The 72,089-nt window shown below is 41.7% G+C and overlaps 1 protein-coding gene across 1 annotated transcript; it reads right to left on the reverse strand.

Moving 5' to 3' along the window:
- Positions 1–10,115: 10,115 nt before the first annotated feature.
- LOC118731842 (glycine receptor subunit alpha-4-like) lies at positions 10,116–32,290 on the reverse strand (the record flags this gene model as incomplete). The annotated part of the gene is given in 6 exon segments (XM_036460716.2): positions 10,116–10,438; positions 11,949–12,072; positions 16,584–16,688; positions 16,690–16,712; positions 24,489–24,703; positions 32,239–32,290. Coding segments are annotated over 6 exon segments (842 nt in total), but the record flags the coding sequence as incomplete, so codon positions are not given.
- Between the last annotated feature and the right edge of the window lie 39,799 nt (positions 32,291–72,089).

Consider the following 72,089-nt stretch of genomic DNA (forward strand, 5'->3'; position numbering starts at 1 on the left):
CATCGATCCAATAAATGGATTATTTCTGAAAGTTGTAGATGATGCAATATTTTTTTTTTTTTAAATGTGAAAGCAGCAATAAACTCTCCCTTTGCCCCCCTTCCCACCACAAACAAAATATTATGGTGAAGGAAATATATCAGCTTAGAGTGACTCTGCCTAAAAAGTGTGTAGTGTGTGTGTTGGGGGGGAGGGAGTGGGGGGGGGGTGTTGGTGGCTGTCTCTTCTAGGACTCCTTGAAGCTGACTTTGAAAATCCCTTGACCAGTAGATAAGGATTGAACTGAAAAATAGGAAAACTGGATTTTGGTTTTGCCACTGTCACTAACTCGTTGTGAGATTTGGGTATGTCACTTGGCTTCTTTGAGCTTCATTGCCTCATCTTCTTCATGGATACATGGTTATTTTACTCCTAAGGTTTGCTTTGAGGATGACATAAGTGCTTTGAAAACGAAAAGAATACGGATGCTTGTTACCTTCATATTATAGTCTTTCATGACACAAACCTTATAAAATAAGTATAGTTGGTGAGGACTGATGCTGCAACTGGGTGGTTAAATTTTTTTAAAAAGAACTACAGTACTGCCCTAACCGGTTTGGCTCAGTGAATAAGAGTGTCGACCTGCAGACTCAAGGGTCCCGGATTTGATTCCGGTCAAGGGCATGTACCTTGGTTGCGGGCATGTACCCAGTAGGGAGTGTGCAGGAGGCAGCTGATTGATGTTCCTCTCTCATCAATGCCTCTATCCCTCTCCCTTCCTCTGTAAAATATCAATAAAATATATTTTTTTAAAAGAACTACAGTACTCTCTACTTTAAAAAATTATCTAGCATACACTAATTCATTTCATGCTCTGAGCTTGGTATGGGGAATTCACAGGTAAATACATTATAATCCTTTACCTTCAACTCATGTTTATGTGTGAGGGAGAGACAAAAGAACACTATATAATATCACAAATACAGATGTAGAGTTATGTACAGGACATTATTAGAGAACCCAAATCTATCTGGACACCTAGGTGACAGGGGTTTGATAAAGCCTTACAGGAAATGTGGTATCTGGTTAGAATCTTGACAGATGAGTAGAGAGGAAGAAGCCAGAGGAGGGTATTTTAAAGCTAGTGAAAAGCATGTGCAAGGTCACAGAGCATTAGACAGGATGAGTTATTGGGTTCAGGGTTATGTAGGTAGATCAGCATCAAATGCAGGGTGAATTTAGGGGAGAGAAGGGAGTGATGAGAGAAGAAGATGGAGGCACTGGCAGGAGCCAGAGCAAAAAATACCTTGGAGGTCAATTTAAGCAATGTGGACTTTTTCCTGAAGACAATAGGGAGCTATTGAAGGATTTAAAGCAAGAAAGTGTCATAAATAGATTTATGTTTTACAGAGGCCAAATTGACAATATTGTGGAGGATAGGAAATGAGGATAGACTCAAAATCTGAACCAAGATGAGGTCAGGGAAGATAGAGAAGAAGAGGCATAATTCTGAAATGTAGGACTTGGTGCTTGATTTGATTTGAGGGCTGTGGAAAAAGAAATTATCAAGCCTGATTCCCAGTTTTCTGTCTCAGGTGACTGGGTAGGTGGAAGTGTTACTCATCAAGATTGGAGGATGGGGTGGTGAGAGAGGAGGTTTGAAGGAGATGACTGTGAATTGTTTGGTTCTAGACATGTTGAGTTTGAGGTACTTGTGGGATATTCAGGTGGAATTATTCAACAGATAATTGGAAAATAGGACTAGAGCTGTGGAGAATCTGAACTGAAGGTAGAAATTTGACAATTGCCATATCACTTCCATAGAAACACTTGAGAACAGCCAAGTAGTAAGTATATAATGAGGAGAGATGAAAGCCAAAGATGAAATCCTGGAGAATAAGAACATCAAGAAGCAATGGCCAGAGGAGTGAAAAAAAGAAACTGGAGAATTAAAACCAAGGGAGGCCCTAGCTGGTTTGGCTCAGTGAATATAGCATCGGCCTGCAGACTAAAGGGTCCTGGGCTCGATTCTAGTCAAGAGGATATGCCAAGTGTCTTACGTCCATTGGTTATGCTTATATACTTGCATACAAGTCCTTCAGTTGATCTCTTACTACTCCCAACCCTCCCTTGCCTTCCCACTGTAGTTTGACAGTCTGTTCGATGCTTCTTTGCCTCTGTATCTATTTTTGTTCATCAGGGAGGGGGGTGAGGGCATGTGCCTGGGGGTAGGGGAGGCTGTGGGGAGATCAATGGGGATAAAAAGGAGACATATGTACTACTACAAGTAGTCCTTGGGTTAGTTGGACTCGACGTATGTTGTTTAGTGCTTACATCACCATCTCCCATTTATTTATATAAAAGTTCCATCATTTTGACATATGTACATATGTGCTTTATGTTTTTTACTAGAGGCCCATTGCATGAAGATTCGGGCAATAGGCCTTCCTTCCCCTGGCTGCCAGCACCAGTTTCCTCTGGCACCCGGGACTCAGGCTTTTGTTCTGGCTGCAGCAGAGAAGCCACCCTCTTCAGTGTTCAGTCTTTAGTCGTCTTTATTCTTCAGTCTTTGGTCTTCGCTCTGTGTCTGCATATGCAAATTAACCCGCCATCTTCATTGGTATAATTTGCATATCACTCCTGATTGGCTGGTGAGCATCGCAGATGTATGGTCAATTTGCATATTTCTCTTTTATTAGTGATTATTTACCACAAGTAAAGGTCAGGAATTCTTATCTTTATTTTTTTCCCCCCATTTTTTTATTAAGGTATATATGTGTACATATCTTACCATTTCCCACACCCCACTCCCATACATGCCCTCCCTGTTATCTTTCTTTTAAAATTTTTTTTTTATTGTTTCACTTCATTACTGCTGTGTATGTGCTCCATGTGAATGACGTAGGTGCTTGTGTAGGTGGGTTCTGACTTATGGTAAAAGTCGCATTACATCTAGGAACAGATCTCTGACGTAACCTAAGGACCTTCTATATTTGTAATACTTAAAACAAAATAAAACTTTTTCAAAAAGAGCACATGCCCAGGTTGAGGGCTTGATCCCCTGTAGGGGGCATGCAGGAGGCAGCTGATTAATGATTCTATATCATCATTGATATTTCTATCTCTCTCTCCCCTCTCCCTTCCTCTCTGAAATCAATGGCCAGAGGAGTGAAAACCAAGGGAGAAGAGAATTTCAAAGAAGGTGTGGCAGATTCAACAAATGTTATAGGAAATCATGAAAAATTAGGACAGAAAAGTGTTGAGTTGACATAGCAATTAATAAGGCAGTGTAAGGAACATGACTACCTTTTAACTCCTCAACAAATTGTAATATATCTTCTGCCTTCTCCTGAACTCCCTCTTGAAGGGTAGTCATGAGGATGTAGAAACATGTAATTAGGATATCTCTTTTAAGAAACTTGGTGATGTGGGAACCCTTAACACGTGATTAGGGCCCACTCAGGGTCCGGTTTCTGGAGGAGGCCACACACTAAAATGAAGAGAGAGACTAGAAAAGAGTTAATTTGGGACAAATGGGGGGCCAGGCAGGAGTCAACCTCTAGTGGGAAGACTCTCTAGGCTCTGGCCTGGCTCTTCCTTTTATTGAGGCTGCTATGGAATACATCCATTACCCTTAAGCAGCTTTGGGAAACACTCATTGCCCTTAGGCAGGTAATAAGAGGATTATCATATCAGTAAGTATTTACATGATTACAAGATGGGGAAGTTGCCTCAGTTACTATTGTCTCAATTAGATAGGGTGTGGTTGGCTCTGACCTTTCAGAGCTTCAAGGTTGACCAGCCTCTTTCTATTAGTGAGACAATGATTGGTTTCCGGCATCTCCCCCATTTCTTTCTTTAAAAAAATCTTGCATCTGCAGACCAGAAATAAACATATCAGAACAATAAAATGTTCGAGTCCAAATTTCAAAGTCTAAGAGTTCTAAGTCCAAGTTTCAATGTCCAAAAGTTCTGAGTTCAAAAGTTTTTCATATGTGCATGTCTACAATGATATCTGGATGGTGGCGATGCAGGTCCAACCATCTCTCTTTTTTTTTTTAATATATTTTTATTGATTTTTTACAGAGAGGAAGGGAGAAGGATAGAGAGTTAGAAACATCAACGAGAGAGCATCATCGATCAGCTGCCTCTTGCACACTCCCCACTGGAGATGTGCCCACAACCAAGGTACATGCCCTTGATCAGAATCGAACCCAGAACCCTTCAGTCCACAGGCTGACGCTCTATCCACTGAGCCAAACCGGTTTCGACCCAACCGTCTCTTTTTTGGTCTTGGGCAATCTGCAGCGTCATATAGCTGCTGACTGCTGGCATGGCAAGGCACCGTCAGCATCAACGTCTTCGATGTCTGGACTTTCTCCTTTCTTCAATTTAGGTGGAGTATTCCTGCTGTGATGCCCTGGCCTGTGTTTCTCAGTGGGTTGAGCATCACCCCATGCACCAAAAGGTCATCAGTTTGATCCATTTCCTGGTCCCCAGTTGAGGTATGTGATATGCAGGAGGCAGCTGATTGATGTTTTGCTCTAACATCTATGTTTCTCTCTCATCTTGATGTTTTCTGCTCTCTCAAAAATCAATAAAAACATATATAAGTTTAAATTTAAAAAAGAAACTTGGTGATGAAGGAGGGCAATAAATCAATAGCTAGGGAGAAATTTACAGTAAAAAGGAGGGTAGTTTTTATTTTTCATTTTAAATAGGAGACTTTCCCTGCCCTTTCTCTCCTTATTAGTCCTCACTCTTCTTTCCCCTTCTCCTTCTCTTCCTGCCCCCCCCCCCGAAAAAGCTGAGGCTCAGAAAGATTAAGATATGTCATGGTTACATAATTTGCTATATGCCAACAGAAGACACTGAAAATATAAAAGTAATTTTAACTTGACCCCTTTTGTGCTTTTGTGAGTGTGAACTCAGCAAGATGAGACCTACAAAATGGAAATCAGAAGTTCCAATCAGGCCTATGTGCTAGAAATTTGACAGGTGTAGAAAAGAGATTATGATGATGTGGTCTGGTCATGTAATAGCTATTTTTTATTGAACACTTTGTGCCAAGCACCGAGTTAAGCATTTTACCTACATACTCTCATTTAATTCGTACAACAACCTTATGAGGTAGGTACTGTATCACTTTCATTTAACATATGTGAAAAATGACCCACAGAAAGGTTCAATGACTTGTTCAAGGCCACATAGTTATTCTGTGCTAGATTTTTGAAGCCTTCAAATGGCTCTTTAGTGAAGGAAACTGATGCTGAGGGAGGTGAAGTCATTTGTCCAAGAACCTATATCCAGTGAGTGTTGGTCTTGTAATGCAAACCCAGGCTCTGCCTGGTACCGAAGCCACACTCATAATCATCACTACATTGTTATGAATGAGAGCTATTAAAATAGAGAATATGTGCATATTTTTCTAGATTCAGCTCTGTAAGACAAAGCATTCCCTGGACTTAAGTGATGTTGACAGTGAGCATGTACTTCCTTGGTAATGCACCACCCAGTATAATGCAGCCAGGACATTTGTAGAAAGCCACATGGTGAAAGTAGCAACTGAGACAAACAGCTACTCAGGCAGGATGGCAATAGCTGAATTCTCATGTGAGTTTTTCACATGACTTCATGACAGCAGCCATATTTCATTCTTCCATGGAAAAATTTTTCCAAGTGAGAAAGCCCCTAAATCAGCTGTCCTTCTTCCCCTTGGCCTAAGATTTTCTAAAATGCTGTTCTGCTATCACTAGTCCAAGTTTGTAGACTTGTAAATGTTTTCCTAGGTGTGAAGTACAATGGAGCAAGGAGTGTGAGGCCAGGAAGAATAGCCTAATTGCTACCCCTTCAGGGCTGACTGGCTCTCCAGTGGGAACAGCATGTGGAGCAGGGAGAGGCAGGTGGTTGTATTGACAAAAACCCCTCACCTGTACTCCCTTGTCACTGCCAGAATTTTCATTAATAATTGATTTTTGAAATATAACTTGACACTAGTCTTCATATTTAGAATATGATTAATGTTTATTCAGATCATTATCATTCTTCATTCAAAAATGTAATTTACTGGGTTTTGATGTCTTTTTAACTTTAGTTCTGTTATACCCAAGGACCAGCCTATATATGTGTATGCACGTGTGTACATGCTATCTGATTTTATGTTTCTTTCCAGTTATGTTTTTCTGTGGTGAATAGCTGAATGGAAAAAGAATGAATAGAAATATTGTACATATAATGAACTATGCAAGAAGTATATTTTTATTATATATATATATATATATATATATATATATATATATATATATACACACACACACATACACACACTCTATGTCAAGAACTGTGTGGACTAAACAGTTATATAAGATCCCTGGCTGATATGGTACAGTGGTAAGAGCATCAGCCCATGCACCTAATTGTTACAGGTTCAATTCCCAGTCAAGTGCACATACCTGAGTTACAGGTTTGGTCCCTTCCTCCAGTTGGGGTGCCTGTGGGAGTCAACCAATTGATGTGTCTCTCTCACATCGATGTTTTTTTTTTTCTCTCTCTCTCTCCCTCTCTCTTCTCTTCCCTCTCTTCCCCCTTGCCCCTCCCTCCCTCCATTCCACTCTTTCTCAAAATCAATGGAAAAAGTATCCTTAGGTGAGGATTAACAAAAAAAGTGATATAAGATGTAATCTCTACTCTCAATGGGTTGATTCTATACTTCTTCCATTCAGCAAATGGTCATACTACCTGGGTTTCTAATTCCTTGGTGGATCCAATGCTTGGCTCATTTGTCTTTCATCAGCAGAGCAGCCTGGGAAGATCTTTAATCCCAACACAGTGAATTTGAATTTAAGGTTTTGACAGCCAGAAATGATAAGATAATAATAATGAACACAACACTAATAATAGTAAATAAAAACTGGAGAGAGAGGTAAGTGGAGACACATATAAAGATTCCCAAAAGGTGATATGTTCTAGAAAAAGTTGGGATATTTTCATGTCTCAGTGAAAATGGAAAAGAGCTTCAAGAGTCAACATTTCAACTAGAAGAGTGTCGGTTCTTTTGTGATAGGTGGGGGAAAGACTTATGGGAGAAAAATAAAAGGAATAAATTGTATTCCTTACCTTCCTTCCACACAGAAAGCTCTGTTTGATTTGATTGTGAATTCTGGGAGAGGAAGAGGTCCTGCTAATGTATTGAAGGGCAAGAGGAAGACAAATCACTAGTTTTTCAAAAAGCAGGGCACGTTGAAGGAAAGTTAGAGGTACTGATAGCCTCAACAGTGAATAAAGCGTTTTCTCTGGAAAAATATATGTCTGAAGTATTTAACTGGCATTAAATATTAACAGTGAACCAATGAAAACACCAAAACACTTTATTTATGTATGAAGTTTTTTTTTTGTTTTAGAAAATATGCTGTTTTAAAACTCAAAATCACTTCATAGGTAATCCAAGCAGAAAGTAGCCTGAGTCTCTGGAGGAGTGAGTACTATAAGAATAAGGAATAATGGATGTGACCTCCAACTGAGTCTCTTATATTACTCCCTGCCAACTCACCGTGGTGTGAAGGGTCCAAGTTTAAGAAATTCATGATCAGATAGATTTATAGGTATCAGATGTTCCCAGTGGAACCCAATATTCCTCCCTTCCCCAATACACATTTAGGAAAAGTGAGGAAAAGGAAAGCCATTTGTACCTGATTCTGATATCATGTGACTCCCTTCTCCACTTGGGAGCACTGATGGGGCGGGAGAGTACCTTCCACCTGGCATATCCTCTGAGTAGCTTTGTGAACTCCTTTGGACTATTATGTTGGTTTGTACTTTGGCTTCTTTGGCTCCCAGCACCAGCTGATGGCCTGAGCTGAGTCCCAGTTGGGCAGGCTCTTTTGCTCAGTGTTATAGCTATCTCCAGGGCATTGTTCTTGAGATTTTTAACAGGGCAGATTTGTGCAGTTGGCCCATCTGGACAAGATCTGTAACAAGCAGAGCTCTGTGCAATAAGCTCATCTCCATAGTCCACCCCCCACCACCCCCGCTTTCGGGCTGCAGCAGCCTGACACCCCAACCCTGCACAGAGAGTATCAAAGAGACACTCTTCTGCTTCTTTCAAAAGGGTATTGCTTGTGGCGTCTCATTGATTGGCACTACCTGGGCAGAAATGGGAAAACAGGGACTCTCTGCCCCTGAATTCAATCTCTTCCCTTAATCTGATCCTTCAGTTTTAAATCTCCTTGGCACCAGTCATAATATCGATAAGATTAACTTCTGGTCCAGCTCTCCTGGTCAGCTCAGAATGGTCTCTTCAAAATCAAGAGATGGGCAAGAGATGTATCTCAATAAACAGGAAAGAGTAGGCAAGATCAATAGAAAAAAAGGAGAGGGAGTGGGAAGCTGAGTTTTTGGTTTGAATATAGGATTTACTTTGGTTACTAGATTTATTGACTTTTAATTCCGAACACTATTTTGAGGAAGAGAGGAAGGAAAGAGGATGGAGAGAGGGGAGAAGGGAGGAAGGGAAAGGAAAGGGAGAGGGAGGGAGGGAGGGGGAGAGCGAGAGCGAGAGCGAGAGCGAGAGCGAGAGAGAGAGAGAGAGAGAGAGAGAGAGATTGGATTTACATAGTTATTCTAGGTCCAGGTAAAGGTCAAGATGTTTAAGAGATCATTTGATTACATGTGCCTTCCAACTGTTAGCTCTGCACTTTAATATTGCCTTTTTCATTCTCACCACAATTGGGTCATTTCAAAGGACTCAGTATACCAGGTCCATGTCATGTGGTATATCAGGCTCAACATGGACTCTTCTACACCCTCTCCATTCTGACATTTCTGGTATCTTCAAATGACTGCTAACCTTCCTCATTGTAGAAGGAAAAAGAAAGCAAGAGAAGGGTTAAGAAATAATTCCAATTTATGGCTTTCTAACTTCCATAGCTACTTCCCTAAGGTTGGCTAAGTCAGTGTTTGTCCAAAGATAGGGGTCCTCCCAGGCACCTCAAAGCCCACTTTATTCTGGAAAAGGTTGCATGAAGGAGGTAATGGGGAAAGTTGGAAATGAGGGGCTCTGGGAAATAGAGACTTTGGAGAAAACAACAAATGAAAAACTAGCCAATGAAAGACTCTCTGAGGACAGTTTCTCCTGGGTTCTACTACCTTGGATTTCACTTTTCTTAAAAGTTTTCTAACATCAGTGGGTAAGTTCCTTGAATAGTAAACATTTTTTTATACTCTCTAACAGCTTGCTAGTTAGGGGAAAACATATTTCGGAGACCAGGAAGTTCATGTAGGTCTGGAAGGATGGTGTTTCTGAAAGTCCAAAATTCCTGATCCCATTCTGACAGTGTTGAGCATCTTAGGAGATCTGAAGATCTCATTGGATTATATAGCAATGCCCTACCCCAGTACAGCCCATGACTGTTCCAACCTTGCTGAGCAGTGGAGAACCTGTCACCTTGCCTTCCTCCCACAGTCAAGAAAACCTGACTGGTTCACACAGGGCAGCACCTGCGGATGGGAAATGCTAATTACTTGAGCCTGTAGCAGGAGGAGGGGCAGAGGGCACAGTAAAGGCCAGGCTCTGGGTGGGAGATGGCAGAGCAAAGAGTGGTGCAGATTAAGATGATAAATGTTGGTATCTAGTAGCAGTGGTCTGAATAGTCTCCACTAGAGAAATGGAAAACAGAGAGGCTTCAGCAAGGGAAGGTCATCCCAGAGTACGTCCAAATTCACTTTCATGAGAAACAGGATAGCATGGAGAAAATCTGGATTAGAGTAGACAAACCATCTTGTGCAGCCACCGTTGGCATTATATAGTACATATAGACCCACATAGTTTTGGGATTGGCCAATGAAGTTCTGAGTGGCAGATCATGAAGAAACTGTTTAACCTCCTGATGGAATCTAATGGGGAAAGTCCATCCACGAGGAAGAAGGCGGCCAACATTTAGACTAGGGGTGTCGAACTCAATCAGAGAAGGGGCCAAAATCTAAAATCCAGCCTAAATCGCAGGCTGAATGGTTTACTGAACAGTCATAAACTGTCATTGTGATGGAAACGCAGCGGAGTGCAGTGATGACAGCGCGGTGCGGGCCACATTGCAAGGCCTGGCGGGACGGATTTGGCCCGCGGGCCTTGTGTTTGACACATGTGATTTAGACTCTCTAGTCCTGATCCTATTCCCAGTGCCTGGTGGTTATCTTCTGACCATAGCACTTTATAGACAACCCAGTAGAAGATGTTGAAGATGAAGAAAGTGAAAGGGAAGACAGCCCAAGAGATGGTATCAATCCTCTTGGCTTGGTCCACATGGAGTTTCCGCATGGTTTCTCTCTCCCTTGGAAGAGGGGCTGGAGGCTGGGGGCTATAAATGCTAGAACCTTCCATCGGACCTCCATCCCTTGCCTGCAGGAAGTGACCCAGGCCATAGCCATGGAAATGGAAGCGACTTTCTAGGATAATATCTTTCTCCTAGAATTACATAGAAAAGGCATAATGTGAGGACACAGCTAAGGCAGAAGGATAGAGAGCCGTCCATACAAATATCTCACGGGTGAGGTTATCCAGACAAGGTATCTAGACCACTGCTACTAGATCCCCACTGCTACTAGATCCCAACATTTATCATCATAATCTGCACCACTCTGCTCTGCCACCTCCCACCCACAGCCTGGTCTTTACTGTGCCCTCTGCCCCTCCTCCTATGACAGGCTCAAATAATAGCCTTTCCCATCCATAGACCCTTTTGCATGTTTTTTTTAATGGCCACAAAACTACTCATGAGATACATATATGCTAAGTATCAAATGGTATGTTATGATTTCATTTACAGATAAGCCCCAAGCTGCTTTAAAAAAAAAAAATGCATAACATCATTTAGAGCTATCTAAAAGCTAATAAAGTACCAACCCACTGTGGGAGGAACATTTCAATGTTATCTCTGACTGATAATAAACAGAGTAAACAAAAAATGATATCTTTAGAAAACACAGTTGAGATTTTAGACTTGGTGAACTTGAATTCAATGACTTTAAAGAGCTACAGAATTGCCGAAACCGGTTTGGCTCAGTGGATAGAGAGTCGGCCTGCGGACTGAAGGGTCCCAGGTTCGATTCCGGTCAAGGGCATGTACAGTGGTTGCGGGCACATCCCCAATAGGGGGTGTGCATGAGGCAGCTGGTCAATGTTTCTCTCTCATTGATGTTTCTAGCTCTCTATCCCTCTCCTTTCTTCTCTGTAAAAAATCAATAAAAATATATATTTTTTAAAAAGAGCTACAGAATTAATTCTCCATTTACATGGTTATCTTTTAAAAATTGTTTATCTCCACTCAAAGATGAAAATTCAAAAAATTTTAAATAACCTAGTGAGTTATCCAAATAAGGGTAAAGCTGATTACTATATTGCAGATACATGTAATCAGTACATCTAGGGTAACATTTCTTACCCAGTACACATTCCTTTCATCTATGCTACATGCATTATGACGAACACATTAACATTGAGGAAGTAAATTTTATATGAGTACTAGATAATGTAGCAGACTATACAAAGTTCATTTATCTAATCTTCAGCTGACAACTTTGCATGGCTATAACACAGATGAGAACCAGGAAGTAAGGACAGAATAGAGTTAGAAGTAAAGCTAGAGAGAAATAGAGAGATAGAGAATGGGAGAGATAGAGGAGAGAGGGGAAGAGGGAGAGAGTGTGTGTGTGAGAGAGAGTGCTAAAACCCCTGCTTGATCAATAGAGCTTTACTCATATAAGAGCCTTTCAGCCCCCCCACTCAGATCCTATTTACTCTTTGTTTATATACAACTCAAACATGTCTAATTTTGTCTACTTCTAAAGGACACATAACCATTCGAAATGATAGTTCACAGCTTGGAAATTAGATAGACGACAAGTAAATATATACCAGAACCTAGAAATACTTCACTCAAAGATGGGTTATAATTTTTAAGAGTATTGATGTTTACAAGAGTAAAAGCTTCAGCTAAGAAAACACCTGAAGTGAAATGCCCTCTTGTAGTTGGGATGATGCCAACTACTTTCTTGGTTTGCCCAGGACTGAAGGCTTCCTGAGACTGGAGACTTTCCATGCTAAAAACAGAATAAGAAATATGCTTGTTGAATGGATATGACATAGATATACATAAAATGTGAATAAAGTAGATTTTTACACATACTGTGCAATTAGAAGGACATCATAGGGTTCTTATAATGGGACCTCTGAAGTTGTGATAACATATTTAAACTGGTTTCATAGATGAAATGTTGGTCTGTTGGGTCCCAGTGACCTTTAATTATATCACTCGAAGGCCTAGCCTATCATTAGGCATCAGGGAAAGGCAAGTTCAAAGCAGAGATTCGACAACAGATCCCATGTCTTTCCTGCTTCCTGTGGGCTCATGGTACTAACTTGGGAAAAAGCATTAGTCCTGTTCACTGCTGTGTCCCCATGCCTAGCACAGTATCTGTCATCTAATAGGCATCCAGTAGATAGCAGTTGAATAAATGAATGATCTGATAAGCCACATGTTTCAGAATATAGGACAGGGAATGGATTTGTTCACCTGGAGCCAGATCTTACTCAGTTATGAAGTCCTTTCCAGAAAAAAAAATTACTCGTTGCCCCACCTCTGCACAATGTCCTCATGCTCTCAGCCTCTAGAAAGAGTAGTACCTTTAGCATAGGGGAGAATCTCTCTTAAGTCTGTCCACAAGAGAGCTGTGCTACCCAGTCATTGATTTTGTCAGGTTTTGTGGAGATAGTTGAATGAGTAGAAGGCCAGAGACAATTCACAACTGTGGTTTTGCTTTGGCCCTGAGTTGGTGCGGTGGGGCAACCTTAGCTCTCTGCTCAGTTATTTATATAACCTCAGTCACCAAAGTCCCTGGCTCACCTAACCTGTATTCTCAAATTCATTTCCATGTTATTCCTACATGAGAGATTGTGCTGGACCCATTTTAGAAATGAAGAACCAGAGGTAAACAAAATAACTTCCAAATAATTGAAAAATAAGGGGATAAATAAAATGATTTTTTTATTTTGCTTTCCAGTTCAAGTCCCTCATGTCCCCATTTCTCACTGCTCATCTTGATCCCCTCAGCCCCCCAGAAAGAAGATACAAAGCATGCACTGTATTTGTTCGCAAAAAAATCTGAAAGAGAATTGAATCCAATGGCTATTCCTGTTTTTATAGATCTACTTATTTTCCCCTTTCTCCAATCACAGTAAATTTAAAGGGAAATATTTCCAAAGCTACAAAATGCTATTTTACACAGGAGGAAAAAAATGTGACTAATATAGAGTAAGTGTTTCTTGGCTTTAAGAAATTTTTTAAAATGTATTACACCATTTGTAGTTGGGGGAGCAAAGATAAGTGACCTGAAATCCAAGGGTGGGAGTCCTGGATTTGGGTATTATCTATTTAGGCCCATTTCTGAGGTGTATGTTGGGAGGGATAATAGAGACTTAAACACCACATTATTGCTTTCACAATTATTGAAATAGAACATTTGTGTTGTAGGAGGGCTAGGGAACTAGAGAGGGAAGATATTCCAAAACCGACCTGGTAAGGGAATGCACAGTGTGGGAGGTGAGTTGTGGAAAGAGTGATAGGTATTGAATGACAGTATTGAAGTGAAGAGAAGAGACTGGAGAATGGAGGAGGGTTCTGGGCAAGGCACAGAGGCAAGCAGAATTCTGGGGCCAAACCCCTGAGAGGACTTGGCAATATTTTGAAATTCCTTCCATTTCTCAAGGTATCCTATTGATGATAGCAAGGCTTCCTCTCTCTCCAGCTTAAAAATAGCCTTCGCCAGTCAGCCTACAAAGGTTGGTGAACTGGATTAAATTGTACTGTGTCCAGATCCTGGTGCTAGGCCTCAGTGAGGTTATAAAAACAAGAGAGACAGACCCTTCCCTGTGACACTTAGACTAGTTGAGAAGACAAATCAGAAATGTATGGGAAAAGGGTAACCTACTTTAGACAGTGACATGGAAGAAGACCATCATGCAATGGAATTTGGTGTTGAGGAGAGATTCGAAAAGAACAATATTAAGCCTGGAGTCATGTGAACAGCTGGCTGGCTTCTAGAACACACCTAAAACTCTTTTGGCTATGGGTTCCCTGAAAAGCATATGGATTATCTTCCTTCCCTTAAAAGGGCTTCTCTCAGACTAAAGTCTGCTGCTTCTCCAGCAGAGTCCAGAGAGAGGTTCTAAAAATGGATAAACTCTGCATCAATTTTTCCAGCCATCTCAGTGACTTCCAGGATCCCTGCTACCATTCCTCTGGGATAGCAGTGGCTTTAGGAAACTCAAAGCGGGCCATGGACTAATGGTTTAGATTTTCAAGTTTTATTTACATTAATAGTAAGCACAATTTTCAGGCACGATCCATGAGCCTAAGAAGGGCCCAAGCTACTGTTGTAACTCATAATTGAGCACTGGTTATGACAGACTATTATGAAATCAGGATCCACCTATATACAACCAGGAGGGGATAGGCTGTGGGCAGTTCAGGGAAGGAGAGGTAAAGGGAAGGTGGTGGGGCTATTGTCAACCAGTAGCTCTACATTAACTGCAGCAGTCTTCTGTTGCTGGGATATCCACACAGGCAATTTAGCTGGCAAAGGAATCTGGAACTGTTTGGAAACCTACTCTTCTTTTTTTTTTTCCAAGGTAGGCATTGAGAAACCATCAAGATAAAAATTCCTATAACAATAGGATTTTGGTAACTGCAGGAAGGTTTGACTTAGCTAAAAAGGAGGCAGGGGCAGTTATATTACAAAATAGTGCATCCTCTTGCCCTTATGCCAAGTCTGTATATTTTTCTATCCTTCAGCATGGGATAGGAAGGGCTTATATGTCTGTTGAAGAATGGGTCTTACTCAAGGAGATGCAGTTATGAATCATTTCACTAGAGGGCGAAATTCCCAAGGCCCAATTAAAGGTTTAAAGCAGGGCAAGAATTGATAAATTCCTAAAAACCAATAGATGAGACAGGAGCCCTGCCTTCATCATGACATATGGTAAGGGTACCTCAGGAGCAGCTGGAGTGGGAGGCTGGGTGTTAAGAGGAGAGGAGCTTTAGTGCTAGAGTGTCTCCAGCAGGGGACTCAGAACATAATTTTTCTCCTCCCTTCCTTCTTCTTCCTCCCCAGAGATATGTGCTTGCCCCTCTGGCTTTTGAGGCCTATCCTAGGCAGAAAGCAATAAGTCAGAGCTTTAGACAGACAGGAACTCTGTGTGATGATCAAATGAACTGTTTGTAGATCAGCAAAGCTTTCAGCTTTGCTCACACATTGGCACTTGTTTCTGTGAGAGTGGCTAAGGTACCTCTGTTGCCATGATAATGTACCTAACACCTATAGTCTGGGCAATGGGGGTAAACTGCCTCCATTGTCATTACGACAAGATCCTTACTCCATTTCCCCAGGTGATCACTCTATTGTAGAAGATATGGGGTTAGCAAACAAGAGTAAGAGAGAACAATTCATATCCAACAACTCTGATGCATCCAATGAAGATTAAGACAAAGAAATCCAACAGCTAGAAGAGGCAAGTGATGGCTTCTCAATTCCAGCATAGCTACAAGGGCCCTTTTAAAATCCTCCCCTAAAAGGCACTAAGGCTGGACTCTTGAATTCTTTTGTTTGTGAATCCTCACCCAAAGATATTTTTCCATTTTTTATTTTATTTTATTTTATTTTATTTTATTTTATTTTATTTTATTTTATTTTATTTTATTATTGTTTTCAGAGAGAAAGGGAAAGGTAGAGAGAGATAGAAACATCAATGAAGAGAATCACTAATTGGCTGCCTCTTGTATGCTCCCTATTGGGGATCGAGCAAACAACCCAGGCACATGCCCCTGACCAGAATCAAACTCGGGACCCTTCAGTCTGCAGGCTGAAGTTCTATCCACTGAGCCAAACCAGCTAGGGCTTCCATTGATTTTTAAAGAGAGTAGAGGGGATTGAGAAGGGGGAAAGACAGAAAGAGAAAAACATTGATGTGAGAGAGACACATCAATTGGTTGCCTCCCACATGGAACAACTGACCAGGCCTGGGATCAAGCCTGCAACCGAGATACGTGCCCTTGACCAGAATTGAATCTGGCTCTCTTCAGTCCATGGGCCAACACTTGATCCACTGAGCCAAACCGGCTAGAACTATTATTGAATTCTTAATCAGTATATGACAACCTGGAGTACCTGTGTCTTGAGTGGAAGGAGAGCCAGGAACAACCATTACTAATTCTCAAAGCAATCTCATATGAATTAACTTGATAAGGTTCTAATACTTGCTAACATTTTTTTTTTCAGTGTTTATGTGCCCAGCTCTGTGCCCGTGCTCTTAATCACTCTAGCAGATTGCCTTATAGGCTTTGTGTTCCAATGGACAGATAAGGAAATGGAATTAAATGGGTTAAAGTACTTAATTTATCTGTGACCACCCGGGGACTAGAATCCAGGGTTTCTGATTGCCTGGCTAGTTCTTGCAGCCCTAGGTTTGGTCTAGTTTGCGGGAAGAGTGGTAGGGAGAAAGGAGTCCTGGAGAGAAAGTTGGCCCCTCCCTAATTATACACATCATGTGCCGGCACCTCTGCCTTCTTCGAAGACTTATAAATTCTTTATGCTGACAGGAGACAAAATTCACAGCAGCATAGTTCAACAGGGCAGCGAACACAAAGAGCAGGCACACGGCTGTCGACTGCCTTCACATAGGACACCTGTAACATCCATCAACAGAGCAGTCAACCTTTCTAGAGTTCTTCCATGGCCTAGCTAGTGGGTTGTCAGCCCATACCAACTACCTGCTGTTCTTCAGTTTTATCTTGAATTTTTTCTGGTTTTTAAAGAAGCTTTCTACCATATGTTCCATTGTCTGAAGTCCTTTGTCAGATTATCCTTCACCTCTCTACACTGTCCAACTGTCACTTCCATCTGCCTTTCCTCCCTATACCTCTCTCCCTCCCTTCGTTCCTTCCTTCCTTCTTTCCTTCCTTCTTTCCTTCCTTCCTTCCTTCCTTCCTTCCTTCCTTCCTTCCTTCCTTCCTTCCTTCCTTCCTTCCTTCCTTCCTTTTGTACTTCTACTTCTGATTCTAATTATTCTTTTTATTCTTTTTTTTTTAAATATATTTTATTGATTTTACACAGAGAGGAACTGAGAGGGACAGAGAGTTAGAAACGTCGATGAGAGAGAAACATCGACCAGCTGCCTCCTGCACACCCCCCACTGGGGATGTGCCCGCAACCAATGTACATGCCCTTGACTGGAATCGAACCTGGGACCCTTCAGTCCGCAGGCCGACGCTCTATCCACTGAGCCAAACTGGTCCCGGCTATTCTTTTTATTCTTATCTTCTGATTCTTTTGTTGTTGTTGTTAGTTTATTTTATTTTTTTTTTTTAATATATTTTTATTGATTTCTTTTACAGAGAGGAAGGGAGAGAGCTAGAGAGCTAGAAATGTCGACGAGAGAGAAACATCGACCAGCTGCCTCTCGCACACCCCCTACCAGGGATGTGCCCACAACCAACGTACATGCCCCCGACCGGAATCGAACTGGGACCTTTCAGTCCACAGACCGATGCTCTACCACTGAGCCAAACCGGTTTCGGCATTGTTGTTAGTTTAAACCTTACCCAATAATATTTTTTCCCCATTGATTTTTAGAGAGAGTAGAAGGGAGGGAGGGGAGAGAGAGAGAGGAAGAAACATCAATGTGAGAGAAACATAGATTGGTTGTCTCCTGCATGCACCCTGAATGGAGCTTTGGATCAAATCTACAACTCAGGTTTCTGGGAATCGAACTTGTGACATTTTGTTGTGTAGGCTGATGCTCTAACCACTGAACACTGACAAAGGCATTTTCTGAGTCTTTTCTTTCAATAAGTAGCAACTAACATGAGTGTTGCATTTGTTGGACCTTTTCTTCCTCCCCCTTTTATGTGCCAGAGTTCTCACAGCCATGGTGGTAATTGGTCAGGGTTGTTTATTCCCCTATGAGACATGTGAGAACACTTGAGGCCTAAGAGAAAAAGTCTTAGCCAAGATCACCCAGTGAGAAGGCATAATCTTGGGGTTAGGGGTTCTGAGCTTTTGATCCGGTGCCATTTACCTAGGCCAAAGTCTCAATATAATATTAGGAGTTCCTCCCTTTTCCTTCTCCACCCCTGTTCTTCCCTTGATCCTGTGGTTTTTTTCTCCAGCTCTTTGTGAGAGTCCCCTGCTAAGGAATTGAGCTCAGTGGCAAGTTGGGGCCTCATATCCCACACGGGAGAGCAGAACAGGGAAGGAATCCTAAGAGAGTGCTACCCACTCGTGGCTATGGAAATGTCTCTGAGTTTCCATACCCTATCCAGTCCTTAGTGCTATCTTCTCACTACTTGCCTTGGAAACCCTTAAGTACTTTTCTCTGTTGTTTCCCTTGTGAATATTGAATAGTCATTTCTGGAACAGAGTTATGGCTGAGTGGGACCAAGAGAAGGTTCAGAACTCAAGTTTATGAAGTCAGACTTGTAAAGGTTTACCTCCTCAACTAGATGACTCCGTACATAGTTTTGAGCAACTGAGCTTGGCCTAGAGGGGTCCCTAGCAAGAACAGAATTGATGACAGACAACTTCTTTTACCAGCTTCTGCTTTGTTGGACAGTGAAGGTACTGCTGACTCCAGGTAAGGAATAGGTCTCACCGGATAAACCTTTCATCGTCGTGGTTTTTAAGATGGGCATTTGGCAATATTTGGAAACAGTTTTGGTTGTACAATTTTGGGGTTGGTGGTGGCTACTGGCATATAGTGGGTAGAGGCCAGGGACACTACTAAACATCATACAATGCAAGGGTTTCTCTACTCTGCATCCCCTTCACACACACACACACACACACACACACACCAAGGAATTATCTGGTCGAAAATGGCAAGGTTGCTAAGGTTGAGAAACCCTGTTGCCTCTTTTAGAGGCATTCCACTGAGGCAGGTGATAGTGGCTAATTAAGCATTCTTTTATTTCCATTTTGCCACCTACTATTTAGAGGGCATCCTCTTTAATTCTCTATCTCCAAGCCCCATTGTGCCCCCAGGGATGTCTCGTAACTGCTGCAAAGATTAACAATGAGGTAATGATAAGCGAGGTCTGTAAAGGGCGTTGGATCGTCAAAAGGAAAGGACACTTTAAGCAGCAGGAAGTGTCTTGTTAAGGATGAGTTTGTCATAGTATATCTTAAATATCTCTGGAATACATCCACTCACTATCCTAGCTCATCTCGAAGGACTGCAACAATTTTCTAAATGGTCTCCCTGCATCTATGCTTGCCATCTCCAATCTGTTCCCAAAACAGTAGCTAGAGTTTTGTTTTCAAAATGAATATGTGATTATATCACTCCCCTGCTACCAACCATTCATTAGCTCTTCAGTACCCTTACAATACAGTCTATACCTTCCCATACTGTAACATCTTAGTTACCTCTGCCTACTTCTTCAGTTCCATCTTGCCCCTTGCAATCTATGATTCTGCCATGGTGAACTATTTCAGTAGTTTCCCCCAGGATACAGTATCTTCCTGTCTCTCTTACCTTAATAACTTTTACTTAGGAAAGGCTTACCATATCCTTTGGGAAGCCTTTCCTAAACATTCCTGTCAGGATTGGTTGCCTCTGCTCTATGTGCCCAGGTTACTTACAATTTCTTAGCATCCGTCAAATACAACTGGCCAATTTCCTTCACTAGACTGAACTCTTGGATGGCAGGGACTATTTCTATCATATGCACTGTTCAATCTCAGTGCCTAGCTGAGTACCTGGCACATAGTAAATATTTTTTGAAAGAATGGATGGATGGACGAATGAGTGGATGGTTTAGCAATGTATTTTTCTGTACTGGCTTCTGTTTCCTGTTTTTGCCCTCCCCAAGAACTATGGGCCATTTAGACTGTAGGATCTTGAGAGAATTAAAGATCTCCAACTGCTGTGGCTTTAGGTCTAATCTTTCAGTCCCTGGTAGAATATTCCATTTAGCCTTTCCATTCTACACTGAGCCACCTGGCATTGTATATGTTAAGAATGGCAAGGAGACAGAGATCAATGCTGTTGGGACTCCCATATGGCAATGAAGACGTGGTTTCCTGGGCACATGAGGAATGACTATTCCAGCTGAGTTCCTTCACAATGTGAGCCTCTGCTTCTCTCATCCTGCACACTAGAGTTGTACTGGGGTGGGATTGGTGTGGTTTTCAGAAGCCCCTGACTTGGCTCCACCTCTTTCCTTGGGGCTTCTACCAAATTTAATGTTGCATACACAAGAATGAGCAGAAGCTCTCTGATTTACTCAGTCCCTTGTTCTGTGGGGCTGGTCAGTGAAACTATTTTGTTTGGGGTACATGCCTTCATATTTCGCTTACTGGATAATAGGCCAACAAAAAGGTCATCAAAACCTACTGAGAGGGCAAGACAGAATAAGTTAGAGAAGAATCTCTTTGTATGGCAGTGGCAATAAACTAGGACAGGGTTTTTAGGTCTGTACTACTTTTCTGCCTCTGATCTTCATGCAAGGCCATTAGCACAAAATGGTCATAATAGCCCCTTCTTAACACCCCTGACCATTTAGAAAACATAATCATAGGAAAATATCTCTGACAATATCCCCTGGGACACTTGATACTAATTTGAACTTTGTCACCAATTATCCCTAAAGGTGTTGGACCACCTCAAATATTTCCTGGTATCTTAAAAATAATTGGGATCGGAGGAATGAAGATGGCGGCGTTAGGTAAACACTCCTAAACGGCCACCGGGCACAAGTCCAACAAACAAACAAACTATAAAACAAACGTCTATGTTCCAAAAACCAAACGAAAGCTGGTTGAGAGGAAGCCCTACATCTAGACTGAAAGAGAAAGAGGAGAATCCAGGGTACAAGCACTGAAAAACTGAGGGGGGGGGGGGGGGCGAGGACGTGATAAGGGCTGGCTGTGCATCCAGGCTGGCAGAGGGCAGTGCTTTCTTCAACCTGAAGAGAGGCAAGCGCCCGATCTCTCTGAAATCCAGTTTCTGGGGAGAGGCTAGACTGTCTGCCATCAGGTCAGAAAGTGAGGCTGGTTTGCTTGCAGAGCTGAGATTGTTTACTGTGCTGTGGGGAGACGCGGGGACGCCATCAGAAAGGTGGTAGACGGACGACAGCCATCGCTGTGGGCCACGCCCCAGCCTAGTGATATCCTGAGACTCCGCCCCTCACAACACATCCAAGCTACAAGCAGCAGACTTTGCATATGAACGGCCCTCTCTGTTGCAGTTTAGCAAAATTGCAAACAGATCCAAGGAGGACAGGACTGTATTTCACACTGTAGCTTCTACGACAGTACTGGCCTCAGACAGTAGCTGAACGGTACCTCATTGAGACTCAGAAACCAGAGTTCTAGTGCTCAGTTTCAATCCCTCACACCATAAGTAACACATTAGGGAGACGGTCTCAGCACCAAAGCCCCACTGAAACAAGGTGTGTCTCCAGCACAGCAGTTCTTCCTTTATAGACACAGCGGATCCTCACGGACAATTGACCTGGAGGTCAATTCCTCCCAGTGTACCAACAGCAACCAAGGCCCACAAAGGGATATAGCAAAAGCGACCACCTCAAGATTTGGAGAAGCTGAGCTACTGACCCCTATAGGTCACCGACCACACAAAGCCACTCTATCAACATAGGGAGTCAGCCAAAATGAGGAAACACAGAAGCATGACATGAATGGGAGAGGTTGAGGAGAGTAAACTAAACGGTGACACACAGTTCAGAATCACATTTATAAGATTACTCAAGAATCTTCTAAAAACCTTTGAGAAACTTGATGAGACCTCCAAGAAGCTTGGTGAGACCTTCAAGGACCTTAACGAGAATACCAAAAAAATGGAAAAGGACCAGCCAGAAATTAAGCATATACAGTTTAAAATAAAGAATATACAGAAACTCAACTTAGATAAACATGCCCTAAGAATCAAACCAAAGAACTGGAATATAAGAAAGCAAAAATCTAACCAGAGAGGCAGAAAGAAAGAAGAACCCAAAAGTGTGAGGATAGTGTAAGGAGCCTCTGGGACGGCTTAAAACATACCAACATCTGGATTTTTGGGGTGCCAGAAGAAGAGAGCGAGCAGAATATTGACGGCTTAATGGAAGAAATAATGACAGAAAACTTTCCCTATCTGGTGAAAGAAATAGACCTACAAGTTCAGGAAGCACACAGGACCCCAAATAGGAGGAATCCAAAGAGGAATACACCAAGACACATCATAATTAAGATGCCAAGAGCAAAAGACAAATAGAAAATCTTATAAGCAGCAAGAGAACAACAACTAGTTACCTACAAGAGAGCACCCAAATGACTGTCAGCTGATTTCTCAACAAAAACTATACAGGCCAGAAGGGAGTGGCAAGAAATATTCAAAATTATGAACAACAAGGACCTACAACCAAGATTACTCTACCCAGCAAAGCTATCATTCAGAATTGAAGATCACATAAAGAGCTTCACAGACAAGAAAAAGTTAAAGGAGTTCATCAACACCAAACCAGGATTACATGAAATGTTGAAGGGTATTCTTTAAGAAGAGGAGGAAGAAGAAAAAGGTAAAGGTAAAAAATTATGAACAATAAAAAGGCATCAAATACATACCTACCAATAAGCAAATCTAAAAATCAAGAGAATAAAAAAAAAATCTGAAGAACAAAATGGACTGGTGAATATAATAGAATCAGGAACATAGAAAGGGATTGGACTAACAGTTCACAGGGGGAAAGGGGTTTGAGGGGTGCGGGAAGAGATTGGACAAAAATCTTACTTCTGTGGATGAAGACAGTGGTGGGGGTAAGGGTGTTGGGTGGGGTTGGGAATCAGGTGGAGGGGAGCCAAGAGCGGGGCTTAATGGAAGAAATAATGACAGAAAACTTTCCCTATCTGGTGAAAGAAATAGACCTACAAGAAATAGACCTACAAGGAGGGCCGTGGGAGGGGAGAGGAACACCTGTAATAATCTGAACAATAAAGATTTATTTAAATAATAAATAAATAAATAAATAAATAAATAAATAATTGGGATCATGACCAGCTGCTTTAGCTCTAGGTCTACCACTCAGTTATTTCTACCCTGACACCTAATAATTACAATAATACCCTGTTTCCCCGAAAATAAGACAGTGTCTTATATTAATTTTTTCTCCCAAAGTTGCACTAGGTCTTATTATCAGGGGATGTCTTATCTTTCCATGCACTATGTCTTATTTTTGGAGGATATCTTATTTTTGGGGAAACACGGTAGCTAGCATTTATTGAATGGTTACTATTTGCCAAACACTCTTCTGTGTTAATACATTGTCTTACTATTTTTTTGTAATAACCCTCTAGAAGAGGTAATATTCTTTTTTCACCCTTGTTTTTGTAAGAGGTAATATTTTTATTCCCACATTACAGGAGAGGAGATTGAAAGGTTTATAAATTTTCCTAAGGTTACAATTAGTAAATGATAAGACTGGAACTTAAGCCTAAATATGCCTGACTCTAATCTCTTTCTCTTAACCACTACTCGCCCTCATTTAGCAAATTGGTAAATTTACTAGGGATATCCAGATTACCCCTGTTTAAGTCTCAGTAAACTTCTTAGGAATGAGCACTAGGAGATGAGAAATCACAGGTCCTGGTTCCCATCAAATCAGAACAAGAGGGAATATGTTCATTGTAAAATTCACAAGGAACTTTGTTGTTTTTGCTTCCCAGAATTTCTCTGTGGCCTAGTACAGTGCCTGCTACATAGTATATGTTCAGTAAATATTTATAGAATGGGTGGTTTTTCTCCCTGTTTTTTTCCCCAGAGACTTGTTGACCATAGGACCTTGAGGTGACCTCTAAATTCCATACATGAAGACACCAGGCAGGGAGAACCTAGCCTAGTCCCATCAGCACAAATATTTTAGCATAATCAAAACATCACCAGGCCCCAGATGAGAAAAGTCCACTGACTTGAATCACTATTTTCTACCTCAACTTTTTCTCACCCCAAAGGAACAGACATTGTCTCTAGAGCTCTTTGTAATAGTGTCTTGTTTCTGACACAGTAAGAGACAGCTGATGGTTTAAAATGCTTATATTTCTTTGTTTCTTGTGGGCCATGACCTTGAGAAGGTCATTCTTTATGGGCTGTATTATCCTCATCTGTATCATGGGGGAGTGAAATTTTCTACTTGCTAAGGTCTTTTCATCTTAGACATGGTAGTATTTCCTGGTGAAAGTCAAAGTCAATCAGGCACTGTCTCTACCTGTTCCCTAGCCAAACAGCATCCATGACCCCAGCTTCCACACTGATAGCCATATGTTATAGGGGAAGAGAATGCAGCCACTTACTCTTGCTCAATGGCTCTTCTCTACCTTAAATCCAAGGATAATAGTGAGCAGGTGGGATTTGAGATGAATGAGAAACAGGGAGTTCTATGGCAAGCAAGTTTTATTGCATGTCTCTTCACCTTTGGCAAAGAGGCTCGGGAGCCAGAGCTCTGAGTGGTCATGGTGCGCACGGTGGTGATGCCTAGGCCCACATGGGCAGGTGCAGCATCCATGTTGATCCAGAAGGAAACCCAGGACAGGATGACGTTGAGTAGGCTGGGGATGTACATCTGAATCAGATAGTAACCCATCTGCCATTCCAGGTGAAACTTTACCTCTATGCAGGTGAATTTCCCTGCAAGAAAGAGGTGAGGTATGAGGCTCTTGTCCCCAACCTCAGCTGAGCCTGAGAGGCAGGACTATGGCAGTCTTATCTCTGAGGGCTAGCCTCTGGGTTCCTCAGCTGGACCAATAAATGAGTCTTCAAAATGGTCCCAGGGAGGGCCAAATGTGTTCTGAGGAAGCTCTCAGAGCAGTCATCAAGGACTTGACATCCTGCTCCCAGCATTTTAGTTTTCAGCAGAAGGCCTTCCACATGATATCACTACAAGAGGATTAAGAGCAGAAGGACTCAGATCAATGGACTAGAATAGAGAACCCAGAAATCGATCAAAACCACTATGCCTGGTGTTCTGGAAAAAGATGGCGACTAGCAGGATGGAGCTGAGAGAGAGGAAGTGAGTAAGGGTATGAAAGGAGTGTGTGTGGAAGTGCATGGGGTGTGTATGAGTGAGGGGAAGTTAAATCACGCAGGAGCAGCAGGAGCTGGATGACAGCCTCCCCTGGACAAGGAGAGACTGTCACAGCTGCTGGCATTCCCTGGACCATGGGACTTCAACACCGAGCCCACACCATCTTGAATGGCCTTTTTTTAGAAACCAGCATCACCAACAAGATAGGCTTTGGAACTGCCCCGCAACTCAGCACATACTCTAGCCAATATTTTGCTACCCCAGCTGCAGACCCGTGGACACTGGGATTGTGACCTCCAAGGACACACCATTCTGCAGCTGTAAGTAAAACTACCGTATTTTTCGGACCATAAGACGCTCCGGACCATAAGACACACCAGTTTTTAGAGAAGGGAAATGAAGAAAAAAAGATTCTGAAACAAATAGTGTCCTAAAATATTTTATGTGCATTAAAACCCAATATCACAGTCATAAACACATGTAATCAACCCTGTAAAGTAAACAGCAGCATTTAGAACCATTTTAGAGCCGGGCAAGCACACAGAGACCACACAGAGCCGGGCAAGTAAAAAAACTTTTTTTTTAAAGTATATGTGTAGGCTATATTTGGACCATAAGACGCAGGGACTTTCCCCCCCACTTCTGGGGGGGAAAAAGTGCGTCTTATGGTCCGAAAAATACGGTACCCCTCCTCAACAGCCGAACCTCGGATTCATGCGATCCCGGAACTCTTCACTAGCCAGACATCTCCAGGCATGGCATACTTGCGCATGACCCCAGAACTCTTAACGTGGCAATCCAGGGCCGTCTCCAGGCAGTGCGTGTTTGTGCACAAACCCAGAACTCTTTACTTTGCTAGCTAGCCGGACATCTGAAGGCAGTGCGCCTTTGTGTGTGAACCTGAAACACTTTACTGGGCTCGCTAGGCATCTCCAAGTCCGCGCACTAGCACGCAAGCCCGAAACTTTACTTGTGGGGTGTCTCCTTCAGCGGCACGGGGGAGAAGCCAAAAACACCCAAGGGTGTGTTTCTGGGCAGACGGGCGCGCACGCGTTCCCCGTTCCATAGGCAGGCCTGAACAATCTACTCCTGCTAGCGGCTATCTCCTTAGATAGTGCTTGGGAGAGGGAGAAAGCACCCGAGGGTGTGTTTCTGTGCAGGCTGGGGCACATGCATTCATCATCACAAAGACAGGCCTGAACACCTTACTCCTGCTAGTGGGTGTCTCCTTGGGCGGTAATGGGGAGAAGCCGAAAACACCCAAGGGTGTGTTTCAGTGCAGACAGGTGCATACGCGTTCCCCGTCCCATAGGCAAGCCTGAGCACTTTATTCCCGCTTGTGGGCATCTCCTTGGGTGGCAGTAGGGAGTTGCTGAAAGCACCCAAAGGTGTGTTTCTGTGCAGACTGTCGCGCGGCCCCACAGTGGAAATTCTGAATTCCCTCTTCCTGGAGGGTAGCCACATTCACCCTAGCTGCTAATTAGCAGCTAGGGTTAATGTGGCAAGTATATCGAAGTTCTGCACCCTGAGAGCTCGACATCCTGACAGCCTGGCACACCAAGCACAACTAACCACAGGGTGCTAGTGGGAGCCACTGAGCGCTCCTCTTTGGGGTGATCTTGAACAAGCAGGGAGCACACTCCTCTCCAGCAGTAGAGGCTTTGTATTCACTTAGTCTGGATACCGTCCACAGGCACCTCAATTGCACGGCTACACTGCCAGAGCCCTTCAGAGTCCTTTAGTGTGCCCACTGATAAACGCACTGAGGGTGCTCCTGTGAACTGCTGATGGAAATAAGCACCTATCCACCACAGGTGAAACAGCATAAGCTGGGTCTTCCCACCCCACAACTGCAGAACCCTGGGCAACATAGTCACGCCTTTCTAAAAAGCAGGTCACCTGCGCCTCAACACCCCAAACAGACGGTTCCTGGGGCCCACTGTGAGTCCCTGCAGGGCAAGTGTGATTACAATTAAGGGTGCAGGAAAGCAAAAATTGGACACTCCCCCTAAACAGTGGCTGACCCCTAGACACCACAGTTGTGCCTCTCAAGCTCGCAGGCCTACACCAAAGGAACCCAAATAGCTCAAGTAGGGAGCTACACTAGATTAATAAACACAGGAAAACAGAGATTACATGAGTAGCACCATCCCAAAAAAAACCTGGGCAGCAAAGCAATTGTATCTATAATTAAAGCATTACAGGAAAACATGGGAAGACAAAAATGTAATCCCCAAAAGAAAGAAAGGGAATCACCAGAAAGGGAGTTAAATGAATTTGAGGCTAGCAGCTTATTAGAGACAGAATTCAGGGTAATGGTTATAAGGATGTTTACACAGATAGAGGACAAATGCACACAACTCAATGAGAATTACAAGGAGCTGAATGAGAATGTCACTAACATGAAAAAAAACCAAGAGGAGATGAAGAACAACATAGCTGCAATAAAAAACACAACAGAAGGCTTAAAAAGTAGACTAGAAGAGGCTGAGGACCACATCAGCGAAGTAGAAGACAAGGTAGTAAAAAACACACAAACACAGCAGCAACTGGAAAGAAGACTTGAAAAGCAAGAGGAGAGCCTAAGGGAGCTGTGGGACAACACAAAATGAAACAATATTAAAATAATAGGGATACAAGAAGTAGAAGAAGAGAAGGAAAGAATAGAGAACCTCCTGGAAGAAACAATGACAGAAAACTTCCCAGATATTGGCAAGAAAAAACCTATCCAAGTCCAAGTAGTACATAGAGTCCCAAACAAGTTGAACCCCAAAAGACCGACACCAAGACACATCATAATTAAATTGGCGAACACCAATGATAAAGCAAGAATTCTAAAGGCTGCAAGAGAAAGACAGAAAGTTCCGTACAAAGGATCTCCTATTACAATAGAATATCAACTGATTTCTCAACAGAAACACACCAGGCCAGGAGGGAAAGGAATGAAATATACAAAGTGATGCAAAACAAGGGACTGAACCCAAGAATACTATACCCAGCAAGGCTATCATTCAAAATTGAAGGTGGAATCAGAAGCTTCACAGACAAAAAAGCGCTAAGAGAGTTTATCACTACTAAGCCAGCAATGCAAGAAATGTTAAGGGACTGCTGTAAAAAGAAGATAGAGAAAGACAAGGAGAAAAACACTAAGGGTAAATATGACAACAAACAGGTACTTAACAATAGTAACATTAAACGTAAATGGATTAAATGCACCAGTTAAAAGACATAGAATAGCTGAATGGATAAGAAAACGTGACCCTATATCTGCTGTCTACAAGAAACCCACCTTAGAGCAAAGGATTCACACAGACTGAGAGTGAAGGGATGGAAAAACATTTTTAAGGCAAACGGAAATGAGAAAAAGCTGGGGATGAGATACTTATATCAGATAAAATAGACCTCAAAGTAAAGGCCGTAACAAGAGATAAGGCAGGCCACTACATAATACTAAAGGGAGCAATTCAGCAAGAAGATATAACTCTGGTAAACATATATGCACCCAATGCAGGAGCACTGAAATACATAAAAAATGTCCTAGAAGATATCAAGGGAGAGATTGACATCAATAAAATCATAGTAGGGGACTTTAATACACCACTGACATCAATGGACAAAAAAATCCTCTGGACAAAAAATCAGCAAAAAAACAGCAATCCTAAATGACATACTAGACCAGATGGACCTAATTGACATCTTCAGAGAATTTCACCCCAAAGCCAATGACTACAAGTTCTTCTCAAGTGCTCATGGAACATTCTCAAAAATAGACCACATATTGGATAACAAGCAATGTCTCCCCAAATTCAAAAAGATCGAAATCATATCAAGCATTTTCTCAGATCACAATGGCATAATATTAGAAATAAACTACAATAAAAAATATTCCAAAAAATTCAAACACCTGGAAACTGAATAGCATGCTACTAAACAATGATTGGGTTATCAATGAGATCAAAGAAGAAATTGAAAACATCCTGGAGACTAAGGACAATAAAAACACAACATTGCAAATCCTATGGGACACAATGAAGGCAGTCCTGAGAGGAAAGTATATAGCTCTACAGGTCTACCTCAAAAAACAACAAAAAGGGTTAATAAATAATCTAACTCAACAATTAGAATCAAAGAATTAGGAGAGCAACAAGAAAAGCCCACGGTGAACAGAAGGAAGGAAATAATAAAGATCAGAGCAGAAATGAATGACATAGAGACCAAAGAAACAATACAAAAGATCAATAAAACCAAGAGTTGGTTCTTTGAAAAGATAAACAAGATTGATAAACCTCTAGCCAGGCTCACCAAAAAGCAAAGAGAGAGGACCCAAATAAACAAAATCAGAAATGAAAGAGATGAAATAACAGACCCCACAGAAATACAAAGGATTGTTATAAAATACTATGAACAACTGTATTCCAATAAACTAGACAACCTGGAAAAAATGGACAGATTCCTAGAAAAATACAACCTTCCAAAACATACTCAAGAAGATACTAAAAATCTCAATAGGCAGATAACTATGAATGAAATTGAAGCAGTCATCAAAAAGCTTCCAGCAGAAAAAAGCCTAGGGCCAGATGGCTTCACAGGGGAGTTTTACCAAACATTCAAGGAAGAATTAAAACCTATCCTCCTCTGACTATTCCAGAAAATTCAAGAGGAAGGAACACTTCCAAACTCCTTCTATGAAGCCAGCATCACCCTAATACCAAAACCAGATAAAGATGACACAATGAAAGAGAATTAAAAGTCAATATTCCTCATGAACATAGATGCCAAAATCCTCAACTAAATTCTAGCAAATCGGATCCAGCAGTACATAAGAAAGATCATGCACCATGACCAAGTAGGATTTATCCTGGGGATGCAAGGCTGGTACAATATTTGCAAATCAATAAACGTGATACATCACTTAAACAAATTGAGAGATAAAAATCACATAGTCATATCTATTGATGCAGAAAAAGCATTTGACAAAATCCAACACCCTTTCTTGATAAAAACTCTCAGCAAGGTAGGAATAGAAGGATCATACCTCAACATAATAAAAGCCAAATATGACAAACCCACAGCCAACATCATACACAATGGGCAAAAACTAAAACCATTTCCTCTAAGAACAGGAACAAGACAGCGATGCCCACTCTCAACACTCCTGTTCAACATAGTGCTGGAAGTACTAGCCATAGCGATCAGACAAGAAGAAGAAATACAATAAAAGGCATCCAAATTGTAAAAGAAGAAGTAAAGCTGTCCTTATTTGCAGATGAGATAATATTGTATATTAAAAACCCAAAAGTCTGCATAAAAAAAACTAATAGACTTAATAAATGAATTTGACAATGTAGCAGGATACAAAATTAATGCCATGAAATCTATGGCATTTCTATACATCAATAATGAACTTACAGAAAGGAAGACTATAAAAGCAACCCCATTTACCATTGCACCAAAAAAAAAAAAAAAAAATACTTAGGAATAAACTTAACTAAGGAGGTAAAAGACCTATACATAGAAAACTACATGACACTGAAAAAAGATATAGAGGAAGATGTAAACAGATGGAAGAACATACCATGTTCATGGATTAGCAGAATCAACATAATCAAAATGTCCATACTACTGAAAGCAATCTATAGATTAAATGCACTCATTAAAATATCAACAGCATATTTCACAGACCTAGAAAGAACACGCCAAAAGTTCATCTGGAATAAAAAAAGACCCTGAATAGCCACAGCAATCCTGAGAAAGAAGAATAAAGTAGGAGGGATCTCAATACCAGATTTCAAGCTGTATTACAAAGCCACTGTTCTCAAAACAGCCTGGTACTGGCACAAGAACAGACAGACCAATGGAATAGAAAAGAGAATCCAGAAATCAACCCAAATCTCTATGCTCAATTAATATTTCAAAAAGGAGGCATGAACATATTTTACAATGGAGTCAAGACAGTCTCTTCAACAAATGGTGCTGGGAAAATTGGACAGATACATGCAAAAAAATGAAACTAGACCTTCATCTTACACCATACACAAAAATAAACTCAAAGTAGATAAAGGACTTAAACATAAGATGGGAAACCATAAAAATACTAGAGGAATCCACAGGCAGGAAAATCTCAGACACTTGCTGAAAGAACTTCTTCACTGATACTGCTCCTAGGGCAATGGAAGCTGAAAAGAAAATAAACAAATGAAACTACATAAAAATAAAAAGCTTTTTCACAGCAAGGGAAACCATCAATAAAAACAAGAAACCCCACTACATGGGAGAACATATTTGCCAAAGATATCAATGATAAGGGTTTAATCTCCAAAATTTACAGAGAACTCATACAACTTAACAAAAAGAAGATAAACAACCCAATGAAAAAATGGGCAACTGAGCTAAATAGACACTTTTAGAAAGAAGACAGAAGGCCAAGAGACATATGAAAACATGCTCAAAGTCATTAATCATCAGAGAGATGCAAATCAAAACAACAATGTGGTACCATCTTACACCAGTCAGAATGGTTATCATCAACCAATCAGCAAACAACAAGTGTTGGTGAGGATGTGAAGAAAAAGGAACTCTTTTACACTGCTGGTGGGAATGCAGACTGGTGCAGCCACTGTGGTGAACAGTATGGAGTTTCCTTAAAAAACTAAAAATGGAACTCCCATTTGACCCCATGATCCCACTTCTAGGAATATATCCTAAGAAACTAGAAACATGAATCAGAAAGGATATATGCACCCCTATGTTTATAGCAGCTCAATTCACTATAGCTAAGATCTGGAAACAGCCTAAATACCTGTCAGCAGATGAATGGATTAAAAAACTGTGGTACATCTACTCAATGGAATACTATGCTGCAGTAAAAAAGAAAGTTCCTACCATTTGCAGCAACATGGATGGAGATGGAGAGCATTATGCTAAGTGAAATAAGCCAGGCAGAGAAAGATAAACATCACATGATCTCACTCATTTATGGAATATAATGAACGGCATAGAGTCTATAGACTGATGAACACCTGAGAATGCCTTTACTGCCATGCTAGCAGTCATCAGCTGTATGGTAATATAACCTGGGTCTATTGGGTAAATATTTCTGGACTTATGTTTCTAATCCTTCATGGGTGTGAGCCCTTACCTGGGCTGGCCTCCTGCCCGAAGTAGTCAATGATACCAAACACCTTGGTCATCCAGGAGAACCACAGGTGGGACAAGGAAGTATAATTACATAGGGGTCACCACGCAGCTGCCCTTCTGTATGACACAAAATTAAACTACTGCTCCTTTGTGTGTAAAATTAAAGAGAGGTTTCTGGCTTGTGAGGACACCAAAGGAAGGGACTATCACTACTTCCTCTTGGGAGAGGTGTAGAAAATGTAACAAAGACCTTTTCTATGCAAAAAGAAATTGACAGACAGTTTAAATGGAATTTCCATGGCCTAGAGCACATGTGTCAAACACAAGGCCCGTGGGCCAAATCCGTCCCGCCAGGCCTTGCAATGTGGCCCGCACCGAGCTGTCATCACTGCACTCCGCTGCGTTTCCATCACAATGACAGTTTATGACTGTTCAGTAAACCATTCGGCCCGCGATTTAGGCTGGATTTTAGATTTTGGCCCCTTCTCTGATTGAGTTCGACACCCCTAGCCTAGAGCAAAGATTATCCTTAGATGATATTATTCTACAAGATCATTATAATTTTTCCCAGACTTGGGTTATCCCCATTACCTATAATAGTACCTCGCACCACAGGATATCAATAAAAAAATCATTTATTTTATATATATACATACATTTGGTGGTGGTGCTTGGAGACAAAGGTAACACATCTCTAGATATTTTAGAGTTATAACAGCATATTGTGCAATTATCCCAAACAAACTTACAAACCAATCCTTTGAATGTCTGGCAGCAATTTAAAAATGACATGAAAGGACTTTATCCCTACCATTGTTCAGAGGGCCCCCTGAGAAGGCACCTGAGCATTCTATTGATATATTGGCCGGTCTTGCCCTTTTGGCCAAAAATGACCCTCTTCATGGTCCAGGTGCCCACAACTGTTGCCTGACCTTTCAGTTCATGCTGAGGCTGAAGCACCATGGTGGCTGGTACCATGCATTTCTCTCCTGCCCAGTGGGGTGAGCTGGGCCCTCTCTGGAGAAGAAGCATGGGTTCCCAAAAATATGAGATCAGCGCCAGGCCTCACCAGTAGGTGAGGGGTTCCCGAGGCAGGTGCTGGGTGTGGAGCCCATGAGGGCATAAGCTACCAAGGAGACAGAACTAAACCTCACATCACCCTGCTTGGCCCTGGAGGATGGCTGGTTAGCCAGAGACGGGTAAGATTCCTCAGGGAAGAAACAACCTATGACAGGCACAGTCGCAGAAGGGCCATCAGAAGAGAACTTGGGGTTCAACAGAGGTGGGGCACAGACACTTACCACACACACACACACACCGCACCGTGGCAGGCGCCTGAACCTTCTCCCTTTCTGAGGGAGGTCTCCTGCCCCCATGGCTGCTTCGCTTCCCATGCACAGCTCAAATTGGGACCCAGGTAACAGACAGAGACTTGGCTGACAGCAGCTGCCCTCTCACTGCAACAAGACTTGTTTGAGAGGGCTTGTACCCATGGTGTGGGCAAGAGGGTTTTTAATATCTAAATCCAGCCTAGTAGCAGGAATGCTCAGGTCCTTCTCAAGAAGGCAAATAATCAATTCCACTAATACACACATGGTAAATAAGATTGTTGCTAGAGTGTTGAGTTTGACAGTTGAATAATAGCCAATTTCTTAGAGGAAATTAATGTGGCTAATGGAAATAAATGAATACTCTAGAAAAATTGATTGTACTATACAAAAAGCTGTTCCTGCCATCACCACTGCACCAGACCTAGTGCTAGCTCCTCCATTGCTGCACCGTGAGGTTCTGGGTCCCAGTCTCCTTTGAGCCAGCGGGCTCTTCTTTCCCAATAAATCTATACACGCACTAGTGATGGATACAACAATAAAAATAGCTAAAGTACCATACTAAATGTTTTGCTGACCTCATCTATTAATAGTTTAGTTCTCACATCAGTACTCTCAATAAGTACTATTGTTACCCCCATTATATAGATAATGAAACTGAATACCAGCAAGGTGAAGCCACTTGTTCACAATCAGAGAGCTAGTAAATGGTAAAGTTAAAACTCAAACCCAGAGCTATTGACTTCAGAACTAAGTATAGTGATGCAAGCAGGTCAGGGTGGGCTGCCCAGGAACCAGAGTGGGAGAATACCAGTGGCAGCTGTACCCTGACCACCTAAAATCCTGCCTCCTTGAATCCCCTGAGTGGGAGGAAGCCCTTACCCTGACACAGAGGCCACCTTTGTCCCAAGCAGAGGCTGTGAGAGCAGGTGGCCTAAGGAGACTGAACATCCGAGACGGCTGGTGGTGGTGCAGGAGTAAGCAGAAGTCCATGGCTTCACACCAGGTTGTTTACACAAGCCAGGTGCTGCTTTTGGTCACCAGCCACCTGCCTGCTGGCAGGCTTCAGGGCCCTGCACATGGAGTAGCCAGACCCTTGCCACCCTCATCAGCCCCATTCTCAAGTCACCTTTCCTACTAGCTCCAGCACCAAGACCCTGGCACAAGCCTTGGTATTCACTGTCTTGGGCTCCAATCATTGTTTTTGCCCCTTTATTCTGGGGTTACCTTGTCTGTGGACCTGAGAGCAGAGTCACTATGTGTAGCCATTCCTTCCTCCCTTTCATCCCTGGGAAGATCCAAATGGCAGATGGGGAAGGTTCAGAGTTGAAAATCTTGCTCACGCAATGCCCTGCAGTGGAGTAAGAAGAGAACTCTGATCTGCTCCTGGGTTTCTGAGTGACCTTGGACAGGTCATATCCCCTCTCTAAGCCTTGGTTTCCATATGTACAACAAAGGAGTTAGACTCAAGACTTCCTAAGGGTCTGCCTTTCTTCAATTACTCAAGTAGGAATGCTGCCACTGAAGCTTGGGCCTTGAGGTAGCCTCCCCTCCCCTCCAGAAGGTTCAGCAATGCCCAGATGGGTGCCCACTTCTACCTCGTCCTCCTATCAACTCCAACTTAGTTGCCATTCCAAATTGGGCTGTTTTTCACTCTTAAGAAATTTACCCTCGCCGAAACTGATTTCGTTCAGTGGATAGAGCATTGTCCTGCGGACTGAAAGGTCCCAGGTTTGATTCTGGGCAAGGGCATGTACCTTGGTTGCGGGCACATCCCCAGTGGGGGATGTGCAAGAGGCAGCTGATTGATGTTTCTCTCTCATTGATGTTTCTAGCTCTCTCTCTCTCTCTTCCTCTCTATAAAAAAATCAATAAAATATATTTAAAAAAAAAAGAAGAAAGAAATTTACCCTCTTCCCCCCACCCCACCCCTGCCATATTGCATCCCTGTCTTCCAGCCAGCCAACATGTCTGCAAGCAGTAAGGCAGGAGGCTCCTCAGAGGCAAGCAGTCCTGGTGTGTTTCTTGAATTAAGAGAAGGAAGATAGTACTGAAGTGGCCCTCACTGCCCCCCCACCCCACCTACACTTTGGGAGGGACTGTTCTTATGACCAATTCAGCCCAAGCCATAACCATCTTTCTTCCTAAGCACACCCTGTTCACTTAGACTGTCTCCTGGTCTAATGAGAAGTGGGAATGGGTTGGGGGACATTTATAGGGAACCTAAAACATGTCCCGCTCCAAAGCCAGGGAATGACTTACACTTAGTGCCCATCCAGTGACAGTGAGCAGCCATGTGCACACAGGCAGGGTGACTGCAGAAAGTCAAGGTTTGGTCAGTCTAGATTCATTACAATGTTATTTGGGACAAACCCCTGCTACTCGAAGTCTCTTGGGTGGGCAGCTAGCAGATGTTGGTGTCATTTTTAGGGATCTGAGCAGTGTAGGGGGATAGGACAGATGGCCTCTGTTCTGTGGCTTAGCTACCTAGCCCCTCCCCAGGCCCAGAAAACTCCCACCCATGCAGAAACCTTCTTAGCTCCAGAGCCTTTACCCACTTCATGAAAGGCTCCTGGGTCCTGATTGGGGGGGTGTGTGTCCTCCCATGAAGCCCTCCAGAATGTGGGGTTTTTGCAAACTTAGAAAAAACTGTGACAAATGCCCCTGCTGCTCCCGGCTTCTTACCCCCACTCAGCTCACCTGAGGAGGACCTGCCCTGGCAGGATCCAGAGGAAAAGGAAGGAGAGGGTTTCAGGAACTTAAGTTGTCGTTCTGCAGGGACCCTGGAGAACCCTTTCTCGGCCTGGTTGCCAAGGTGAAAGGGGATATCCTGAGGGGACTGCCAAAAGTACAGAGCTTTCCTCCAGCTTAGTCAGCTCACAAGGAGCCTGCAGGGCCAGGCTAGTCGTTGTTCTTTCCTCTCTCTCTCTCTCTCTCTCTCTCTCTCTCTCTCTCTCTCTCTCTCTCTCTCTCTATATATATATATATATATATATATATATATATATATATATATATATATATATATATATATATATATCTTCTGCTCTCCTTTCCTTTCCTCTGCCCTGCTATTAATAGTCAGAGGCCGGAACAATTTCCCTAGAAATGATCTTGACATAAATAACCCTATCAGCTCCTCCTCTGGCTCACCTAGAGCCTGGACTCGACTCCGTGAGGGCAGCTGGTGACGGGAGCTGAGAGAGATTTTCTCCAGTCTCCAAATCCTAGAGAGTCTTGGAAGGGAGAAAGGAGGGAAACTGGGAGAAAAATGTTTCCCTTCCTCCTACCTTCCCCCAGATGCACCCTCTGAAAGCAGCAATTTAAAGATACAGTCGCTGGTAGTTGGAGTAGGTTTTGGAGCTCATCAGTATGCTAGGGAGGGGCTGGGGCTACAATACCCCTTGGAGAGGGCCCCGAGGGGTTCTGTCCAGCTTCTAACTCTCCAACTGGAGGAGTGTATGCAGGCTGCCCTGCTTTTTGCTCCTCAGCAGCTTCCCTTTTACCCTGGAGCTATGCTGGGGCCCATACTGTACAGTCTTAATGATTTTTATAAAGGAGGAAAAGATCTGAGAGTGTTTAGGTGGAGGAGTCACTTGGTATTCTCAAGCTGACAACTTCATGTCTGAGAGAAGGATAGGAGGAGGCAGGGGTGGCTTTTTCCTCAATGCCCTGGGTGGAGGCACAAGGGATGGAGGGTACAGAACTTTGGAGTCATTCACAAATTTGGTCTGCTTGCTTGTCAGTCTGTCCATTTGTCTGTCTGGTGGCCTCATATCCTACATTCTTGCAGATGCACATCCTTTTCCTGCTTTCATCCCTCGGGTCATCTATTCCAAGCTTGGTGGGGCCTCTGAAGTTCTCAGAATCCTCATTTCCCTGACACCCTTTCTCTAACCTGGCTCCACTGTGGGAAGGGATAGGTAGGTGTCCCTGGCAGGGCAAGGGCAGAACCGACACAGCAGGCTTTGTAAGCTTCAGAGGAGTCGAGAGGTCAAGAGCAATGACTTAGCAGTTGCTCAGAGGGGAAAGACCTTCCCCACCCTCGCCTCTGCCTATTTGCTTATAAACATCCAGGTGGTTCAACAGCTCCATGTCCTCTGCTGGATCCTTCCCAAAATTCCCTCATACATAATCTAAACTGCTCTGGCGCTTATTCAAGTACCTTGCCCTCCCTCTCTTTTTTTCTCCTCCATTCTCATCATTCCTCTCGCTCTTAGCTCTCCTTTATCTATCTTTTCTCCATTTCCATTTGCCTCCCTGTTTCTTCTCTGTCTCACTTGTGTCTGCCTGCCCCTCTTCTTTTGCTCTCACATTCTTTCCATCCCTATTTCTCTCTCATTCTCTCTGTCATCTCCATTCTCTCACATTCTCCTCCTAAATTATAGCAGTGACAAGCCAAGAGTTTTGATTTCTTCTTTACTAGAAACTCATACCTGTTCTGCTGAGTCCTGAGTGTGTGCTGTAAGGGAGGTGGGGGGCAGGTTGGTGCCACTTTATAGGGGTCAATCACAGAGCTAATGCAGCTTCCAGCCTTGCCATAGAGGGATTTGTGGGAATTCTAAGCTCTTAGGAGAGTTAATGATGACAAGACAATAATGGGTGGGACTTGTGGCTGTGTGATTATTAAAGAGAAGGAATTTTAAAACCACAAATGAAAGGGAAAGGGGACACTTTTAAATAATACACACTGAAATGTTGATGGGGAAGTTGGGCTTTTGGAATTGGCACTGGTAGGATTACAAACCTCAAATAGTGCCTATATGGCCAATAAGTACCAAGTACAGTATTAATTTTTCTATAACCATTTTTAGCAGCCTTTTTACCTGCTCTTCCTCCCTTCTTGCTTTCTGTTATCATAATAATCCTCTCTCCAAAGGTAGGAACCAAGCCTTACAGAACCTCTCAGGACAAGGCTCCAGGCTAGGGAGCTAAGGGCAGGTGGTGGTGGTGGTGGTAGGTGTGGGGAGGCACTTTTCTTCTCCGTTGAACTCCCTCCATCCAACAAGCTTAATCATGCCCCTTCTGCTGCCTCAACTGTTCCTTATTGTACTAGGGCTAAAGTTCAAGGAGCTGCATGATTTAGCCACTCTGCTTATCCCACTAATGTATCTAGACTTGCCTGTCTTTTCAGCTTCTAGGTACTTTCACATGTTGTTCCCCTCTACCAAAGTACTCAGTACTCTTTCCTCCACTCTTTTTTTTTCTTTTTAATATATTTTTATTGATTTTTTTTACAGAGACGAAGAGAGAGGGATAGTTAGAAACATCGATCAGAGAGAATCATTGATCAGCTGCCTCTTGCACACCCCCTACTGGGGATGTGCCCGCAACCAAGGTACATGCCCTTGACCAGAATTGAACCTGGGACCTTTCAGTCCGCAGGCCAACGATCTATCCACTGAGTCAAACTGGTTTCGGCCTCTTTTCTCCACTCTTATTCATTCTTCTAGACTATGTTTTGCTGAGACTTTCTCTAGGAGAACTTCTTGAACTCCCCCTCCTTCCCAGGTCTGGATTAGGAGACCTTCCAAGGTGTTCCCACAGGATCCTCACCTTCTCCCTTCCCAACATCCCTCACACTCCATTATAGTTGCCAGCTTGCTTACAGTTTTCCCTCACTGTACCACAAGACTATACAATGAACTTTCTAAGGGCAGAGATGAATTACCCACTAAATCCCCAGGGCCCAGGTCAGACATGGTACTTATTGGCAATTAGTGAACACTTGTTAAAATATGTGTCCTGGGCACCCAGAAATACTTCCTCAAGCACAGTGCCTCTATCTTTCTCTGTCAAATAAGAATGAGAAGTTTGATGTGCAGAGAGAGGTCAGCATGGAGAAAGGAGGAAGCAGTTTTCTTTCCATTGTCTCTTAGGCCTATGGCATCACATTCAATCGTGTGGAATTCTTGGCTAATGGAAGGCAGGTCCATTGTCTTGGTGTCACCTCCTGTGTGCCCATGGGATCCCTGAGTGCTGAGAGCAGAGCATGGTCAGCTTGCTGGAAGGAAAGATCCATTTTTATGAGAGGCTGTAGCAATGACCAAATGTCTGTCTGTCATGAAGAAGGGATACAGTTTTCCTAGGATGCTGGAAGAAGACACTTGAGGGAAGAAGGGAGAAAAAAAGAGGCAAAGAACTGGGTAGACTATTCCTAGGAGTTGACAAGCATCAGGGAAAATGACCATTCAAGAGTTCCCTGTACCAACAGGAAACCATACTCTCTCAAGATGACCTCAGCATTCTGGTCTGGGAAAAGTACAAAATTATGTTCAGCCTTTCCTCATACCCTTTTGTCTTTTTTAAAGAAAATATGTTTTTATTGACTTCAGAGCGAGAAAGGGAGAAGGAGAAATAGAAACATCAATGATGACAGAGAATCATTGATTAGCTGCCTCCTGCACCGCCACCCCCACCCCACTGGGGATTGAACCCAAAACCTGGGCATATGCCCTGACCAGGTGACTTTTTGGTTCATGGGTTGACACTCAACCACTGAGCAACACCAGTTGACAACTTTTTAATCATTTTATTATCAAACTATGGTGTATATGAATCTCTGTGTTCCAACATGTATTGCACCCCTTTCCTGTTTTGCAATTGGCTGTCACATTGGCCCAAAGGCTGGCTGAATTGTGATGCTGAGATTGTATAAAAGCTATAATAAGCAAAGTGTTTTTTTTTTTTTTTAGTATGAAAGATACTATTTCATAATGAAAAAACTATCGAGCTGCTAAAAATGGATTAAACATATTTTCATAAATGTTTCATTTTAGGAAAGAGTCTGTCATATTTCAGCCCTATGTAAGTCAAATTGCAATTGTGCTTTCCTGACAGGCAAGCTTCCTGAAATCTCAGTCTGAAGAGCAGTATGTCTATATTGGGATGGGTATTATTCAGTGACTTCTAGGGCTTAATTTTGGAGGCAAAGTTGGAGAATCATTTGGCATACCTTCCTGAACTCCTCCATATTGTCTATACCACTATTGAAGTAGGAGGTGGTCTGAGGGGTACCTCAAAGAGGCAGATTGTGTCCTCAATTTGAGGAAATTCCAAAAGCATTAGCTACTTTTTAGAAATGTTTGGGTAAGAGGGTTGTGTGTGTGTGTGTGTGTGTGTGTGTGTGTGTGTGTTTTAAAGATAAAGCAGATGAATTTTTAAAATATCTGTAAGGGTGGAGGACCCAGGAGTTTCAGTAGGATCTCCAAGGAGCAACGCTGCATCTTTTTGCTGTGTGTATTTTTCTTTTCAGGGTCATTTTCAACCTCCACATTTGTTACAGTTTACTTGAATGTGAGGGCTCAACCCCTGGTGCTGAGTGGATAATGCTGGCTGAGGCAGGAAGTCCTTTTGCCCTTCAGACTCAAGGAGACATATTTATTGTGTGTTGGTGGTAGTGACAGTGGGAGTTTCACAGTCCTTGACTCAACTGGAGGAAGAAAGAACAAAATGGCAGATGAGTTAGACATGTTCAGTGCTCTTCTAAGATTTTTGGAGAGTGATTAGTTTGATTAAATGCTGCAGTCTTTCTGTAGCAAGGGTTCAGGAATCTGGAGAAGGGCTGCACATAAATGGAGACTAGACAAGAAATATAAATTTGGAAGGCATTTGGGGGAGCCAGATGGAAACTTAGCTCTAGTGACTAAATTTCCCCAAATCTCTGGACCTGCGGCTTTTTATTTGCTGGAAAACACATTGACTTTTTAGAAAAGCAGATATACATATCAAAGGTAAGGTTTGGTAAACAGGGAAAGATTATCAGGTTAGGGGAAATGCCTACAGCTGCTCACCAGCAGGTAATAATATGCAGATTATCAGCCTGCTGAAGCCCCAAGGTCCATCAGCCTTCTGACTAACTTCTGCATAATTATGACCTGTTGGAATTTGCCTCCAGCAATTAAGTCTGATGTTTCAAATATTAGCCTTCTTTTTATGGAATATTTCAGTTGGGTTTTGCAGATAAAGCCTGGGGCAATCTAAACTTAGAGAGGGGGGAGCCTGTGGAAAGGTTAATTGAACTCCTTCCAGTTCTCAAAGACAAACCAGGTATCAGCACCAGGATAGTACCAGTGAGCATTGATTGGTCCTGAGACCTCTGTTTCTAGGCTCTCTGTTTAGTGTCAGGGCACAAGAGAGAAGTGGGGCTCCAGCCAGGGAAGGTGTATTGACTAGTACCCATGTGTGTACCATTTCTCCCCTGCTGGAACCTCAGAATCATCATTTACCCCATAAGCCACTTGAGAGTAATTAATTCATTAGATATGTAGAAGTTTAATTAAGGTTTCCACAGTTTGCATTGACTCTCCTTGTCTCTTGGCTCTCGAAACTCTGAAACATTGTTTTTTGGAGATGATAGGACCATATCACGCCTCTTCTCAAATGTAAATTGGTTTTTGCTTGTGATCATGCTCATGAATATCTTATTTCACTCATCTGGTTGTTGTGATTGTTCATGCTACCTAGAGGCATGAAGTCTTTAAAGTCTTAAAAGCGACAGAACTTGGAAAGATGAATAAACATTTACTGTGTGGAATGGATTGCTTTCCAGTAATTAATGGATGCACTCAACAAATATTTATTGAGTGAAAATCATATGAAATAAGTTCTGGGTGCTGGTGATACAATAGTGAACAAAGCAGATAAAGTTCATGCCTTCATGTAGCTTACACTCTAGTGGGGTAGTAATGTACACTTGACCCTTAAACAACATGGGGGAAGGATGCCACAGTCCCAGTGGAGTAAAAAATTGGCATATAATTTTAAAAATTATTTATAATCATCCTAAAATATATAAATACTTCTATATCTGTTTAGCTAACAATATAAAATTAACCCTTAAAATGAAAATACATAAACTTTAGATTGATACAAATATTATATCTGAGTTTATAAATGTATGAGTATAGATTTGGTATTTGGATTGACTCTGTTCCCACAATAACCATCATGCTTCCTTCCTGACATCCTGTAAGATACTATGACTGGGTGATTGCCATGTAAAGCTAGTATGTCATTTAAATGTTATGATGTTATACATTGGATTAATTTAAAATTCTGGCACTCTGGGAGCCAGACAGACCTGGACTCATCTTGTTTCGCTTCTTACTAACTGGACAAGTTGGGGAAAGTTTTAAAGTTTCTAGATCTATTGTTTTCATTATCTGAAGGGCTATAATGGGTAAATATATATATATGATGCATTAGGAATTACTAAAATAAAGTGGACAGTCAATAGATGTTATCATTTCTATTCCCATTATCATTTCTATTTCTCCAATAGCCTATCTAATAAAAGAGTAATATGCAAATTGACCATATCTCCACTACACCCACAAGCCATGCCCACCAGCCAATCAGGAGCAAGTATGCAAATTAACCCAACCAAGATGGCTGCAGCCACAGAGAGAGCAGGAGGCTTGAGTTGCCCCCAGCAGGAAGCCAAGTTTCTGCAGCCCTGGCCTGCCTTGGCCTCCACTTAAGGCTATAAAGTTTCAATTATAGAAGATAAATAAATTCCAACAAAAATGGCTGGGGCCATGGAGCAAGCAGGAGGCTTGGCTCTGCTGAAGGCTACAAAGTTTCAATTATAGAAGATAAATAAATCCCAGATATCAGGGCCTCTGCTTGGGTTACCAGGGGGCATAGTCAGCCTGAAAACCACCACAGGCCCCTCACCCAGGCTGCCCCATGCCCCAAGGGAACCCCACCCTGATCTGGGACACCCTTCAGGGCAAACCAGCTGGCTCCCACCCATGCACGAGGCCTCTATCCTGGGTTATAAGGCAGTTCCATTTTCTTAATTTATTAAGGTAACTCCATAATGGTTTACACAATGGCTGTATCAAACTGCATTCCCACTAATAAGTGCATGAGGGTTTGATTTTCTCTACATCCTCATCAGCACTTGTTTGTTGATTTACTGATGATAGCCATTCTGACAGGTGTGACGTGATGTCTCATAGTGGTTTTAATTTTCATCTCTGAAGATTAGTGACATTGAGCATCTATTCATATGTCTAATGGCCATCTGTACATCCTCCTTAGAGAAGTGATTATTTAGGTCCTTTGCTCATTTATTTAATAGGATTATTTGGATTTTTGGTGTTGAGCTTTATAAGTTCCTTTTTAAAAATAAATCTTTATTGTTCAGATTATTACAGATGTTCCTTTTTCCCCCCCATAGCTCCTCTCCACCTGATTCCCCCCCCACCCCAAGCCCTTATCCCCAACCACTGTCCTCATCTATAGGTGTACAATTTTTGTCCAATCTCTTCCTGCACCCCTTACTCCCCATTCTCCCTAAGAATTGTCAGTTCACTCCCTTTCTATGCCCCTGATTATATTATATTCACCAGTTTCTTCTGTTCACCAGATTTTTTTATTCACTTGATTTTTAGATTCACTTGTTGGTAGATATGTATTTGTTGTTCATAATTTTTATCTTTACTTTTTTCTTCTTCCTCTTCTTAAAGAATACCATTCAGCATTTCATATAATACTGGTTTGGTGGTGATGAACTCCTTTAGCTTTTTCTTGTCTGTGAAGCTCTTTATCTGATCTTCAATTCTAAATGATAGCTTTGCTGGGTAGAGTAATCTTGGTTGTAGGTTCTTGCTATTCATCACTTTGAATATTTTTTGCCACTCCTGTTTGTCCTGCATAGTTTTTGTTGAGAAATCAGCTGACAGTTGTATGGGCACACCCTTGTAGGTAACTAACTGTTTTTCTCTTGCTGCTTGTAAGATTCTCTCTTTGTCTTTTGCTCTTGGCATTTTAATTATGATGTGTCTTGGTGTAGTCCTCTTTGGATTCCTCTTGTTTGAGGTTCTCTGTGCTTCCTGGACTTGTAAATCTACTTCTTTCACCAGGTGGGAAAATTTTCAGTCATCATTTCTTCAAATATGTTTTCAATATCTTGCTCTCTCTTCTTCTGGCACCCCCATAATTCTGATGTGATGTTGGTATTCTTGAAGTTGTCCCAGAGGCTTCTTACACTATCTTCATATTTTTAGATTAATTTTTCTTTTTCTTTTTCTGTTTGGGTGTTTATTGCTTCCTCCTATTTCAGATCTTTGGTTTGATTCTTGGGGTTCTCTAGTCTACTGTTGGATTTTGGTATATTATTCTTTATGTCAGACAATGTATGATTAACTTCTGACTGGTCCTTTTCCTTTTTTTTTTTTTTTTTTTTTTTTTTTTTGCATTTTCATTAAGATCCCTGAAAGTCTCACTAACTTCCTCAGAGGCCTCATTAAGTTTCTCTCCAGTTTCTAGGAGATTTTTGAGTAACCTTATACCATATTTTCCGGCATATAAGATGACCCCCTAATTTTACAGTTAAAACATAGGTTTAGGCTTATATTCGCTGTATAAGACTACCCCCCACTTCAAAGAAAAGACTTACTTTGCCGTCAAGATCTGCAGGTAATTTTTGTGCAATTTTGGTCTTTTGCCCCCAATTTTCGGTTGACTTTTTTCCGTTTCAAAAGTCGTATTATACGCCGGAAAATATGGGTAACTGTGGTTTTGAACTTTATATCCAGTAGTTTGCTTTCTTCCATTTCTTTCATTCGTGACATGTTCCTTTGTCTCCACATTTTGGCTGCTTTCCTATGTTGATGGAGTCGCTTTGTGTGGTAGGTGACCTATAGGGCCCAGTGGCTCAGCCTCCCCAATCACCTGAGGTAGACAACCTTCGTGCACCCCTTTGTGGGCTGTGTGCACAGTCTTGTTGTAGATAAGCCTTGATTGCTGTTGGTACACTGGGAGGAATTGACCTCTAGGACAATTGGCTGTGAGGATCAGCTGTGTCTATAATGGAAGAACTGCTGTGCTGGAGACATCCTTATGGGGCAGGACTTGCTTCAGTGGGGCTTTGGTGCTCACTGAGTCTGCCTCTTGAGTGTGTCACTTATGCATGTAAGAAGTTGAAATCTGGTGTCGACTCACAATGACCATTAGGTACACTGGTTCCTGGATCTTCTGGGGGGTATAGGTCAGCTACTGTCAGGCCACCAGCAGGAACTACAGTTAAATATGCCAATTTCTCCTCTTTGTTTAGGGTTTGGAAGTTCTGGAGCTGTTTGAACCCAGCTGCAGTTTGTAAGGTTAAACTGCGATAGGGCCGGCTATTCATATGCAAAAGCCACTGCACATAGCTTGGCTGGGTTTATAAATTGGGTGGGGTGGAGTCTCAGGGAATAACTAGGGTGTGGCAACCAGTGATGGCTGCCAGTCAGCTGTCTCTGAGTCTCCTCATATCCGCGTTTCCATGTTTCTGCATCCTGTGCCCTAGCGCAGTAAACAATGATTCCTGTGCGCACCTCTGTGAGAAAGCACCTCTCACTTTATGACCCGATGCCAGACAGTCCAGTTTCTCCCTGTAGGAGTCTGGGTCCCCAGAATCTTGCTGGAAGCTGGAGTTCAGAGCAGTCAGGAGCTTGTATCTCCTTCCCAATTGAAAAAAGTAACATACCCAGTCACCAGCCTGATTCATGCACCTCCATACCTCTGCTTTTTGGGGGCTCTGCACCTCCTACAAAGTCTCAATGAGCTTTTTTCTTTCCTTCTAGTTGTAGAACTTATACTCAGCCAGCTTTCCCATGGTTCTGGGTGATAGTTATTTTGTCTTTTAATTGTAGGTTTGGTGTGGTTATGAGAGGCAGCAAGTACAGGTGTTTACCTTATGCCACTATCTTGCTTTCTCTCTATAAGTTCTTTATAAATTTTGGATATTAACTCCTTATCAGATGTATTATTGGCCAATATGTTCTCCCATTCAGTGGGGTGTCTTGTCATTTTGTTGATGTTTTCTTTTGGTGTGCTAATACTTTTTAACTTGAAATAGTCCCATTTGTTTATTTTTTTGTATTTTGGTGCTCGTGTATTGGGTGGGTATATGTTTACCAGAGCTATTTCTTCTTGTTGGATTGCTCTCTTTAGTATTTTTAAGTGGCCATCCTTATCTCTTGTTATGTCTTTCACTTTGAGATCTAATTTGTCAGATATAAATATTGCAACCGCAGCTTTTTTTTTTTTTTTTTTTTTTTTTTTTTCCCATTTCCATTTGCCTGGAAAACCTTTTTCCATCCCTTCACCCTCAGTCTGTATGTACCTTTTTTTCTGAGGTGGGTTTCTTGTAGACAGAATATATATGGGTCTTATATTTTTATCCAATCCGTTACCCTAAGTCTTTTGATTGGGGCATTTAATCCATTTACATTTTAAGTTATTATTGATAGGTACTTATTGTCGCCATTTGTATTCTTTACCCTTGTGTTCCTTCTTCACTTCCTATTTCTGTTTTTTACAGCAGACCCTTTAGCATTTCTTGCATTGCTGGTTTTGTGAAACTCCTGATTTCATCTTCAATTTTGATTGATAGCCTTTCTGGGTACAGTATTCTTGGATTCAGACCCTTCCTTTGCATGACTTTGTATATTTCATTTTAATCCCTTCTGGCCTGATGAGTTTCTGTTGAGAAATCAGGTGCTAGTCTGATGGAGGTTCATTTGTAGTAACCTTCTGTCTCTCTCTGGCTGCTTTTAAGATTCTTATTTGTCATTGGTGTTTGCCAATTCAATTATAATGTGCCTTGGCGTCAGTCTTTTGGGGTTCATTTTGCTTGGGACTCTGTGAGCTTTTTGGATTTGTGTGGGTTTTTTCTTCCCTATATCAGAGAAGTGTTTTGTCATTATTTCTTCAAACAGGGTTTCTATTTCTTGCTCAGTTTCCTCTCCTTCTGGAAACTCTATTATGCCAATGTTGTTTTGTTTTGTGTTGTCCCAAAGTTCCCGTAGGCTCTCCTGCTTTAAAATTTTTTTTTCTTTTTTTCTAGAAGCTGTTCTACTTGGATATTTTTTCCTAACTTGTCTTTTATCTCACTGATGTGGTCCTCTGCTTCTTCTAGTCTACTCTTGATGCTTTCTATTGAGTTCTTTACAGAAGCAATGTCATTTTTCATTTCTTCTTGGTTCTTCTTCATTTCCTCTTGGTTTTTACTCATATTGTCAAATTTGTCTCCCATTCTTTTCAGCCACCTTATGAACATTTCTCTGAATTATTTCTCTGATAGGTTTCTTGCCTCTATTTTGTTTAATTCCTTTTCTGGTGATGCCTGCTTTTCTTTCTTATGTGGGCCGTTTCTTTCTTTCTATTTTTTTTTAAACAAATTATTGTTCAGATTATTATGAATGTTCCTCTTTTTCCCCCTCCATTGCTCCCCTCCACCAGGTTCCCACCCCACCCTCTGCCATTTCCCCACTCCCCATTGTCCTCATCCATAGGTGCACAGTTTTTGTTCAGTCTCTTCCCGCATCCCCACTCCCCTTTTCCCTGAGAATCGTCAGTCCACTCCCCTTCCATACCTCTGATTCTTATATTCACCAGTTAATATTGTTCATCATATATTTTTTTAATTCCTTTGGTTTTTAGAGTCACTTGTTGATAGTTACGTATTTGTTGTTCATAATTTTTATCTTTATTTTCTTCCTCTTCCTAAAGAACCCCCTTCAGCAATTCATATAATTCTGGTTTGGCAGTGATGAACTACTTTAGTTTTTTTTTTTTTAATTTGTGAAGCTCTTTATCTGGCCTTCGATTTTGAGTGATAGCTTTGCTGGGTAGAGTAATTTTGGCTGTAGGTTCTTGCTATTCATCACCTTGAATATTTATTGCCATTCCCATCTGGCCTGCATGGTTTCTGTTGAGAAATCAGCTGACAATCATATGGGTGGTCCTTTATAGGTAACTACCTGTTTTTCTCTTGCTGATTTTAATATTCTCTCTTTGTGTTTTGCTCTTAGAATTTTAATTATGATGTGTCTTGGTGTGTTCCTCTTTGGATACCTTTTGTTTGGGGTTTTGTGCGCTTCCTGAACTTGTAAAGTCTATTTGTTTCACCAGGTGGGGGAAATTTTCTGTCACTATTTCTTTCAATAGGTTTTCAGTATCTTGCTCTCTCTCTTCTCCTGGGACCCCCATAATTCTGATGTTGGTTTGCTTGAAGTTGTCCCAGAGGTTTCTTACACTATCTTCAACTTTCTGGATTCTTTTCTCTTCTTGCTTCTGTGGAGGAGTGTCCTCTGGCTCTTTGTGTTCCAAATATTTGACTTGATTCTTGCGATCTTCCGTTCTTTTTTTAGGACTCTGTATAATATATATATAATTTTATTTCAGACAATGTATTCTTTATTTCTAGTTGATCCCTTTTCATATCTTCAAAGGTCTCATTTATTTTATCGGCCTTTTTCTAGGAAATTCTTGAAAAACCTTATAATGTTTTGAACTCTATATCCAGTCTTTTGTTCTCCATCTCTTTCATTTGAGATCTATTTCCTTATCTCAGCATTTTCGCTGCTTCCCAGAGTTGGTAGGATGGCTTTGTGTGTTTGGTGTCCTATATGGATCTGTGGATCAGCCTCCCCAGTTACCTGAGGTAGATACTCTTGGTGTTCCCCTTTGTGGACTGTGTGTTCAGCCTTGTAGTTAAGTCTTGATTTTTGTTGGTATCTCTGGGAGGAATTGACCTTCAGGCCAATTGGATATGGGTATCAGCTGTTTCTACTCTGGGCTACCTTCTGTATTGGAGACAGTCTTATAGGATCAGACTTGCAAAATTGCAAAAGCCTCTGTGCTCAGCTTGGATGGGGCAGAGTCTCAGGGCTGAGCTGACAGTCTTGGCTTCCCTTCAGCCCTGGCCTTGTGTGCTCACCTGAGTTACCACCTGACCTCTGCCTTCCATGGCTCCCCTGAATTTCTGCCCGACCATCCTGATTCCCTTTGCAAGAGCGTGGGTGCCCCAGGGGCTTGCCCAGAATTAGGTTGGGTCTCTATAGTCTGGAGCTTCTGACTCCTTCCACTATGGAGAGGCCGCGGGAATCTCTGAGGTCAGACCTCTCTGCGTGCACTCACTCTTGCGCAACTGTAGCCCCTGCCTGCTGCGGCTCCTGGCTCTTCCAGTCTCCCAGTCTCTGAGTCTCCAGGTGTGTTTCTCTACAGTCCAGACTCCAACTGTATGAGCCTGGGTCCATGGTGTTTCATCCAGGTTTGGGGTTCAGTGCAGTTGGAAAGGATTCAGTGCAATCGGGGACTTCCTTTCCCCTCCAGCCAGCCAGGCATTTGGCTGCACTTCCTCTCTGCACACATGTCACCCTATCTCAGTGCTTTGAGGCTCCCAATCCAATCCGTGAGCCTCTCTCCTTTCTGGTTGTAGATTTCCCACTCTGCCATCTTTCCTGTGTTTTTGGATGCTGTCCGTTCTGATTTTAGTTGTTTTTTTGAAATTGTTGTGCAAGACAGCAGTTAGGTGCTTACCTAGGCCGCCATCTTGGTTCTCTCCTGGGCTGTTTCTTTGTCTCCCCATGGACTCTCTTTTAAGGATGTTTAGTTATATAGTTCTCTCTCTCATGCATTGATTTAAAGGCACAGAATACAACACAACCAGGTACAACACACAAGGCACTGAACAGAAATGTATTCATGATATTCATAACTTCCAATAAAGGTGACCACCAGAGAAAGGCAAATTAGGGGATAGGAGAGAAACAAGAAGATGAAAAAGAAAGAAAAAAAAGAAGTGCCAAAATGAAATTGGGACAAGAGGAGAAAAAAAGAGAGACAAGAAAGAGACTAAGAAAGAAAAGTGGAACAAACTATATATATGGGGAGAAAAATCCAATAGAACAGCCACTCCAATTCCAGCAAATGCCAGCAACAAGTACCTGGAAATTAATACAAGCTACAACACCAACTAATAACAAGTGAGGCAAGGGAAAACAAAAGCAAAAGATAAACAAAAAGAAAACAAAACAAAAAAAAGAATAAGCAAAACAATCTCACAAAAAAGCATAAAAATTCGATATAATCAACATTCTAGCATACAACAACAAAAGGACAGAGAGAAAACAATTTTTTGTATAGTTAAGACAGCAAAGATAGAGGTGTGTATGGACTTGGATCATGGGATTGGAAATTAGATATATAAGTAGGGTGAAATTTTAGCAGGGGGTAAACAGAAAGAATAGGGAAAATCTAAAGCAGGAGAGGGGTAAGAGAAACAGGACACCCAAAGCAGAAAGGTTAGGAAGAGAGTGGTGGCATAAAGGTAGAGTTGAGATAGAGTAGAACGATGCTAAAGGAAAGTTGAAAATAAAATGGAGAACACTAATCCCAAAGTAAAATAAAAGAGAAAATAAAATGTTACTTTTTTAAAAAGGTAAAATAGTAATAATACTGATTGAAAATAAAATTTAATAATTGAAAAAGTAAAATCAAGTGAGGAAAAAAAGAAAAAAAATATTTTCTCAAAAGATGCAAAAAAATAATAACAAAATGTGCAGTAGTGAAAGTCATTCACTTCCTCTATTGTTCTCTTTGGCATTCCTGTTTCCCAGTATGGGCAGCATTGCAGTTGCCTGCATTCCTCTGCTCCTCAGCATTGTAAGCCAGTCCTGATTTTTAAGCAGGTGGTGTCTTAATTTTTTGTATCCCTTTATTTTTTATTACAAGAGTCAATTTGTGATTTAGCCCCTGGGTGGCAGTTTCTGGATTGACTTCCGGATCTATTTGGCCACCTTCTTTCCCTGTGGCACTCAATACTGGTTTGTGTGAGTGGGCTGCTTCAGAGCTGGCTCTCCGATGGTCACTCCCCACTCTGATCCCCAGCTTCCAGAAGAAGAACTTTCCCCTGGAGTCTACCAGGGTGTCCCCAACTGGGTGATCCTATGTATTAGGCTTAGTAATCAGAAGCAAGGATTTGAAGAGGAAATAGACCAAGTGTGCAAACAATGGGTCTGCATGCAAGTTTAAGCAGCTGACACACCTTTGAAATTCTTAGGCTGTCCCTCCACATCAGATCAAAATGGGTTGCTTTTTAGAGATCCCTTCTGTTAGCAGCTCTGAGGACCCGCTACCACATTCATGGATCATACCAGCCCCAACAGACACAGATGTTTTTAGGCACAGACTTTCCCAGTTCTCCAGCTCCTGCAAAGCAAATGTTTCTCTCCCACAGGAACCAGAGACCTCATCTTTTCCCAGGGGAAATCTGATCTTTCTGTGGTGGAGTGAAGAGCTCCTTTGAATCTGAGTGTTTGCGCTGATTGGGGATGGGTGTTCTGGGGCTCACAGCTGTTCGGTGGTTGCCACAGTTGTAGATTTTCAGGCTTCTGATAAGATCCACTTTCCCCTTCAAAATGGTGCAGTCTCTGCTTCCGAGCCATAGCTCTGGGAGCAGACCCAGCAGTAGTGCGGGCTGCCTGATCAGGGGAACCCCGTCTAGCAGTCCTCCACCTTCTCCTGGAGTTTAGCTGTCTCTTGTCAACAAACACTCCTGTGTGACCCTCAGCTGTTCTTTCTGCTCTGGGACAAGGCTCGGAACACGGCTGTCTATTTTGCTGCCATTTTTTTTTTTTTTTTTTTTGCTCCCTCTGTTTATTTTTCTTTTATTTCCTTGCCTGAGGTGATATATCAGAAAAATATTGCTATGCTAAATGTTTGATATTTTCCTGCCTATTTTTTTTCTAGGGATTTTTATAGTTTCAAATTTAAGTCTCTAATCCATTTTGAGTTTATTCTTGTTTATTGTATATGAAGGTTTCCTAATTTCATTGTTTTGCATATATCTGTCCAATTTTCCCAACACCATTGGGAGCGACAGGCGGCCTTGGACTGCCAGTTTCGGCCCAATCCCCACAGGCCATGCTGAGGGACCCCACCTGTGCACGAATTCATGCATCAGACATCCCTGTCTTATTCCTGTTTTTAGGGGAAATGGTTTTAGTTTTTGGTCATTGAATAAGATGTTGGCTGGGGGTTTGTCATATATGGCCTTTATTCTGTTGAGGTATGCTCCCTCTATTCCCACTTTGCTAAATTTTTTTTTTTTTTTTTTTTACTATAAATGGGTGCTGGATTTTATAAAATGTATTTTTTGCATCTACTGATATGATCATGTGATTTTTATTCTTTACTTTGTTTATATGGTGTATCAAACTTATTGATTTCAGATATTGTACTAACCTTGCATCCCCAGAATAAATCCCACTTGATCATGGTATATAATCTTTTTAATGTATTGTTGTATTCAGTTTGATAACATATATATTTTTTAATTATAAATTTTAAAAAATTATATAAGCCTAGGCCTGACGTGATCTTGGATGATATAGTTCTGGCAATTCATAAGTGTCTTTAAAGTTTTTATTTTATTTTATCTTTATTGTTGAAAGTATTACAGATGTCCCATTCAACACCCCCTTCCCATCAATCCCCTCTCCCCTGCCCCCCTGCCCAGGCCTTTGCTGGAGATTTTAGCATCTATGTTCATCAGGGATATTGGCCTATAATTTTTCTTTCTTTGTCATGTTTTTATCTGGTTTTGAAATTAGAATAATGCTGACCTCGTAAAATGAAGCTTGGGAGTTTTCCTTCCTCTTAAAATTTTGGAAATAATTTGAGGATAAGTGTTAGTTTTTCTTTGAATGTTTAGCAAAATTCACTTGTGAAGCCATCTGGTCCAGAACTTTTGTTTGTCCAGAGCATTTTTTATTATTGCATCAATTTTACTAACTGTAACTGGCATATAATTTTGACACCCTAAAAACTTAACTGCTAATAGCCTACTGTTGACTAGAAATCTTACTGATAATATGAAGAATAGCTTAACACATATTTTGTATACTACCGGTATATATGCTGTATACTATATTATTACAATAAAGTAAGATAGAGGAATGAAATATTATTAAGAAAACAATAAGGAAAATAAAATACATTTATAGTACTGTACATATATATGTTCAAGTGGAACTGCAGAGTTCAAACTATGTTGTTCAAGGATCAACTGTAATTACTCCCCAAAGAAGGTTCTACATGGGTCATCAGCAGTGCTGCAGGGTCTCAGTACCTCTTACAGCATTTAAGTTAGGCATTTATTACATGGCTTATAAAAAAGACTACTTTATAGCAGGCAGGAATGAATTTCATTTCTGTTCATTTCAGAACCTGCTTGCTAGTCACAACACAGAGGTCATCACCTGCTAGATACCCTCCCAAGAAGCTTATCCTCCAATAATCCAATCCAAAACTGAATACACATGGTCAAGTCCCATGGGTATCTCTGGTGTTGCATACATGTTTGTGACTGATAATAAGCACCTTTATCACTAGTAGAGTTAGGGAGATTAATGGCACTCTTAGCCCTCTTGCTATGCTGCTTCTCTAAGTGATCTCCAGTTATTTAAGATTCTCTCTCTCTCTCCCCATCTCCCTTCTTTCCTCTTTATCTTCCTTCTTCTCTTCTGTATTTATTTTTTGGTTTTGCTATAAATGAATTCAATGTCTGTTGCAATAGGACATTGGACACTGAAATAAGGAAAAGTTTAGTTGGTGACTACATATAATTACACAGAAAGCTGAATTTACATTAATGATACATTAATGATAGCAATCATATAGTTATAGTTAAATCAGCACATTTTATTATGGCAAGAATTAGAAGTTTAACATTACTTGTATTAGTTTAATATTGCAATTTTGTAGTGTTCACCATCTGAGTATACTCATGTGTGTTCTTGCAGACAAACCCACAAACACAGAGTTCTTTCTGATGATCTAAAAATGATGCCCCTGCTGCCACTAATTATTGTCCAAGAGTATGATTGTGGGGTGTGATGAAGTTGGGATGTGATGAGTAGTCCTTTTAATCCTGAGTCCAGGTAAATCTTGTTCTTTGATTTGTGGCTGTGGCTTCTACATATGCTGGTCAAATGAAGCCATTTTAGGCCACAGTCACTTACATAGCAAAATTGGAATCTCTAGGTAAGATGCCAAATTGAATCACTTCTCTTTGCACAGAGTGGGCTAATTCATTTTGTGAAAGTTATGCTGTATTTGGCCCAAAGCAATATATTCTAATCAATGACAGGTGCTCCCAAAGAGTCACAAGAGATGCTAATTAGGCAACAGGCTACTCCAAACCTTAGCAGACCACTCATACCAGCTTTTGTTGCCCCCACTCCTGCACATTATCTTTCAACACCAAGAGAGTGCTACTTTGAGAACTCTGAATTCTCTTTCCTGCCCATTCATTGTCAGTTTATTTCTGTAACCTTCACATTGCCTTTCTGGTAGGGGGGTTAATAACTTATAGGGTGCCTGAATTAATCTGAAAAATAATAATATAATTTAAAATCTTAGAACACATACCTGGTATACTTATGTGAATAGGGGGTTAAGTTTCTCATATGTGAACAGGGGATTAAGTTTTTCTTTCTTTGTTTAAATTTAATAAGTCTTTATTATTTAGATTATTACAATTGTTCCTCTTTCTCCCCCACCTCCCCCAGCCCCATAGCTCCCTTCCACCCAGTTCCCATCCAACCCTCTGCCCTTAACTCCCCGCAACTGTCCTCATTCATAGGTGTATGAATTTTCTCCAGTCTTTTCCCACACAACCCATTTCCCTTTCCCCCTGAGAATTATCAGTACACTCCCTTTCTATGCCCCTGATTATATTAAATTCACCAGTTTATTCTGTTCATCAGATTTTTTTATTCACTTGATTTTTAGATTCAGTTGTTGTAGATATGTACTTGTTGTTCATAATTTTTATCTTTACCTTTTTCTTCTTCTTCTTAAAGAATACCTTTCAGCATTTCATATAATACCGGTTTGGTCCTGATGAACTCCTTTAGCTTTTTCTTATCTGTGAAGCTCTTTATCTGATCTTCAATTCTAAATGATAGCTTTGCTGGGTAGAGTAATCTTGGTTGTAGGTTCTTGCTATTCATCACTTTGAATATTTCTTGCCACTCCCATCTGGCCTGCGTAGTTTCTGTTGAGAAATCAGCTGACAGTCTTATGGGTGCTCTCTTGTAGATAATTAACTGCTTTTCTCTTGCTGCTTTTAAGATTCTCTCTTTTTCTTTGCTCTTGGCATTTTAATTATGATGCATCTTGGTGTGGTCCTCTTTGGATTCCTTTTGTTTGGGGTTCTGTGCACTTCCTGAACTTTTAAGTCTATTTCTTTCACCAGTCATTATTTCTTCAAATAGGTTTTCAGTATCTTGCTCTCTCTCTTCTTTTGGCACCCCCATTATTCTGATGTTGGTACCCTTGAAGTTGTCCCAGAGGCTTCTTACATTATCTTCAAAATTTTGGATTCTTTTTGCTTTTTGCTTTTTCGGTTGAGTGTTTTTTGCTTCTTTGTATTTCAAATCTTTGACTTGATTCTTGTGTTCCTCTAGTCTGCTGTTGGGTCTGTGTATAATATTTTTTATTTCTGTGGGATCCCTTAACACGACCTGCGTGGTTCAGGGCCCACTCAGGGTCCGGTTTCTGGAGAAGGCTGCACACTAAAATGAAGAGAGAGACTGGAAAAGAGTTAATTTGGGAAAATGGGGGCCAGGCGGGAAGTCTACCTCTAGTGGGAAGACTAACCACTCTCTGGCCTTTTACCATTCCTTTTATTGAGATTCTGAAACAAAGACATCTCTTAAGGAGGAAGTTCCAACAGCAGAAAATCAACTTACATTTACATATGATTAACAAATTAAAGTTGCCTCAAGCACCACTATCTCAACTATACAATGAGTTAATGCCTCTGACCATTCAGAGCCATCAAGGTCGGCTAGCTCTTTTTACATTTTATCTCCTGTGACTATGCTAGGTTTTGGTTCCCTGTTCCTGGTTCCCTGCAATTTCAGTCAGTGTAGATTTAATTTCTAGTTGGTCCTTTTTCATATCCTTGAGGGTCTTGCTAAATTTATAGGTTTTTTTCTAGGAAATTCTTGAAAAACCTTATAACCATGGTTTTGAACTCTATATCCAGTCATTTATTTTCCTCCATTTCTTTCATTTGTGATCTGTTTCTTTGTCTCTGCATTTTTGCTGCTTCCCTGAGTTGGTAGGATAGCTTTGTGTGCTAGGTGTCCTATATGGCCCAGTGGCTTGGCCTCCCCAGTTAACTGAGGTGGACACTTAATATATATATATATTATTGATTTTTTTACAGAGAGGAAGGGAGAGGGACAGAGAGCTAGAAAATCGATGAGAGAGAAACATCGATCAGCTGCCTCCTGCACACCCCCACTAGGGATGTGCCCGCAACCAAGGTACATGCCTTTGACTGGAATTGAACCTGGAACTCTTTAGTCCACAGGCTGACACTCTATCCACTGAGCCAAACCGGTTTTGGCTAAGGTGGACAATTTTGGTGCACCCCTTTGTGGACTGTGTGTACAACCTTGTTATAGTTAAGTCTTGATTGTTGTTGGTATCACTGGGAGGAATTGACTTCTAAGCCAATTGGTTATGAGGATCAGCTGTGTCTATGCAAGGAGAACTTCTGTGATGGAGACAGCCTTATGAGACAAGTCTTGCAAAATTGCAAAAGCTTCTGTACTCAGCTTGGATGGGGCGTATTCTCAGGGCTGAGTAGATAGTCTTAGCTTCCCATCAGCCCTGCCCTATGATGCCCCTGGGTCTCAGTGTCCCTCGGTAATCACTGCAAGCACCTCTAAGAGTAAGCCACCCTCGAGTTTTGCCTGCTGTCAGACAGTCCAGTTTCTCCCCCAATGAATCTGGATTCCCAGATTCTTGCCTGGAACTGGGGTTCAGAACAGTGGGGAGCTTCCATTTCCCACATGCTAGGGAAAGCCAGAGGCACTGAGCAGTCAGTCCTTTCTTCATGCACTTGCGCATGTGCCTCCAGACCTCTGCCTTTCTCAAATCCCCTGAATTTCCCCTGTATAAGCTTGGGTCCCCAGGGTCTTGTCCAGAGCTTTTGTCTCCTTCCTGCTGAGAAAGCCAGCCAGGCACTCAGCCACTCTTACGTGTGTCTCTGTACCTTAGCCTTTTGCAGCTTCTCTGCTTCTCCGTGTGCTTTCCTCTTTCCTTCTAGTTGTAGAATTTCCACTCAGCCAGTTTTCCTGTGGTTCTGGATTATATTCATTTTGTCTTTTAGTTGAAGTTTTGAAATTGTTGTGTGAGGCAGCAGTTTAGGTGTTTCTCCCTTTAGTTTCTCCCCTATTAACTAAAATTTTTATTGATAGTTCATCTCAAGGTAAAATCGCCAAACATGCTATGAATCCAAAGCAGTCATATTTTGGAGGCTTTGGTCAGGGAAGAAGGTGCGGAATTGAGGTGCATGAGGAGAGGCGGGGAGGTAAGCAGGGCAGGGAGATGTGGAAAAGCGGTAGCCAGGAGTCCTGCATTAGGTTGTTCATAGGGTTCCAAATAGAAATGGCCATTGTTGCCTAAGAGGAGCTAGCTGCTCCCAACACCCAAAGAGCAGGTAAAGCAAGCAAGCAAACAAACAAAAAACCACCCTAAGTGACACAGCCTGCCACACCCTGCATTGTGAGCTTCACAGAGGAAACAGGTAGAGGCCAATGAATTAAGTTTTTCTTAAGTTTCCTTTTCAAGGCCTGTGAAAGCGATTGAGGAAGTGACTGAGCTATGAATCTAGCAAGCATAACTGATAAGCATAGTCAGATCAACCCATCAGGAGTCAAAACATCATCTCATCAACATCATCTCATCGCCTGCTGACTAAAGATAATAGCTGATGTTTGCAGACCACCAAGAATGCATGAAGTTGCATTCTATTCCCAGCCTCACCTTAGCCCCTTCCCCTTTGTAATCCTGCCCCCTGAACCTTGCTGTGAACAGGATTTGAATATAAGCGCCCTGTCTTCTTGGTTGGCTGGCCTTCTCAATAAACACCTTATATCACACATGTCAAACACATGGCCCGCGGGCCAAATCCGGCCCACCAGGCCTTGCAATGTGGCCCGCACCACGCTGTCATCACTGCACTCCGCTGCGTTCCGTCACAATGACGCTTGACATAGGAGGCTTGTGATCTCGCCGGCCGCCATACTTGCTATCTATTACGCATGCGCATAGATAACAAGTCACTCGAGATTCAGGAGGCGTGACCTATAGTCCGGCATCCGATGTGGTTGTGCGGGTGGCAGAGCAGAGAAGAGAGTGTGCGGGCATAAAAAATACACAGCAGAAGCTGCCAGTTCCTGGCATAAAGTGCAGGCATAAAAATCGCAACAGAATCTGCTATCTGTACCCAGCCAGGCATTTATTGACTGACTTTTTTTTTTTCTCCACTCTATCTGCCAAATCAAGCTATCCCTGTGCAGTTTTCAACTTTTTCCTTCTAACGCAGATTTCCAATAAACTACATCTTTTACTGCCAATATTGATCCCAAAATGTCCAGGAAAAGAAAAGTTGACGGTGAAGGCAGACAATTTAATGACAAATGGGAAAATGAATACATGTTTGTGCTTAGAGAGGGCAAACCAGTGTGTATATTGTGTTATGAGACAGTGTCGGTGATGAAAGAGTACAATATACGTCGTCATTTTGACACCAAACATAATGTTAAGTATGGCAAATATACTTTGGAAGAAAAGCATAAAATTGTTAAAGAACTAAAAGGCAAACTACAATCACAGCAGCAAATGTTTACAAAGGCTACGGCGAAAAATGATGCTGCAGTGAAAGCAAGCTTTATAGTGGCTGAAGAAATTGCCCGTACTTCAAGGTGTTTTTCAGAGGGTGCCTTTTTGAAGCAATGCATGCTAAAAGTGTGTGAGCAAGTATGCCCAGACCAGATACAGAGTTTTCAAAATGTCAGTTTGTCAAGAAACACCATTGCAGATAGAGTTCAAGAACTCTCAGGAAATCTATCATCACAGATGGCCGAACAGGCATGCAGTTATCTCGCTTTTTCACTTGCTATCGATGAAAGCACAGACAACACTGATACAGTGCAGCTGTCCATCTATATACGTGCTACGAAGACCGACCTCTCTGTCACTGAGGAACTTTTGGATGTAGCTGCCATGCATGGGACGACGACTGGTAGAGATATATTTGAGGCTGTGGAGAAATCTATAAATAATTTTAAATTACCCTGGGAAAAGTTGGTGGGGCTACCGATGGCGCACCTTCAATGTGCGGAGAAAAGAAAGGCTTGGTTGGACTAATGAAGGAAAGAATGCAAAAAAGTCACTGCCACACACCCTTGATTACTTATCATTGCATTATCCACCAAGAGGCTATGTGTGGAAAAGTTCTGGACATGAATGACATAATGACCACAGTCATTAAAACTATTAACTTTATACGGGCATGTGGCCTGAATCATCGCCAGTTCCAGCAGTTTTTACAGGAGGTGGGTGCAGAGCATGGAGACGTGCCATACCACACAGAAGTAAGATGGCTGAACAAGAGCGCAGTCCTCAAAAGATTTTTTGAGCTCAGAGAACAAATTGCTCTTTTCATGGAAAGTAAAGGAAAGCCCTTGCCTGAACTGTCGGATCCCGCCTGGCTATGTGATTTTGCTATGATGTGTGACATATGCGAGCATCTCGCCCAACTGAATCTGAAGCTGCAGGGACGCAAACAAGTCATCACGAAGATGTCTGACATGATCACAGCATTCCAGCGTAAACTTCAACTATGGAAGTCCCAACTGGAACAGGACAATCTTGCCCACTTTCCCGTTTGTTTGAGTATCTCAACCACTATTTCTGGTACTTTTCCTTGCAGTCGGCTGGCTACCAAAGTTAGCCGTTTACTAAGTGAATTTGAGCGGCGCTTCTCTGACTTTAGAACACAGCACTCAGGCTTTGACATCTTTGCGAATCCTTTTACAGTTGATGTCAACAATGTGCCCCATCACCTTCAGATGGAGATAATCGAGCTTCAGTCTGACAGTGGCCTGAAATCAAGGTTTCAGGATGTTGAAATTGAGGACTTCTACCCTCTACTGCCCCCTGACTCAATGCCAGAGCTCCGACTTCATGCTGCCCGTATTCTATCCATGTTCGGGAGCACCTATCTTTGTGAACAGATGTTTTCAATAATGAATCTGAACAAAAACAAGCACAGATCACGCATTACCGATGACAACCTCCATGCTGTTTTGCGGGTTGCTACAGCCCAAGAAATAAAACTGAACATTGACTCATTGATCCGGGGAAAACGGTGTCAGACATCTAGCCAGAAAACAAAACAATGAGCATTTTAGGTACATTCCAATATTACTGTTTTGCTTGATACCAATATTACTGTTTTGCTTGATAGCATGTGAGTTGGTTAACAGCACTGTTAAGGAAAAGATTGTTCCACTCATTTTAAATTCACATTTCTGGTTAACATTGTCAGTTTATGACTGTTCAGTAAACCATTCGGCCCGTGATTTAGGCTGGATTTTAGATTTTGGCCCCTTCTCTGATTGAGTTCGACACCCCTGCCTTATATGATTCAATGCTGCCTTTGTTATTAGGCACAACAATAGGTAGCCCGAGCCCAACTGGGGGTTTCCTGGTAACATATTTACCATGCATTACATCCCGAATATCCTGTAATCCCTTCACTTTCCACAGCAGTGTGTCCAGTGCTGAGTCAAAGGCAGGTGCTGTTTCACAACTGCAAAACAGTATAACCAACCCCAATTACAAGCCAGTTTCAGGAGAGACAGATAGGATGCTGAGGTCTTGACGTTTTCAGGCAAGCAGTGACACAGAGCCAGGGAAGTATGTTCAGTTGCATCATCTTCAGCAAAAGTATTTGGGAGACAAAATTATATTCCATGCATAGAACCAGATCTATGAAATGGTACAATGGAGGAGAAAAGGGCCATTTAGATAGTTCACTGAGTAAGAAAGAACATTTTACATCTCAGAGAAGCACCCAGGAGGAAACTGGAAGCATGGTAGGGGAGCTCAGCTCATCCTGAGCAGCTATAGCATTTGAAGTGGATCTTTTCTGATGGCTCAGATTCTGGCAAAAAGTTTGTTGAGATTCCATTCAAGGTCAAGTAGCAACTAGCAGCAGTCAGAAGATTCCCAGAGAAAACTAAGCTAAAGAGATATGTCTCAGACAGATCAAATCCTGGAAAAGCTGTTAATCAATGCTAAAAAGGCCAGTGCTTGGGGAGTCTTAGCTCATGTTAGTTGCATCTATTGAATACTTCGGTAGAACTGAATCTACCATAGACTAATGACACTGAAGGAGACTCCCTTTCCTCTTACTATGAAAGGATTATCTTATCTCCATGATATGGGTAAGGAGTTCTTGTTAATGTGGAAGAGAAGTTTCTGGCATTCAACTGCTTCCAACTGTCAGAGTAAAAGAAGTTTTTTTGTTCCAAGTTGATGGGATTCATAATTATTAGACTCATTTCACTGTTTTTGTTTAGCTTCTAATTTCAACCTGATCTAATCTTTTTGGTCCATCCTAGATTCATTTTTCAGATGGGAAAATGAAGCGCCACAACACTGTTCATCTCCGTCTTTTCTACCTCACATTCTGTACCTCCACTCTCATCCCACCTGTTTACAAGTTGGTGAAAATCAAGCCAACCAATAAGAGAGACTGAAGCATAGATGACACAGCTTTTTTACATAGTTAGTGTCTAGGAAATGTTTAGATGTCTGTCTCATGTCCAGTTCCATATTCAGATTCTTGCCTCGCTACTGCTCTGCACCTACTCAAATTTATTCTTACCTGCACATTCAGAGTGTCATTTTCCCAAGATGAACTGAAGTTTACTGATGTATAGTGAGGATCAGGGTAGGTCTCTTCATTTGAAGAATGGGGCAATAAGAATTATAGAATGATTGATTCATCATGGGACTTGATTCTACCATGTAGCTCCCCTTAGTCTCAGAAGGTGAGTGGAGAAAGGACAAGTGTCCTATTTTCCTAGGAATCAAAGGCCACTTTGAAGACTTTGTAGGAAGAAATCACACATTCCCCAGTCTGTATTCCACAGAACTTGGTCATGGAATAAGCCTTTTCCCCAAATGTCAAACAAGTTGGCCATGAAGACAGGAGACAAAGCCAGGCAGGCCTATCCCCCAACTGGCTGCTCTAGCCAAGTGAGAACAAACTGGATCCTTAAAACAGTAAGGATTGGTGAACAGTCAGTCCATATTCAAAACTTCTTTCCAAATCAAACTTTGCTATGGTTAGTAGTGAAGTTGTCTCCATCATAGTGAGAGAATCCTTCCAATCACCAGATAAATTATGTATGAAATACAGTGGTGCCTCGCATAAAGAACGCCTCGCACAGCGAACGCTGCACACAACGAACTTCATTTCATGATTCATACAACGAACTTCATTTCACACAACGAAGTCGCCCGAGCTTCCACGACCGCTTTGCCCGAGCTTCCACGACTGCTTCGCCCAAGCTTCCACGATCACTGCCGATGTATTGCATCCTTCCGCGCAGGCACTGCAGGCAGTCGTTAGTCACTGCGCTTAAGCACGTATCGCGGCAATCGTTCTTCATTACGAATTAAATCACGCACGTATCACAGCAGTCGTCCTTTTAAGTTAAACTCAATATTTTTTTTATATCATGGCTTCTAAAAAAAGCAGGAAGGTGATTTCTGTTGAAATGAAATAGGAAATAATTAGAAGGAGTGAATGTGGGGTAAAACAGTGTGACCTCGTCAAAGAGTTTGGCCTCAGCAAGACCACCATTTTCACCATTTTGACAAATAAGGATGCAATCAAATCAGCCAAAGTAGCCAAAGGAGTATCAAAACTATTTCATGAAAAACATAGGTCTTCAATCCACGAGGAAATGGAGAGGCTATTAGCGATTTGGATTAAGGACAGGCAGGTGAAAGGTGACGTAACAACCCAAGATATTATCTGTCACAAAGCCAAGAGAATTTATGACGATCTAAAGAAAAACGTCCCTGGAAGTAGCAGCAATCAAGATAATGAAGAAGAATTCAAAGCCAGCAGGGGGTGGTTTTTTAGATTTAAGAAAGGGTGTGGAATCCACAGCGTGACTATGCATGGTGAGGCTGGCAGTGCTGACAAGAAAGAAGCAGAAAAGTTCTCTATTAACTTTCAAAAATGTATTAAGGATGAAGGATACTGCCACAACAAGTGTTCAATGCCGATGAAACGGGTCTTTTCTGGAAAAGAATGCCGAGCAGAACCTTCATTACAAAAGAGGAGAAGAAATTGCCAGGACACAAAGCCATGAAGGACAGACTTACCCTTATGTTTTCGTCTAATGCCAGCGGAGACCTCAAGATCAAACCTCTATTGGTTTATCACTCTGAAAATCCAAGAATTTTCAAGAAAAATAATGTTATTAAGTCCAAACTGCCCATCCATTGGAAGTCCAATCAAAAAGCCTGGGTGACCCAAGTTATCTTCAACGAATGGATTCTGGAAACCTTTGCTCCTGCCGTGAAGAAATTCTTGCTGGAAAAAGAACTGCCGCTCAAAGCCCTTCTGATACTTGACAATGCCCCTTCTCACCCAAAAGACCTAGAGGAAATATTGCAGGAAAATTATCCTTTTATCAAGGTGCAGTATTTGCCACCAAACACCACATCCATTCTTCAGCCAATGGATCAGCAAGTTATTGCGAACTTTAAAAAACTCTACACTAGAGCCCTCTTTAATAAGGTGTTTGAAGAATGCGAGTTTGGTGGAGACAATATGACTATCCGAAAGTTTTGGAAGGAGAAATTTGATGTCCTTATGACAATACGACTTATACAGAAGGCCTGGGAAGAAGTGTCACAAAGGACCCTCATTTCTGCTTGGAAGATGCTTGTGCCTTCGTGGACCCAGGAAGAAGCAGTAGTTGATGACACAGAAGTGGTGAAGGACATCATCACAGTGGCCCAAAGGTTGGAATTAGAGGTAGAGGAAGAGGATGTAGAGGAGCTTATTGAGGAACACGAAGAAGAGCTGACAACTGAAGAGCTCCAAGCACTTCTGGTCCAGCAACAGGACAATGCTCAAAGGGAAGTGTCATCTGATAATGAGGAGCAACAATCAAACAATCAACCAATCCCAACTGCTGACATCAAGAACATCCTGGTCAAATGGAAAGCAGTTCAGGAGTTTACCAATGCCCACTATCCGGATTCAGCTGAAGCAAACAGGATCAACGATCTTTACTCCGATACTCTTGTCCGTTATTTCCGGCAGATGTTGGAGAAAAGAGAAAAACAAACGACTTTGGACAGGTTTTTCATGAAACCATCGGCCAAAAAGCAGAAAATGGATGAAGATGTGCAAGATTCGGTAGACTCTACTTAGTCTGTCTTAAAATTAAAAAAATGTGTGTTTTTTTTTAAAAAAAAATTATGTTTTTAGATGTATCTAAATAAAAATAATAACAAAAAATTTATCTTTTTTTATGTCATCTTAGCATATTTTATGCTACAGAACGAATTATTTTTTTTAACATGTATTGTTATGGGAAAACGCGTTTCACATAACGAACTTTTCGCATAACAAACTTGCTCCTGGAACGAATTAAGTTCGTTGTGTGAGGCACCACTGTAGATATTATTTGAAGGGTATGATTCTTCTCTGCTCTGCTCCTCTGCTTCCTGCACCATAACCAACCCCTTTCAACCCTGCTCTGTACCTAAGTTGAGTAGGAGAAAAATGATGTTGATTCTCAAGTTTCCTCTAGTGTCCATGCAGATGGTTGACCCAGATTACCATGAGCAGAGATAGCAGCAGCTTTACTGCCCTTATAGGTGGTTTAGAAAGGCCTTGTGGCTTCTATTTGATGCCTGAAATATATTGACTTGGTAAAAAATGGGAGGAAAATGAACATCCAATAGGAGACACTTTAATGGAACAAATGAAGAAGGGCTAGAACCCCCCTCAAAATTTCATGCACAACTACAAAGTCATAGAACATTAGAAATGACTATGAAATTACAGATAAAACCGATAAAACCTACTCCCCTCCTTTTGAAAGCCAATAAAGGATTAAAAGGGTGAAATGACAGGGTGAAGGTGATTCAGCTGTTAGTACAGAGGTTGGAGTAGATCTTCAACAATTTGCTCCCCAGTCAGCTGCTCCCCATCACAGTGCTGCCTTCCACTAAAAGTCCAAACTGATCCTCTGCTATCCCAATTATTATTTGCTTTGAGTTCTGTGACATTTCTCATAGGGCCCCTTCCACCAGGCATCATGTGCACATGTGCACTGCACCTGGTAGCCAGGAGCTCTTCCTGGCAGAGCACAGGTTCAAGCAATAAAAGTTCAGCAGCAGGGCCAAGGGAGCCCCTTTATATTAAGCCACAAGTCGGCTAAAGTATGCACATGCAAGCTGCTTCCTCCACTGTTTGCTCAGTAACTCATTCTCCTAAAAAACAAAAAGAATAAAAACAGAAACAGAAGAGAGAAATGAGAAATGAAGATAATAGACGAGAGAACAAGACAGGGGAAAAGAAATGAGTGGATTTCCAGAATTTTGTGGCACCTCCCTCTCCTTACCCAAACAATTTATGTAATCCCTGTTGTGTGGTACCAACTTTCTTTGCAACCCTGGGTGCACATCATCCCATTATAAAAATGATAATGCTAAAAAAATAATATTGCCTCTGCAATGTCTTTCTTTACCCAAATACTTTATTAGCATAGAAGATTGATGTTAGAACCAAATACTGTATTCTACAGAGGCTAGGTTTCCTTTGACAATAAGAAGTAAGTAATCTGGAAGAGGAAGCTGTGTTCTCCAGGAGGCAAATATGTACATGTCATGGGCAGCCTTTGGTTCTCTTGTTTTGAGAGACCCCCACTCCTAAAAGAGTTAGTAGAGGGTCCAGCAACCATGCACTTAGCTGGTCTCTTGGAGAATTTGACACCATTCCCCTTTGTTTCAGGTAGATCTTCCCCACATAGAAGTAATTCTGCCTCTACAAAGTTGACTGTGTCAGGCACCATGTTAGATTATTCTAGAGTCATGGTTTCCATCAGCTCAGATGGCAAGTAGAGAGCCAGGCTCATCAGCATCCAACAGTCTTTCCACAACAACACTGAACCCTGTGGATAGGCTGAGTGAGGCCTAGCTCATTGGATATATTTGCTAAATGTGTTGAAAGAATGCATGAATCAGGAATGGAGAATCTTGATAGAAGAAGCTCACAGTGAGGGCTCCTCTTTCTACTCTAAGAACCAGGCAGAATGACAGTGTGTGTTATCCAATGCCTTATTATTATTATTTTTTAATTTTTAAAATAGTTATTGTGTTTTAAAAAATATTTTTATTGATTTCAGAAAGGAAATTAGAGGGAGAGAGAGTAGAAACATCAATGATGATAGAGAATAATTGATTGGCTGCCTCCTGCACTGGGGCTCAAGCCTGCAACCTAGACATGTGCTCTGACCGGGAAAAGAACCATGACCTCCCAGTTTATAAGTGAACGCTTAACCACTGAGCAATGTCATCTGGGCTAAATCTTTACTGTTGAACGTATTACAGATGTCTCCCCTCTCCCAAATTGCTTCCCTCCACCAGATTTCAGCCCTACCCCATCCCATGCCTTCATATCCTATTGTCTATGGCAACAGATAATGCATATATGTATATACGATCTTTGGTTAATCTCTTCCCACCACCTCTCCCCCACTTTTCTCTGAGATTCATCAGTCTTTTCCATGTTTTCATGCCTCTCATTCTATTTTATTTGCCAGTTTATTTTGTTCATTAGATTTCTTGTTCATTTATTTTTATTTTTTTAATTAATTTATTTATTTGCTGGGGGAAGCATTTTATTTTTTATTTTTATTTTATTATTATTATTTTTAAATATATTTTATTGATTTTTTTGCCCCCCTCCCTCCCATACATATCCTCCCTCCCCAGAATTTTATGTCCATTGGTTGTACTTATATGCATGTATACAAGTCCTTCAGTTGATCTATTATCTCCCCCAGATCGTTTATTTTTAGATTCAATTATTAATTCCTCTTCCTCCTCCTCCTCCTTTTCCTCCTCCTCCTCCTCCACCCTCATTCTCCCCCTTCGAATACCCTTCAACATTTCATATAATACTGCTTTGGTGGTGATGAACTCCTTTAGCTTTTTTTTTTTTTTTCTCTGTGAAGTTTTTTGTCTGACCTACAATTCTGTGGGGAAGCATGGGACTTGGTTGGAAAGTCTATAAGGAGGAATTTTTTTTTTTTTTTTGCCCCCTTATTATAATTTTTATTTTATTTTTTATTAAGGTATTATATGTGTACATATCTTTCCATTGCACGTGTTTTCCCCCCACCCTCATACTCATACATGCCCTTCCCCTCCCCCTCCAGAGTTTTTTGTCCATTGGTTTTGCTTATGTGCATGCATACAAGTCCTATAAGGAGGAATTTTTAAAACATCGAGGGCCTCCAGGGGGAACTTGCCAAAGAAGGTAGACTCTGCCTTGACTTTTCAAAACAAGTCTGAGCCCCTGTGTGTTTTGCTGGAATCTTTATGTTTAGACTTCAAAACATCCTTGATTAAAGGACGCATATGTTTTCTCAAGGATGCTTACCATATTGATAGTATCTAATAGTTAATTTTAGTTCAAGCTATTGTCACAATAAAAGCCTAAGCAGACAGGTGAGGGGGGGCTGATTTGTCCATGTAGCCAAGCAGTCCCTTAGCCCTTTCTTTAACAGAAATATGTCAGAGTGATCCATTCATCATTGCTCAGGGTCTGCCAGTTAGTCCTGTCACAATTCTAAATAATAGATTTGCTGGGTAGAGTAATCTTGGTTGTAGGTCCTTGGTATTCACCACTTTGAATATTTCTTGCCACTCCCTTCTGGCCTGCAAAATTTCTGTTGAAAAATAAGCTGACAGTCTTATGGGCACTCCCTTGTAGGTACTAACTGCTTTTCTCTAGCTGTTTTTAATATTCTCTCTTTGTCTTTTGCCCTTGGCATTTTAATTATGATATGTCTTGGTGTTGGCCTCTTTGGGTTCCTCTTGTTTGGGATTCTGCACTTCCTGGACTTGTAAGACTATTTCTTTCACCAGGTGAGGGAAGTTTTCAGTCATTATTTCTTCAAATAGGTTTTCAATATCTTGCTCTGTCTCTTTTTCTGGCACCCATATAATGTGAATGTTGATATGTTTGAAGTTGTCCCAGAGGCTCCTTACATTATCTTCATATTTTTGGACTTGTTTATCTTTTTGTTTTTCTGGTTGGGTGTTTTTTGCCTTTTCATATTCTAAATAATTGATTTGATTCTCAGAATCCTCTACTAAACTATTGAATCCCTGTAAAGTATTCTTTATTTCTATTAAGTATATACTTAATTTCTGACTCGTCCCTTTTCATGACTTTGACATTCTCACTAAGATCCTTGAAAGTCTCACTAAGTCCCTTGAAGCTCTCATTGAGTACTTTGAAGCTCTCATTAAGATCATTGAGTAACCTTATAACCATGATTTTGAACTCTGTATCTACTAGTTTGCTTGCTTCCATTTCTTTTATTTGTGACATGTTCCTTTGTCTCGCATTTTGGCTGCTTTCCTGTGTTTTTTAATTTAATTTTATTTTTTTATTGTCTAAAGTTTTACATATGTTTTCTTTTCCCCCAATTGACTCCCCCGTCCATTCCCACCACCAGGCAAGCCCCCACCACCCCAGTGTCTGTGTCCATTGGTTATGCTAATATGCATGCATACAAGTCCTTTGGTTGATATCTAACCCCCTATCCCCTATCATTTGTTTCTAGATCAGTCTATTCTTGTTCATCAAATTATGTTGATCATTATATCCCACATATGAGTGAGATAATGCGATATTTATCTTTCTCTGACTGGCTTATTTCACTTAGCATAATGTTCTCCAGTTCCATTCATGTTGTTGCAAATGTTAAAAGTTCCTTCTTTTTTATAGTGGCATAGTATTCCATTGTGTAGATATACCACAGTTTTTAAAATCCAGTCATCTGCTGATGGGCACCTAGGCTGTTTCCAAATCTTAGCTATAGTAAATTGTGCTGCTATGAACATAGGGTTGCATATATCCTTTCTGATTGGTGTTTCTGTTTTCTTGCAAGAAAGTCCTAGGAGTGGAATTACTGGGTCAAATGGGAGTTCCATTTTTACCCTGTGTCTGTTTCTTTGTATTACCCTGTTTTCCCGAAAATAAGACAGTGTCTTATATTAATTTTTTCTCCCAAAGTTGTACTAGGTCTTATTTTCAGGGGATGTCTTATCTTTCCATGTGCTAGGTCTTATTTTTGGGGAAACACAGGTAGGTAGAGCTGCTCTGTCTGTGGAATTGGTAGAGTGTAGTAGTTATTTTGTAGGGCCCAGTGACTCAGCCGTCCCAGTGACCTGAGCTGGACATTCTAGGTGCTCCCTACACTTTCTTGTTATAGTTGAGCCTTGATTTCTCTTGGCATAACTTGAAGGAATTTACCTCCAGGCCAATTGGCTGTGAGGACCAGCTGCGACTACAGTGGAAGAGCTGCTGTGTAGGAGACATCCCTATAGAGCAGGACTTGCTTCAGTGGCTCTTTGGTGCTTACTGACTCTGCCCCTTGAATGTGTTGCTTGTGGATGTGTATAGTTGTAATCTGGTATGGTCTGAAGCTGTCCACTGAGTGCACTGCCTCTGAGGCTTCTTGGAATTGCAAAGTCAGCCACTGCCTGGGGCCACCAGGCAGGAGCTATAGAGATGCCAAAGATTTGTATTGGACTTAGAAATGACCAGACGAGGCCCAGCTGTGAAGCAAGGCAGCTGGAGCTAGTGCCAGACCTTGGGCATTTTATTGATAGGTTTGTGACACATGATGCCAGCTGCTGCTTGTTTGAAAGATTTTAGCAAAATCTGAAGTCTGACCTAGGACAGGCCATTCAAACTGTAAACAGTTTGGGTGGCATGGTAAATTGGATGGGGTGGGGTCTCAGGGAATCACCATGGTTGAGGGGTCAGTGTTAGTCAGGCTGATAGAGACTCATATATGGCTGCTAATCATCCCTGTGATGCGGGAGGTCCCTTCACAGGAAAAATGACCCCTGCAAGCATCCCATCTGGGAAAAGCTGCCCCTGAGTTCCTGTCCCAATGCCAGACAATCCAGTTCCTCCCTGTATGTCCCTGGGTCCCCCAAAACCGCCTAGTGCTGGAGTTCAGATGGATTGAGTGCGAGTAAGTTCATGCACTAGCCCTTTACAAGGAACACCTGGGTCTCCAGCAGCCTCTGGTATTTGCAGCTTGAAGTTACAAAGGCTTCTCTTCCCAGTTCTGGAACTCTGGGCCGTGGGTCTGGTGTGGACCTGGGACCCCTTTATCCTTACGGGGGCTTCTTCAGCTGAGCTATTCCTCCTGATAAAAAAAAAAAAAAGTGGCACATGCCGAAACCGGTTTGGCTCAGTGGATAGAGCGTCGGCCTGCGGACTGAAAGGTCCCAGGTTCGATTCAGGTCAAGGGCATGTACCTTAATTTCGGGCACATCCCCAGTAGGGGGTGTGCAAGAGGCAGCTGATCCATGTTTCTAACTCTCTACCCCTCTCTTCCTCTCTGTAAAAACTCAATAAAATATATTTTTTTAAAAAGTGGCACACGTGGGTTCAGCCCATTCTATGCTTCTGCCCCTCCTATTAGCCTAAATGTGCTTTCTTCTTTACTTCTGTAGCTTTAGATCTTCTACTCCACCAGATTTTAAGTGGTTCTGAATTATGATTGTTCTGTATTTTAGTTGTAATTTTGATGCAGTTGTGAAAGGCAGTGAGTACCAATGTTTACCTATGCCACCATCTTGGTTCTCAAGACCTTTTTATTTATTTATTTATTTATTTTTTCTTTAGTGTTCTTTTTTTTTATTTAAATAAATCTTTATTGTTCAGATTATTACAAATGTGATCCTCTTCCCCCCCTAATTGCTCCCCTTCACCAGGTTCCCACCCCACCCTCTGTCCTTTTCCCATCCCCCATTGTCCTCATCCATAGTTGCAGTTTTTGTTCAGTCTCTTCCCGCACCCCCACTCCCCTTTTCCCTGAGAATCGTCAGTCCACTCCCCTTCCATACCTCTGATTCTATTATATTCACCAGTTAATATTGTTCATCAGATTTTTAAATTCCCTTGGTTTTTAGATTCACTTGTTGATAGCTACATATTTGTTGATCATAGTTTTTATCTTTATCTTCTTCCTCTTCCTAAATAACCTCCTTCAGCAATTCATATAATTCTGGTTTGGTGGTGATGAACTCTTTTAGCTTTTTTTTATTTGTGAAGCTCTTTATCTGTCCTTTGATTCTGAGTGATAGCTTTGCTGGGTAGATTATTTTTGGCTGTAGGTTCTTGTTATTCATCACCTTGAATATTTCTTGCCATTCCCGTCTGGCCTGCATGGTTTCTGTTGAGAAATCAGCTGACAATCATATGGGTGCTCCTTTATAGGTCACTACCTGCTTTTCTCTTGCTGCTTTTAATATTCTCTCTTTGTCTTTTGCTCTTGGAATTCTAATTATTATATGTCTTGGTGTGGTCCTCCTTGGATTCCTTTTGTTTGGGGTTCTGCGGGCTTCCTGGACTTGTAAGTCTATTTCTTTCCCCAAATGGGGGAAGTTTTCTGTCACTATTTCTTCTAGTACTCTTTCGGTATCTTGCTCTCTCTCTTCTGGAATCCCCATAATTCTGATGTTGGTTCGCTTGAAATTGTCCCAGAGGTTTCTTACACTATCTTCAACTTTCTGGATTCTCTTA

The sequence above is a fragment of the Pipistrellus kuhlii genome, unplaced genomic scaffold, assembly GCF_014108245.1.
Source record: "Pipistrellus kuhlii isolate mPipKuh1 unplaced genomic scaffold, mPipKuh1.p scaffold_m20_p_33, whole genome shotgun sequence".
NCBI classification, from domain to species: Eukaryota; Metazoa; Chordata; class Mammalia; order Chiroptera; family Vespertilionidae; genus Pipistrellus; species Pipistrellus kuhlii.